The sequence below is a fragment of the Mercenaria mercenaria genome, unplaced genomic scaffold (assembly GCF_021730395.1).
Source record: "Mercenaria mercenaria strain notata unplaced genomic scaffold, MADL_Memer_1 contig_3900, whole genome shotgun sequence".
Lineage (NCBI taxonomy): Eukaryota > Metazoa > Mollusca > Bivalvia > Venerida > Veneridae > Mercenaria > Mercenaria mercenaria.
Window position 1 is genome coordinate 3,305 of NW_026462086.1, and position 66,587 is coordinate 69,891.

Below are 66,587 nucleotides of genomic sequence, written 5' to 3' on the forward strand. Positions count from 1 at the left end.
GTTTATGTCTAAATTAATATGTACCATTGAGTGATCCGAACGTATACCAGTTGTTATATTACAATTTGTTGTGTGTTTGATTAGATTGGAAGATATCAGGAAGTAGTCAAGACGACAAAATATTGTAGGTTTCGTGTTAGAATGCCACGTGAATTGTCTTTTATCAGGATGTTTTAATCGCCATATGTCTACAAGTTCGTAATTATTGATTATTGTATTTAATTTACCTCTACATTTTTTTGTGTGTTTCGACATAACTATTTTTCTTGTCGATTTTTACATCTAAGACAGTATTAAAGTCGTCTTCTATGACCATGGACTTATCATCATTATTTGCAATTAAAGATTCTATATTTTCAATGAAGATATTGTCGTCTAAGTTGGGACCATATATATTCAGTAAAAGTATCTCAAATTCACATACTGATAATGTCAGATATTGCAATCTGCCTTCAACAATTTCATTATAACTTTCTACTTTAATATCAATGTTGTTTTTCAGTAATTAAATACACCTTTACTATTAGAACTGTTTCCACTGAAGAACGCTTTAGCACCCAATTCTCGTAGCATAGTAATATTATATTCACTATCACGAAACCATTTGAAAATATGCGTTCGCTTTTTCATATCAGCAATACCTTTAACATTGAATGTTCGCTTTTTCATATCAGCAATACCTTTAACATTGAGAGCGGAGCGAGCGAGACTTAATAATCGGGCATGAATATAAAGTGCCGAGTGCAGCAGCATTTAGAGAATTCACATAAACGCCAAATATCGAAGAACGGAAATTAAAGATACATTTCATAATTCTTGTTCAGCAGACACACCTCTTTCAAATGATACCAAAAATATGGGGTTACCAGGCATCGAAATGTAATCTATATGTGGATCGGATACCTTAAAACCCTTTACATATTAAAATGCATTACAAACTTATGGTCTTCGCTATTTAAACTTACAGTATTTGAAGGAAATGACCTCTCCAAAAGCCATTGCGTATAAATTTGGTATTTTGGACAGTGTTTGTGTGCTTTATTTACTTTAATCAGTTATTTACTACCAAACAGTTTTCAAACTATGATCCCAAATTTCTGATTTTTCCCAACTAAAGCGTTTATTAGAAGGATGGCAAAGAGTTTTGAAATAATAACATATGAACAAAATTCTTGGAACTCATCTTTGTTTTATGATATAGGAACACATTACATTTTCTAACACTTTTGATATCACGTGTTTATTTATTTCGCTTTTCATTACATCGCTATCCTGAGTTTTTATAGATACATCATCAGTTTGTTTATTGTATATTGAAAACTTAGTGCGGTTGAAAATATACTACTACTTCCTGGATACATTATTAATCAAAGGACATCGGACATTATGATAGGGATTTTGCCCAAATTTGAATGCCATCTTATGACTTCAATAACAGATAATGTTGTGTATTGGCTTCAAATACCCGTAAATGGGTAATATGGCTACCAAACTGTCACAAAAAATAATTTCATTTTCTATTTGTTTTGTTGAAATTCTAGCATTAAGTGAGTAAGGGTCATATTTTCCGTAAAATGTGCAATGTCTATTTTCAGTGAAATAAGCATATGAATTTAAGGTATGCCTATTATAAAATGTTTTAAAACAATAATTACATTTTTACAATGCAGATTGTCAGTTTATTTAACATTTTTAAAAAATAACTAAAAAGCAAAAAACAAAAGTGGTACAAAACTTTTGATACAACAACTGTATTTAGTCCTTTCCACTCGAGTGGCCATGATAACTGATGCATTGAGTTTGTTTTCTGTACATCTACTGTTAAACTGTATCGGCACATGCAGTACACATGTACAATACTGACCGGGCATTATAGTAAGAGTTATATACTATATACATGCACTTTTATAATGGCCAGCAAAACAGATAAATGTGCTTTGTGTAACTCCAATACAAAAAAGAATAAAATAAGGTATAATGGTAGGAGAACACTGAGTGGCCCAGCATATCAATGGCACAGAACCTATTCAGTTAGTATCGACATTAATGTGGACGATACTTCCATATTATGTAACTCTTGCATTTGCAAGTTATACAGAAAAAGAAAAAGGCTAGATAGTTCTGCCAGTGGCATCGGGGTTGGGATTAATGTTGCGACATCGGCGTTAGTTGCGGTGATGTCGGGGTCACTTCTGTGGGTACCAGTGTTAGTACTAGTGGCGTCGGTATTAGTTCTGGAGGCGCTGGGGTTAGTTCAGAAGATGCCGGAATTGGTGGAGTTGAGGATGCTAGACCAAGTAGTTCTTTGGTTAGAATTAATGCACAAATTGCCCCTAAAACGCATTCCAGGTGCGTGATATGTCCTACAAAGGTTAAAAAAGACATTTGCACCATTATCCCCATAGCAGCTCGTCTAGATCTCTTGGTCAGGTTAAGGTTGTTGACACATACATCTAGTCGTATATGTCTAAGCCACTTGCTTGGTTCACGACTTGCGGCAGATGTAGTTGTCTCCAATCCTGATGAAACTGCATTGACAGACTTGGATTGTCAAGAGGCAGCAGACCTGATTGAAGATTTCATAAGATATACATCACAAGATCGGTCTGCTTTCAAGTTTGACTTTCTAAGTCCATCATTTACAGATGAGGACTGCGCTTCATGGACAGGGTGGACAAAGCAGCAGTTTAGTTCCATGATGGGATACCTGCCAAGCGTTAAGTCTAGCTGCAACCGGGACAGACACAATGCCATGCTCATTTTCTGGGTTAAGCTAAAAACCAACCTCAGTTTTCAAGAGAGAGGTAATCTGGTCGTAGGACACCTAAATGACCCAGAAAATGCACGACGAGTTGCAGCTAGATCATTCAGATCTGTAGCTGAAGACCTAGATAGGCATCTAGTGCCTTTGTATCTTGGTGCAAACCATATAACCAGAGACGATGCCTTGAGTAAGCACATGACAGCATATTCTTCTGTCATATACGAAGGCAAACTGTGTGTGATAAGGGACGGGACATACTATTATATCCAGAAAAGTAAAGACAATAAGTTTGCACGTCAAACTTATTCTGGTCATAAAGGTAGGCCCCTGTATAAGTTCATGTCTTTGGTCTTGCCCAGTGGATATGTTCTAGACTCTGTTGGACCAAAGAGCAATGATGCCGGCATAACCAAGCATTCTCTCTCTTCACAATGATCTTACTGACTGGTTCCAGGAGGGAGATGTATGCATTTTGGATCGGGGTTTCCGTGATGTTCTAGAAGTCTTTGAAGATCTCGGTCTAGAACCAAAGATGCCGGCATTTCTTAAAGCAGGTATTGCCCAGCACAGTTTGACAGACGCCAACCAGAGTCGGTTAGTGACCAAGATCAGATGGGCTGTTGAGGCATACCACGGTAGAATGAAAAAGTGGTTGTTTCTTGATCATGTGATTCACCACGATTTTCAGGATATCCTTGGTTGCCTTAACAGGGTCTTGTCAGCTGCCACAAATGCATACCGCCCGCCACTCCTACAGACAAATGAGGATGATGCTGAGCTTGCGAGAGAAATGCTCCGCAAAGCAGAAGCCTCTCAACATGAACTTTTTGAGAAGGTCGAGAGAGGTCATCTTTCAAGTCGTGGGCGATGGACATCTGTGGACGCTGAGGATGCTGTGCCAGACTTTCCCCAACTAACGCAACAGCAACTCCAAGCTTTGACATTTGGCTGCTACCAGTTGAAGCAAGCCAGGAGTTATACACGTGAGCATCTTTCAGATGATGGAGAGTACAATATAGATGTACACTTGTTAGCTCCTGGCATGCTTCGATCTCGTTTTCAGTCCAGACATTCCAACGCAAAAAATACTTCTGTTGGATTAAATACGAGATAGACAACGTCCAAGCTTGGTATTGCCAATGCAAGGCTGGAAAGAGGACAGATGGTTGCTGTGCTCACATAGCCAGTTTAATGTGGTACTTGGGATCAGTCAGACACACTGACAAAACGATAAACTTGGCCAAGAAAACGGACAGGAATGTATTGGATGCACAACAAATGTAGCATTCTGTTGAATAAACTTTGAACAAAAAAACTAGGAATAAAAAAATATAAAAAAAATTTAAAAATATAAAACACACACAATAAAATAAATAAATAACTTCCTCTGTTCTGGTGGCGTGCACGTCGCAAGGAAGGCATACAGTAAGTTAATATTTGTATTTTAAGGGTAAATATCTTAATGATATATCAGCTTACTGCAACTAACAACCAGAAGAATACTTATATCACGCACACACCATTTTTCAAATATTTTTCATTTCATAGAAACGCTGGTTTCTAAATATTTTGACATTTTGTTCATATATATATACAATAGTGTTTTCATGTTTGAACTATTTAAGAAAACGAATAAAATATCAATATTTAAGGTTTAAGAAATGCATGCAATAATTGTCTAAAATATTTAATGTAACAATATTGTACTCACACCCTGTAGGTAGTTTTTTTCAATTTTGAACACTTTCCCACCTGTGACCAAGCACCATTTTTGCAACACATGTATATAATTATTATTTACAAAGGCATGTAAAATATTTTATTGCGTCACTGGTGGGAAAGATGTTTAAAACGAAAAAAAAAGTTATTGTTAACATTTCAATAGAAATGAGAATGAGAAATGTCTACAAAGTCATCTTTTTTGTTCACAAACTTGTAAAATTTAGTCGAATGTATCAAGAAATGATCTTTAACTACCTTTATTATGCTATTTCAGAAGTCTAGCCCTTGGTCAGATTTTACTTAATTGGATAGGCAATCTGAATAGGAAAGTGTCCGAGGTCTTTTGAAACAACATAAAAATGAAGCCATTAAGTCACAGGCCAAATTTTTTTCAGAAATATTCAACGTTTTCTACCATGCAAAACAATCCAGTGTGTTCTCTGCATATTTCTTTTTATCATATACTTACCTATATAAACTGTGTCAAAATATAGCTTACAAGTTAATATAAACTGGAAGAAATACTGTTATGCAGTAATACTGTCATCTTGTACTTGCCTTAAAATAAAGACAGGAACAAATAAATTACAGTATTAATTCAGCATATCTAAGTCAGAGCTGTTTTATTGTAAGGACGTGCTATGATGAACTAGATCTAAATAAACATACCAGGCTCAGTACTAATCCACGATATATGTACCACAATATCTTTGAACGGATTAACCTTCGATAATAATAAATATAATAATAATGATAATAATAATATATTTATTTAAAGATGATAACATATTTGGCTACAGCCAGTCTAACATATGATCCTCTTACATAATTATATAACAAGAGGGTCATGGTGACCCTTTATTGCTCACCTGTTAAACTTGGCCTTGGAATCATCAAGATATACTATCTGACCAAGTTTCATGAAGATAGGGTCATAAATGTGGCCTCTACAGTGTGAACAAGCTTTTACTTTGAATTGAGTGGTGACCTAGATTTTGACCCCACAAGACCCAGTTTCGAACTTGTCCTAGGAATCATCAAGATAAACATTCTTACCAAATTTCACGAAGATAAGATCATAAATATGGCCTCTAGAGTGTTAACAAGCTTTTACTTTGATTTTAGTGAGTGACCTAGTTTTTGACCCCACATGACCCAATATCGAACTTAGCCTAGGAATCATCAAGATAAATATTCGGACCAAGTTTCATGAAGAGTCATAAATGTGGCATCAAGAGTGTTAGCAGGCTTTTCCTTTGATTTGACCGGGTGGCCTAGTTTTTACCACATATGACCTAGTTTTAAACTTGACTAGGACTCTTCAAGATAAACATTCTGAGCAAGTTTCATGAAGATAAGGTCATAAATGTGGCCTCTAGGTTGTTAACAAACTTTTCCTTTGATTTGTTCTGGTGACCTATTTTTTGACCCCACATGTCCCAGTTTCTAACTTGGCCTAGAGATCATCAACATAAACATTCCATACAAGTTTGTGTCATATCAAAGCATAAATGAAACCTCTATATGGCTGAAAGGGCCAATATAGAAACTTTGCCCCTTTTAGGGGCATTTACTCTTGAACCCATGACGGAATCTAGCCGATTATCAAAAAGAGCCGAGATCTTATTGTGACTTATGTTGTATGTAAGTGTGGTTAAAATCGAATGTCAAATATCACTTCTATCGTGTTTACAAGGTAAAAAATAACAAATTTTGGCTCTTTTAGGGGTCAATCAGGGGTAGTAACTCCGGAATCTATTACTGGATCTGACGGATTCATCATGGAATCCAAGATCTATTGTTGTTAAAGATATTTTGCAACTTTGTATCAAATCAAACCATAAATTAAGTCTCTATATGGCTGTAAAAGCCAAAATAGCAAAGTTTGGCCCTTTAAGGGGCCATAACTCTGGAACCCATGACGGAAGGTCATATACAAATAAAAAAAATGTTCTTTGTTCTATATAAAATTTACAATAAAAACAGTCTTTTTAAACACATTTATAAATTTTCACGCTATAGCAGCCATACCTCCTCTGAAACCTCTGTCTCTCTACAATAGAAAAATATAAAAAAGTTGGTGTCGAATAGTATGCAGTGAAATGCCGGCTGACTGAATCTACGCTGGTTGTGTTTACACAGTATTCCTCTGCAAAATTCCCAGATAACCTGCTTTCACTTTTGCACAAATTTTGGCTCTTTTAGGGGTCAATCAGGGGTAGTAACTCCGGAATCTATTATTGGATCTGACGGATTCATCGTGGAATCCAAGATCTATTGTTGTTAAAGATATTTTGCAACTTTGTATCAAATCAAACCATAAATTAAGTCTCTATATGGCTGTAAAAGCCAAAATAGCAAAGTTTGGCCCTTTAAGGGGCCATAACTCTGGAACCCATGACGGAAGGTCATATACAAATAAAAAAATTGTTCTTTGCTCTATATAAAATTTACAATAAAAACAGTATTTTTAAACACATTTATAAATTTTCACGCTAAAGCAGCCATACCTCCCCTGAAACCTCTGTCTCTCTACAATAGAAAAATATAAAAAAGTTGGTGTCGAATAGTATGCAGTGAAATGCCGGCTGACTGAATTTACGCTGGTTGTGTTTACACAGTATTCCTCTGCAAAATTCCCAGAAAACCTACTTTCACTTTTGCACTTCCTGTTTAAGTAAATACCCAAAACAACACTAAACAAAACATTTCTGTTAAAGGAAATATGTCCAAATCAACAATTAATTGACAAATTATATATATATTGCAATGAAATTTGCTTCTATGCCCCCAAAAAGATTTACTGTTTTTTATATTGGCACTTCTTTCGACTACACCACGGAAGCTTACAACCGAATTACTGCAATATAACCTATAAGACAATATCAATCCTTTTTTCTATATATCTAACTGCTTTTTCCTTTTAGTACTATTCAACCTTGAATCAAAAATGTCAGTTTGAAACGCGTAATTCAAGCGGTAAATTTTAAGAGGCGAAACTGTAAGGTCATGTAAAAGGCCGAGCTCTCGGAAAAAAATCTCATTTTTAAGTAAAATTTAGGACCTTTGTTTTTTTTAAATTTTTCATCATTTAAAAGTATTTTTTATGCAAATTACAGTTTCAGTGTGAATAGAAAATAAACTGTTTTGGTGAAAAAATGTCTTTAAAGAATGATAGTACGAAATTCAAATACTATTAAAATAAAAAAAAGGTCAGATTTTGTGAAAAAAGCAGCACTTTTTTTTCAAAATTTTTCTGTTTTTGATCATATTTTCTAGGATTTGAATGAAACAAAGGCTAATTAATAACTTTTGTTCTTTGAATTGGTGTCCCACAGGGGGATATACTTGATTAAGAAAATTGCTTAGCTTGCCCTTTGGGTATACCAATTAAATCTAATTGGCTTATCACAAGCAGAGAAAATGTGACAAATTCCAACCCATCTTTATTTAGCAGTTTGAACTTTTGCATGGCTTGACAGTTATTGCTCAAATGATTTGGCTTATAAAAAGTAGAGAAAAAACCTATCAGGCATTCTAGTTTTGGTGAAAGTCATAGTTCAAATCTAGTGTAAGATGCCAAATCTCACGGCTCGGCAGAGGGTCTCAAAGAAACACGGCTTTCAGAAAGGTTCAAGTCATGTAAGAGGTAAGAAGTTAAACTACACACCAAAAAATGTAAACAAAAAATATGTAAGGCTTAACAAGTCTGTTTTTGATGCTAGAATAAAGGAACAGAATAATGTACTTACTTTTCAAGATGTTGATGGGACAGATACTCCTGTTTCACCACTTAGGCCTATACTAAGGACCCGAACTTTGACACAGAGTTACGCCACTCCAGACTTTAGTACTGTACACCCTGATCTCTTGACTAACAGATTGTACAGGCCCTTTGAGGTCAATAAAATGTTAAACTCTGAAATAAAGAACACTGTGTGTTGGTGATTTAGAAATTGACCCTACGGCATCTCGTAAATGGAGCTTGTGCTGGTACGAGCGGCTCAAGTGCTCTGTCTGTAACTATACAAGTGCATTCTATAGATTATTTGAACAGGCTGAGTGTCACAAAAGAGGTAGAAAGGCAACTAAAGAAAATATAGGCTTGCAGTTAGGCGGCTTAATGACTAAGTCTATCAGCAATACCGGTGCTTCTAGAATATAAGTAAATACAAATATTACACCCCCTGCCATGACCGGTATGGTTCATCAAGCTAACAAAGTCAGTCAGGCCATGGTAGACTTAAATAAACAAGATATGACTGAAATTAGGCAAAACATTGAAACTGAAAACAAACTATGTGGGCATAAAAAAAAATAAAAAAAAAATATATGTGAATGTTGAAGGTGATTCGTGCTGCAACAACCTCCTGTTTAATTCTGATAACACATCATTTCAAGCCGGCACTATTGTCACCACCACTATGTGCGAAAACAATACCTGTGACAAAAAGGTCATAGGTGTTTCGGTTCAGAACAAATTATGCAAATTGCGTCCGAGCTAAGGAACAAGGGGAAAACAGTTGTATGTCCTAATCACAGTGGCCACTGTACGGTCACCATTTCTGAATCTCAGCCTATTGGCAATGAGTACAGATGGAACAGCTTGGTTACAGCTGAAATTGGTGCAAATCTAAGTATTCACTCTTCCACTGGTGATGGTGACTCTAAAGGACATAGTGGTGTTGACAATGGCCAAACTCTCAAAGCTGAACATCTTAAAGACATCAGACATTTAAACAATTCAATGAGGCGGCAAATAAACAAAGCACCTTTCAGTAAAAAATATGTTTCCCGGTACAAATAAGACTAATTTACGCAACAGGTTCTCACCTTCTGTAAAGGCCCGGTGTGTTTCAGAACTAAAGAAGGCACAAACTATTTATAACAGTAACATAGACACTATCACAACAAAAATGCAAAATGTTATGCTTGCCATTATCATGTGTTTTAAGGGTTACTGTGTGTTAAGCATAGTCTTGTCTGTCCTGGCAACTACAACAGAGCAAAAAATTATCTGCCATCAAATATCAAACTGAAAATGACAAAATCAGATGAATCTCTCCTGTATGCATGTATGCAAGTCTTGCTAGGCCCAGCAGCAATTACACTGACAAAAACACATGTCCTCAACTCAGAAATGCGAGGCAGTTAACAGATCATATGTTTCTTGCTTGCCGAAATCTGTAACTCAGTCGGAACTGTTTTGGCCGCATACACTCTCAGATTCACAAACTAAATCATGGCTATACTGGTTCTGCCTTAATGAAATCCCAGTATCTAGGTGCTGGCTTAACAAAAGGCACATCAATTATTAAGTATTTCATGAAGGCAGAACAAAACAGTCTGAAACTGAAGTCAGCACAAAGAAAACTGAAGGCAATCACTGCTCGTTACACCGGACGACTACGTCGGTATAAACTTCATGCCGAAGTTCACTATTCTAAAGGTCTCACCGACACTAAACCAGACTTCACGAATACACCACAGCTCTCTGATCACACGTATTCAAAGTAAAATGTGCTAAATATATTGTGCTCAACAGTACAATCCATAATAAAAGCTGTATGAAAATATTCATGTCCAGTTTGGCTGTAAAGTTCTATAAAAATCTGTACATATTGTAAATATTAGAATTTAGAATCATTGTGTTATTTTAAATAGTGCTTTTTTGCCTTTATTGTAAACTATATATGGAAATGTACCAAAATAAACAGTCCGGATACTCCCTGTTGTGCCAGCTGTGACGGAAGCAATGACTAACACAGGCCTGCCGCTGATTGTTTACAATTTGGGGTTCGAGGCTCAAGTGATCCGCATTACAACATAAGGAAAATTTACTCAAATGTGATACAAGTTTATCTTCTGGAAGCTGGTACATATTTTTTGACAACATATAGGCTATTCTGTGCACAAAATAATACCTTGCACTGTCATCAAAGGGAAATTTCGCTCTAATTTTACCGTATTTTGTCCATTTTTGACCACACGTAACACCGGTCCATTTCAAACACCCCATTTCCCCATATAATACAAGTTTTGATTCAAGCCTGGCTTTTGATGTGGTTAATTTATCATTTTCTGCCATACTTTTAAAAAATTCTCTTTGCAGACGAAAAAAAATGAAATCTTACCCCTGACCCGGAAATGCATTTAGGTCACATACCAATAAAAAATGTTCTTTGCTCTATATAAAGTTTACAACAAGAGGACCATGATGGTCCTGAATCGCTCACCTATCCCCACATGACCCAGTGTTGAACTGAGTATGACGTCGTTATTTCTATTATTTGACATAGTGACCTAGTTTTTGAACACAGGTGACCTAGATATCATCAAAATAAAAAATTCTGACCAATTTTCATGAAGATCCATTGAAAATATGACCTCTAGAGCGGTCACAAGGTTTTTCTATTATTTGACCTAATGACCTAGTTTTTGAAGGCATGTGACCCACTTTTTAACTTGATCTAGATATCATCAAGGTGAACATTCTCACCAATTGTCATGAAGATCTCATGAAAAATATGGCCTCTAGAGAGGTCACAAGGTTTTTCTATTTTTCGACCTACTGACCTAGTTTTTGACCGCACATAATCCAGTTTCGAACCTGACATAGATATCATCAAGCTGAACACTCTCACCAATTTTCATGAAGATCCATTGAGAAATATGGCCTCTAGAGAGGTCACAAGGTTTTTCTATTTTTAGACCAACTGACCTAGTTTATGAAGGCACGTGATCCACTTTTGAACTTCACCTAGATATCATCAAGGTGAACATTCTCACCAATTTTCATGAAGATCTCATGAAAAATATGGCCTCTGGAGAGGTCACAAAATTTTTCTATTTTTAGACCTACTGACCTAGTTTATGGCCGCAATTGACCCAGTTATAAAGTTGACCTAGATATCATCAAGCTGAACACTCTCACCAATTTTCATGAAGATCCATTGAGAAATATGGCCTCTAGAGACGTCACAATGTTTTTCTATTTTTAGACCTACTGACCTTTATCTAGATATCATCAAGATGAACATTCTGATCAATTTTCATGAAGATCTCTTGAAAAATATGGCCTCTAGAGAGGTCACAAGGTTTTTCTATTTTTAGATCAACTGACCTAGTTATTGACCGCACGTGATCCAGTTTCGAACTTGACCTAGATATCATCAAGCTGAACATTCTGACTAATTTTCATAAAGTTCCCATGAAAAATATGGCATCTAGAGAGGTCACAAAGTTTTTCTATTTTCAGACCTACTGACCTAGTTTTTGAAAGCACGTGACCCAGTTTCAAACTTGCTCTAGATATCATCAAGTTGAACATTCTGACCAATTTTCATGAAGATCCATTGAGAAATATGGCCTCTAGCGAGGTCACAAAGTTTTTCTTTTTTTAGACCTATTGACCTAGTTTTTAACCGCACGTGACCCAGTTTCAAACTTGACCTAGACATCATTAAGGTAAACATTCTGACCAATTTTCATGAAGATCCATTGAGAAATATGGCCTCTAGAGAGGTCACAAGGTTTTTCTATTTTTAGACCTACTGACCTAGTTTTTGATCCCACATGACCCAGTTTCAAACTTCACCTAGATATCATATAGGTGAATATTCTGACCAATTTTCATGAAGACCTCATGAAAAATATGGTCTCTAAAGAGGTCACAAGGTTTTTCTATTTTTAGACCTCCTGACCTAGTTTTTGACCGCATGTGACCCCGTTTCAAACTTGACCTAGATATTATCAAGATGAACATTCTGACCAACTTTCATAAAGATCCCATGAAAAATGTGACCTCTAGAGTGGTCACAAGCAAAAGTTTACGCACGGAGGCACGCACGGACGCACGCACGGACAACGGACGACGGACGCTGCGCGATCACAAAAGCTCACGTTGTCACAAAGTGACAGGTGAGCTAATAAAAACAGTCTTTTTAAGCACATTTATAAATTTTCACGCAATACCTCATCTGAAACCTCTGTCTATCTACAATAGAAAAATATACTCCGCGTCACTGAAAAGTTACCACCTAATATATACCTCTTTACTATTTTATAAAATATCGACGTCACTTTTTCATGGCCTGTGCGCGGTCTATTACTCATAGACCCTGTCTGATCATGTCTCCTAACCCATTTCATGACTGTCAGGTAAGAACAGCATATACGACGTGCAATTTCGCGACATGAAAGTTAGGCGTCAACCATGCCAATGGCCTGATGGCATTGATCGTGCCTTAAACGTGGCATTCTTAGCAAGGATATTCTGGGCTTTTTAACGTACTCCTTTTAGTCTGTCGACTAACTTTCAAGTGCGATGAATGATTTGCGATAGAAAATTCGTATATGTCGACATTGCTGGAAAAAGTCATTTTGCACGTGCAGCCCGTGCCTCAAATAGAGTTAATCGAATTGGACAAATCTTTACATCAGTGACGTCTCAGTTGCGTCAAAAATGTAGTCATGTTATGCTTTTAACACAGTCCAGTGCGATTTTTAAAATATAAGGGCCATTATGGTGGTAACTTTTCAGTGACGCTGAGTATATAAAAAAGTGGGTGTCGAATAGTATGCAGTGAAATGTCGGCTGACTGAATCTATGCTGGTTGTGTTTACACAGTATTTCTCCGCAAAATTCCCAGAAACCTACTTTCACTTTTGCACTTCATGTTTAAGTAAATACCCGAAACAACACTAAACTAAACATTTCTGTTAAAGGAAATATGTCCAAATCAACAATTAATTGACAAATTATGTACATATTGAAATGAAATTAGCTTCTATGCCCCCAAAAAGATTTACTATTTTTTATATTGGCACTTCTTTCGACTACACCACGGAAGCTTACAACCGAATTACTGCAATATAACTGGACGAACTGAGATATTATGCCAATACAAGTTGTCTGCAAGTTTGATTAAGTTCGATGGCAAAATGTGGTCTCTCGTGTTCACTAGAAGTTGTGGACGGACGACGGACGATCACAAAGGCTCACCTTGTCACTACGTGACAGGTGAGCTATATGTAACATAGACAATGAAGTGAAATACATGAATTGAAATAACATATTATGAACAACTTAATCCTTAGTTGCATTAACAGTATGTAGTACAATGAAAAGTGTTTAAAATCTAGGCAATATCAGAAGATAAAATGTTACTTGTAATCCGCGCACCAAAACCATAAAAACTCTAATGTGAGAAGTGTACGGGAAAACACTGGATAACATCAAAGATATATATTGTTTTTATGCCGGCAAGATATAGTTATAACCGAAATAGGCTAAAGAAAACATAAAAATACATCATATAAAATGTGACTTAATTTTGTCTTTTGACAGTTCCTGTGATACGCGAAACCGATAACCTCAGATTCCCTTCCTAAATTCCAGTTTGTTTAGTTCTGCCCATTGTTTTCTCGCTTGGGGCAAACCCTTTACTTTATCTGGGGACCAAACGCCGCTCTTTATGGAATTACACGCCTCAACCCGTGTATCATTGAAGGTTCCATGTTCGACGCCGTTCGAATACATCTGCGGATGTATTTAAATTGCTTTTTTTACTTTTAGCATGTGTAAATGTTGAATTCTGCTGAACCCGGGGCTAGAGGGCGTGGACGGTAGCATGCATTTCCACTACCGTCCGTGAACAGGCTCAATCAAACCGAGCCTGCTACATTTTCGTTTTTGTTGTGTTGAGCGACCTGTGAAGTTTCCACTTTTCTCTATTTTACACTTTGTAATAAGGCATAAGGAGAGAAAAAAATAAGAGAGAGAGAGAGAGAAAAAAGAAAAACAAAAAAGAAAGAAGGAAAAAATAATGTCAAAGAATTCTCATTTGAATTATACACAACTAAATACCAGCGGGAAGGTAGCAGTAGAACAGTAACAGCAGTAACAGCAGTATTACTGCTATTACTGCTATAACGTTCTAGCAGTAATAGCAGTAATACTGCTGTTACTGCCGGAACTTTATAGCAGTTACAGCAGTATTACTGCTACTACTGCTGGAAGTTATAGCAGTAGCAGCAGTATTACTGCTATTACTGTTGTAAAGTTATAGCAGTAACAACAGTATTATTGCTGTAACTGTTGGCAGTTTTAGCAACAACAACAATATTACTGATGCTACTATTGGAAGTTATAGCAGTAACAACAGTAGTTGGAAGTTGCGCAAAGTACAACATGAAATAAATTTTATCAATTTATGCATTATTGGCCATCGGAATTTTTTTAAAGCTGTTCTTTTTATAATGTTTTTGTCGTTTTATGTCTCAGGAAACGCGCTTCAAGCCCTCTTGCTGCTGTTATTCACAACTTTTATGCTAAAATAGAAAAAAGTGGAAACTTTACAGGTCGTTCAACACGACAAAAACGAAAATGTTGCAGGCTCGGTTTGATTGAGCCTGTTCATGGACGGTAGTGGAAATGCATGCTACCGTCCACGCCCTCTAGATAAGCCTAGTTAATTTATACTTATCATCATTCACGACGTTCCAGTCTATAACATACACATCAGGGTCCCATATAATCTGCTCCAATGTCTCTAATTCTTCGGTCCCTTTGTCCTTTATTTCATCAACTATGATCAATATCAAATCCTTCCAACAGCGTTTTGCTGATCTCATCAAGTAAAGAATGAACGTTTTAAATTGCAACTCGAAACTGTCAGGGTCGAGTATATAGCCATTTGATAAAAGAACTACAGTTTAGACACTGCTCCATAGCCGAACCATAACTATGGAAACTTTGGCCACCACCTTGGTGAGCTAGATCTCAACCGGGAAAGCACACTTTGAGTTCACACTTACTTTCTAAAAAAGACAATATAACATCTCTTGCGAACTCGTATTCGTCCTCGTAATATGAACGAAATATGTCGTACTTTATATCAGTATTTGCTTTGGTGTGGTGAAGGAAATAGGATTTGCCTGCTTACATATTTGGTATAAATATGGACGACATTTAACGAAGATGATAACAAATGGTGCTGCTATACTGGTTGGGACCCATTTTCCGGACAGGACCAGTTTCCGGACACATGTAATATCCTCTTTATTTCGTTGCAATTCATGTAATTGTTTCATCTAGATCGTTTAGAAGTTTGTTCTTCATGTTTACAACAAACAACCATATTATAAGGCTGTATAATATTTAGGGTTTTGATGATAACTCACTGTGTTTACAAAACATCTTTCGGTCTTAACGGGGCATGAAGATAACATTACGCATGCGTAGTAGTTCACACTTGCCGAGGTATCAAGTGGGGAAGAAATAATTAAACTACATAATGATTGTCTGCTGATAACATGTTCTACTTTTAATTTCACGGTAAAAATTACGTAAGATGCAGGGCTGTCAGTTTTTGCACTGATTTTATTCTATATCTATTAGAATTATCAAGAATTCGTGTTCGACGAAATTCGAGTTTTTTATAGTCAACCTCGGATTGCTCTTGTAGCTGCTATTGAACGTCGGGTTATGTTTCATATGCAATTTTGAAGAGATAAATGATAAAGAAATGTGTAGAAATAGGTTAGTTACTTATTTTGATATCCAATTAACAGCAAAACACCATCAAAATATTTGTCCGGCAACTGGTTTACCTGACGGGGAATAACTTCTTTTAGTGACCCCATTTGAGGCCCCATGGAACCCATATTTTACGTCACAACGCGATGCTGGTTACAACATCGGATGCAGAAGGTGCTTTAGTTTGTGCCGTGTGGTCTTCATTTATGTCAAATATTTTTTAGGGAATAATGGGGCCGAAATATGAAAATGTGTCCGGAAAATGGTTCCCAAACAAGTATAGTAGTAAAGACAAATATTTAGGATGTTACTCAGTGTTGCAAGATAGTTCATTAACAAAGACTGGACTTCAAGAAATATGTCTTTAGAAATAAAAAAAGGTAAATGCTTTTAATTGCCATACCGTATGTCCAGATTCCAGGATAAACCTTTGAATTGGAATCACGCCGACTTGTAGACATTTGATTCCGTGTCCATGTTAATAATGCAATATTATTTGGTATTCCTTTTTATAATATTCAAAGGTTAAACCGCCCCGTGTCATCCTCAAAAGTGTGCGTCGACTTATGATCTAGTACGAAATTTAATTTAACTTAAAAAATCGTATATACGGAACATTTGCAGACAACGCGCATAACATTTACGATTTGATATTGACCAGCGTAAACATATAGTAATCTCATAATTAATTAATATAATTAATCATTGATTACATCATGCTATTTTTATGAAATGCAATAATACTAACTATAACCAACTTGGTGCTTGCATTTTGTTTCAGTAGTTATATACTGTTGAAGAATTAAATTTTACTGACCGTGACTACACAACCTCAAAGAATTAATAGCGAGAATGGCATTGCAAAGAAAATAATACTACAACAGCAAAAAGCATCGTTTCCAAAATCTTTTTTTTTATCTTGAAAAAAGGAAGTACTGATAACACCTAGCCGAACCATAAAACACATGTGATGGTAATTAATATGCAAGATAAATATATCTCTGCCGGTCTACATGGCTGCCCACTGAGTATCCAATTTGCTGATGACTTTTAATTATTGACAGCTGGAGTGCTAATATGTTTCCCTGGGAAATGAACATCCCCCTTTAAGCGTGCAAAATAATATCTGTTTTTTTCAGTTCATCCGTTATCAAGTCAATACCTTCCGTTGTTAGAAGCGAAATATTCCTTCCACTTTTTCTACTATAATTAACTTTTTATTATTGATATTACCGCCATCTTCATTAAAAACTATTTCTAGTTTATTGCGAACAAGTTTCCTTACACATCGAGGACTGGTATATAGTTTAATATGCCGCAGTGCCATGTCCAAACTATCCATGACATGCATTTTATCGATTTCAAAAATAAATTCACCTCCCCAATCTTGTCCTGCAATCACTCAACATATCACGTAGAAGTAAACAAGAACATAATCGAAACTCATAATCATCGTATTTAAAGTAACAATATACTGAAGTACAGCGGGGAGTTATTAAGTTCAAATTGTAAGGTCCTGATAAAAATATCAGTTTCAAGTTCACGATTATTACTTGTTGAGAGAAGTAAATAAAATCTGAAAAGTATATCCCTCGGAAGCACCGAGAACAAGGCAAATTGCAGACTCGGTTTGATTGAGTCTGTTCATGAGCAGTAATTGAAAGTGCAACACTGCCCACGCCTCCTAGCACTGGCTTAAGCAGTAAATATCCTCATTGTTCATGTATAACAGTTTATTTCTTAAATTTGAAATAGCCTACGATTAAAAGTAGAATTTTCTAACACTCGTCAATGTTTTATTTTTCTTTATGCTGAAACATATGTTAAACACTATAAATATCTACATATAATTCACACAGAAAGTCACTATGCTAAATAGTATATGCTGTGTTGCCGTAGATACCGGTGCTCATATTGATTTAAAGGTAGCTTTTACTGCAGATCGGTCATTATTCTATAGCATATTTACCACAGTTACAATCATTAATAGCAAACATTCTTGGGTAAGATGTGTCTATAGACTGATATATATGCCTGTTTTGGGTGGTTATCTTTCCAGTACGCTGCTATGACATTTGGCGCTACGAAAGGAATTAATAATTGTGAATATTATAATAACACATGATATTGATCAACCTTCTTTGTTTGTGGAGCAACAAATCTTTTCTTGTTCGAATTAGATATTTCATTTAACCGAAGAAGTATTGAATAAATTATTCTCATATCCACTGAATACACGGATACAGCATTAGTATACGATTGACGTATTTCAGCAATCTGTATAGTGCTATACATAAATTTGACCACTGTTATTCATATTAATAAATCATTAAATGCAATAATATTTCGCAAAATATAGGAAACTTAATCAATATTTGTAGAATTGTAAAGGTGTCTACCTTTCAATTCCAATGATATGGGTTCTATCCCAATTGTTAAAACTGCGGGAGTGGTTTTGTTCGAAAAAAAAAAAGCAGGAAAGGTTATATCCTTGTCGGGTTTTGTCCGGCTCCCCTCTGACTCTAAGAGTCTTGTGTTTTGGTAAATCATTGCAGAATCAAAAACATTATTTTAGAATTGGCCCAGCAGTTTTTGACTAGAATAGTTTTACAAATCCACTATATCCTTAGGGCACCTGGCACTTTTCATGCAATCTCGCCAGGTATAAGTATGTTTTTGACAACACAGAAAATGATGTCACTCGACCTTCAGCTATTCCCTTTTAAAGCTAAACTTGAAAACGAAAGTCGCATTTGCATTAGTCGATAGTCAGGGGTCACGCTCAGGGGTCATCTCGTCTAAATGTATGCTCGTGGACTTATTTTTACTAATGGGGAGTCAATTTTCAGCACTTTCTAACGATTTGAAAATACCCGGGCTTTAGCACGACATGTCAGCTTTTCATCTACGAACACATTTTTGAACTCGGGTTAAACACAAATCACACAGGGGTTCGTAATGGAGCAAGGGTACATAGAAATTTTTTGAACTTCGTCAAAAGGCCCTTTTAGTTATCTGAAAGGGTCAGTATAAGCCTCGGATGTAAGATATTTTCATATTTTATGCAGACCTAGACATTTCAGAAATGATTTCAAAATAAAGTTCGTATAATAAATGTTGGTACTACGGAAGCGTGAAAAGGCCATCAGACGCTTATACGTTTTATTACGTTACAGGTGCGGGAAAGATATACATATTTCCTAAAATGCATTTTTATAGCTATTTTTGTCACAAACGTCTGTTTTCGTTCAAACGTGTTACAAAATGTTTAAAAAACACTCATTTTTTAAAAAAAAAAAAGAATTGATTTTCCTAATGTCCTTAAGACACCGGGCACACTTCATGCAATCTCGCCGGGCAAAGGTATGTTTTTGACAACACAGAAAATGACATCACTCGACCTTCAGCTATCTCCGGAAGAAAAAAATGAAAGTAGACAGGCTAAACTTGAAAACAAAAGTCGCATTTGCATTGATCGATAGTCAGAGGTCAGGCGCAGGGGTCGCCCCGCCCCGCCCAGCAAACACACCACGTTGTTATGACGTCTTTTCCTGACGTTGTTTTTTGGTTGATAATGAAAGGTGCGTTGACGTCTTTCTCACAACGTTGGAAAGACGTTGTTTTTTGGTTGATAATGAAAGGTGTGTTGACGTCTTTTTTGCAACATTGGAAAGACGTCTTTTTCACAACGTTGGACAAACGTTGTTTTTTGGTTGATAATGAAAGGTATGTTGACGTCTTTTTTGCCACCTTGGAAAAACGTCTTTTTCACAACGTTGGAAAGACGTAGTTTTTTCTTTGATTGTGAAAGGTGTTTGACGTCTTTTGCAGTGTTGGAAAGACATATTTTTCACAACTTTGGAAAGATGTCCTTTTTACATTTGAAAGATATCTTTTCTCAATGTTGTTTCGTCGTCTAAATGTACAAAAAAAACCCCAACAGTCTATGGTTTCAAACAAAAGTGTACTGAATAATAGAATAGTCACAAGTCGCATCTTAACAAACTGAGTCTAGTAAAAAAACATACTAAATATGATTCAACTGAAATGTTTTTATTAGACCTTTCTAACGTAAACGTAATTACGAAACGGAATACTGAATCCGTAAAATTTTAGGCTAATTTGTGGTCTATGGGAGACAATTTCATCCAATAGTAATTCAATAGTATCTCCCTTAGACCATTATTTGCAAATAACATTTACGGATTCAGTAATCCGTTTCCGATTTACGTTTACGTTAGAAATGTCTATTACAAAGTACATACACCATTCAATCAAAAATAAATTTTGTTGATGCATGCAATCTGTAACAAGAGCTGTTCAGGGACAGCAACAGTCGGTCGACTATTCAATAGCTTTGACACAAAATATTTCATCAATGAATACTACACCAAACACTAGTGTAAACGGGCAACCATTCTGCTTGAATGTAATAAAGTGTCATAGTATATAAAAACAAGAGCTGTCATAGAAGCAGCATGTTTAACTATTTCAAAGCTTGATAGTGAAGAAACATTATCTTGAATTCTAGAAATAAACTGCCGTTATTGCCATTTTTCGGGGGTGTTTTAGCAGGAGAGAAAACGTGTGTTAACAGAGAGATTATTGCGCTCACATACTGGTATAACATCTTTTTATTTATGTGTGTTCCGTGGCAAAGCGTAAACGTATCACGGCTCCAAAACTGATAATTTTAGATGCTGACAGAAAACAAGTAGGATAGCTCTGCATATAGTTTGTACAGTCTAGCTAAAAACTTAAAGCTACTCACCCACAGTTTGGGTGAAATTTTTCAACATCTTCATTTCAAAAGTTTAGCAGAGAATGTGCATTTGACACAGAAATGTGATTTAAAACGGTTGAGAATAAAATTTAGATACTGGTCATTCTGCACAAGATTTATCGTTATTTAATGGAATATCTTGCTGAATCATTACAATAAGTTTGACTGAACCAATTTCCAACTCCTAAAAAGACCATAATTTATCCAAACCCGTTGACAAGAGTAATCTACTCTTGCCTAAAGATGGAAATCATGATAGTAAGTAAGTGTTCAAAGTTTCAAAGCCATATGTCAAATAGTTTTGACAAACACATACTTGTATGCAAACTGAACCAATTTCTAAACATACTTGTACGCAAACTGAATCAATTTCTAAGTACAAAAAGGCCATAATTCAGCCAAAATAGTTGATAGAATTATGAACTCTTGCTTACAGATGGCAATCATATAATAAAACAAGAGTTCAAACAAGTTTCAAAGCCACACATCAGTTTTTACAAAACATGGACTGGTATGAAACTGTACCAATTTCCAAGTCCCAAAAGAGTCATAATTCAGCCAAAATACATGTACTTGTCAGAGTTAAGTACTCTTACCTACAGATACAGACTATTATATAATAATAATCGAGTGATAAAAGTTTCAAAGCCATATGTCAAGCAGTTTACACAAAATATGAACTAGTAGGAAAAACTTAATCAAGATCTGTAAGTTAAAAAGTTCCCTAATTCAGCCAAAATCCTTAATGGAGTTATACGTCCTTGCCTAAAATTGGATATTGTGATGATATACAAGTGTTGAAAGTTTCAAACTTTTATCACCTAAGGTTTTGCCAAAATGTGAACTGGTACCAAGAACGTAACCAAGGTGTGACGCAAAGCTGATGCCGTATCGAGTAGGATAGCTATTCTTATTGTTCAAATAGTCAAGCTAAAAAGGTTCAATTGCGGCATCTTTTATGCAGTATCCGAAACTGATTTTAATAAAAAATCTTGCAAAAAAGTTCTATGTAGAACAATCTAAACAAAATGCATTTTTTTTTTCATATATAACCTTCAGCCAGGACATTTAATATTGATTTATGTGACAAATTATTTTAATTGGTTTCAAAATCACTAAAATAGTCTGTCCATCACTTAGCTCGAGACAACATTAACCTTAACAGACAAATTCTTGATTTTGCCTTGTGAATAAGTAAACTAATCCATTCACAAAAATATTTAGAATTAATAAAGTAATGTTTAAGTGCAATGGACTTGCAAAACAATGAACAAACGACTGCAAATTTTTGAAAAACAATTCATTACGCATAAAACTTTTTTTCTAGAAATACTATTTGAAATTTCTTCACCTTGTAGAATTTCAAATTATCTGAAAATAATTCCAATAACACTGCGCATCCCGAAAATGAATTGGATACAAGTTCTTCAGTTTTGTCTACAACAAAAAATCAAACTTAACTTGCACTGTTTTGACACATTTCATGTATATCACCTTTCACCTACATTTAGAATTTACTGAAAGATTCTATTTGTAAGTAAAACTGTTTTGCATTTAACACATTTTAAATTCAAATATTTGTGTTTTAGAGCAGATTATACAGTATGTAATTCATGATTTCTGCTATTTCACTATTTCAGATTCCCATCTGAACTGGATTTCTATCTGACAGTGCATATCAGTCACGGGCACTTCTCCCACTCCTAGGTTCCCCTTCCTGGTCCTTTGAATATTTGAAGAGACTGGCAAGAACTTTCAAACTTGTTGTTCCCTTAGCAATTCTCTACGCAGGCTGAAAATATACATTTGAACACACAGGTAAACTTAAACGTTTTGTTAAAAAACTAGAAGATGATCACACAAATTAGAATTATGTATAAAGTTAAATGTATGGTTAGGAAATATTAGTGAGTAGTATTATCAAAACAATATTCACTCCTCTGCTGTATCTAGACTATTGCTATTTCTATTTTATGAAAATAACAAGTTTCACAATAGACATACATGTGTAAAGATGTTCAACTACAATACTGACTAAAGACACTGAATATCAAAACAAATAGTTGCAGTTTTCACTTCTTTTATCCTGCAGTTATACAAGTACTAGGCTAGAGTTTGCATTTCTCCTCACATCAAAAGAATAAATTTATTAAGCAACAGTGAGTCATAAAAATCACATAAATTGGAGATAGGCAACCTAAAACTTCAAAACAATCCGTCTAATAATGAGAAAACATTACAAAGCACCTGCCGCGTATATGGTACTGAAGTTACACGCGTTGGCTTTTCGACTAGTTAGGTACATAGTACCAAGAAAAAAATGCATAGACAGTTTTATCCTTGCAAGTATTTTCTCAGAAAAAAAAGTAAAGTAACGATCACATATAACATTGACTGACTGTTTTTGTTGGATGGCAACTTAAGGTGACGGTATATCATTTTTAATGCATGACATACTAATTTCTTTACTTTATCACAAAGTTTATACGGTAATACGGTGGGTGGGGTAGCGCCGATGTCGTAAATTCATTTCGGACCTATCAAGTTTTCAAAATTTCTGGAGCCCTGAATACATTGGACGGGTTCATTCAAACGCTAGAATTACTATTCTTACTAACACCTTTCTCATATTATCAAATATCATTTCTTAAATATTTACCCTTCAAGATGGAAAATGATGTTGTCGTTTCCTCTCCCGGTTTGCTTTTCCATTGATGTTAACATGATCATTAGTTTCATTGTCATCAACCTGTGAAACAGAATGAATTTGGTGATAAAAAGTTTTAAAAAAGGTACAATTTGAATCTATATCACTAAAAATTAAATCAATAAGACAAATATGCCAAGGAGCAGAATGTTGAGCCCGTCAGCTGTCAAGTGTGACATTGACCTTGGACTTAGGGAGTTGGTTCTTGCGCACGACACTCCGTCTCGTAATGGTGAACATTCATGCCAAGTTACATCAAAATCCCACCATGCATGAAGAAGTATTCCGGACAAACTTCAATATGACCTTTGACACTCAACTGTGACCTTGATCTTTGAGATAGGGAAATGGGGTTTGCACTTGACACACCTTCTCACTGAGGTAAACGTTCATGCCAGATATAAACAAGATTGGTTCATGCATGTATAAGTTATGGTCCGGACAATATCAGACGGACACACACACATACACCGAAAGTGGCGACTATATCGAGCTCACCGCAAGTGGGCTCAACAAAAACTTGACACAAGACAAATACAACTCTTGTATAATCAATAATTAATAATTATTTTTCATTCTCTTATAGCATTCTTCTAAATTAAAAACATGCACAAAAATGCTTGTGAAACGCGATTCAGACGAGTTTAAATGAAGACAAGTTCACGCATATTTTATTCAAGATGAAGTAAAAAGAAGGTAATTTCTGTATGGAAACTTTATTCCAATATTACTTACATATCAAACACCATGATATCCTTGTACAGCTAGAAATTGTGCCACAGGCCCATGAGCAAACGTTGTATATAAGCAGAAGATAAAGATTCTATTCACAGTCCCTTAGAGATGTTCTTCCAACAGCAGACAACATGGTAACCTGTCAACAGGAAAAAATTTCAAATAAGAGCTACTTTGTAATAATCTACATTTTAAGCCCACACAATAATAGTACACCCATGCATAAAATAAATTTTGAGTACTGTAAAACACTTTAAATTCGCGAGATCTTTATTTCGCGAATTTGTCCCGATTTTTGGCATTTTATTATTTCGCGAAATCTTAAATTCGCGATGTTAAAATTTTAATTTTGAATTCGCGAATGTGAATCCGGAAGAAAACCGGAAGTACGACATTCGGTTACTTTCTGCAATTATGGTACCTGTATGACGTCACTGTTAAAAGTTTATTCTCCGGTCCGCTAGTGCGTATTACGCTCTTTATTGATAGCAGATTAATGCCTTTAATATCTGATATGTGCTCACTGTTGTATAGTCGTCAATAAATTGTTCCTTTCTTTTGTTATTACGTAGCTTTAATATCCGTAACATTTACAAGTGTTAGAAGTATCAGATTGGGTTTGAAACCGGCTATAATCGCAATGTAATTACGTGCCGGTGAGCTCATGGACGGTGGAAGAAAAAGGTTCAAAACTGGTAAAATAAATAAGTTTAAACTAAAAAATATCATGGCTCGACTGGGACTCCATATTTACAATGAACGCTTGATCTTTGAACATTTATTATGCACCCAATCATTGCAAACTTTTCACAGTTTCTTTCAGTTTTGAAAAAAGTGTAAGCCATTGTAAAATTGGTAAACAATGGTACAGTTTGTATAATAATTATCTTCGTCTTTTGAAAAGGGAAACTGTTTCGTTAGGCGTGAAAAATAATTGCGTGTATGTATGCCAATTTCAAGTTGTACATGAAAGCGTGTTTTGAGGAGTTTTATCCTAACGAAATCGCCGTCCAATTAAAGGATAGTAACATTGACACTGTAAATGTTGATTTGCGCTTGTCCACTGTGAAACCACTGCACGCTTAATGGCTTGTTAAAACCATGCAGAAAATTGAGAATGACACTGATATGGTACAGCGTGGCTGGATTCAGGCTGGAATTCACGTCGCAGCTTAATTTAGAATTACTAGTACTTAGTACATGTACTATAGTATTGTAATGGAAGATAACTTTATTTGAGCGGTCATGTACAGTAACACCGTCAGTTTCTTCCCTTGTGGTGATCAATACGTCATGAATTGGATAAATGTTTACTATTAAATAATAAAGATTATACTTTGCTGTATACATGTATATTTTGTATATAATATAGTCATTTAACCGTACATGTTGAACCATGGTGGAATCACGCAAAATCACAATAACTGAATTTCGTAAGTGCGAACATTTATTGTTCAGACACTATTTCGGACATCAGCGAATTTCGGATAAACACGAACAGGTAAAGCTATTTTTCGCGGTCACTTTGAATTCGCGAGTACTTAACCTCGCGAATATTAGCGAAAATTAAATTCTCGCGAAAAAAGGTGTTTTACAGTATTTACTGTCTTGCATTTTAGATGTAAACAACTTTGAATCAGTTTCACACCTAGTTTACTGTTAACCTTTAGCCTGCTAGCGAAAAGTGATTCTGCCTTTGCGTCCAGTGCAGACCAAGATCAGACTGCACATCCGTGCAGGCAGATCATGGTCTGCACTGTTCGGTATTCAGTCAGTAAATTTTCAGTGAAAACCCCTTTGTAAATTAGATGGTACTGTCCAAACTGAAATTTAGCAGGGTAAAGGTTAATGAAAACTTATGCCCGACTGAATTCAGACATATCAAAGTTTTTGTAAAACAGATCCTAGGTTTTCTGCACAAGGCATATATGTTATCAGTCAAAATAATTCACCGTTCAGATTGCTTTATATTTGTGACAGGCAATCTAAACGTCAAAACTTTGAAGGACCAAAATAATGGAAGACAAATCACAGTACAGTCATGTAAAGTTATTGGTTTTATCGTTTTCGCATATTTGCATGTAGAGACACGGTAAACGTTAATCGTGTACAGTACATACAGTACATACATACGTTTAAATCGCCAGAAAATAAGTAATTTTGGATATTATTTGATAATTTTCCCATAAATCATTGAGGAATTGAATCCACTTTCAATACAGGTAAGTTTATTTGAATTTATGACTAATTTGTGAAAATAATCAGCATTTAAACCTATAGCATACATGTAAAGCGTTGGCAGCGATGAAAATTTCATAGGAAATTGCCTCAACTATTTTGGTCTAACTCTTTCCAGTGTCTGACTGAAGTGGGGATAATGCTCATATGAAAAAATATCCCAACAATTCCTAGGACCGCGTGAAATTAGTTGGACTATTATGTTATTTGTGAAGAAAATCATCAGGCGTCAAACGAATGTGAAGTTGTAAAATATATTATATTATACGGAGATGTCCAAAAACATCATATTAACAGGATGTTTCGGGACAGTGTGATAACTTGACTGTCGCTGTCTCAGGCTCTCAACATGTCTAAACTTATTTGGCACAATTTCCTTCAAGAAATCTCTAAAACATGTGACGTCACGCAATGGCTTTGACTAGTAACAAAACGTTAAAACTGTTGATTTTATGTTGGTCAATACGGTGGCAGTGACAAGTAAGCATAGTTCCAAGTAAATTTTTGTTGCCTTAATTTTAATGGAATCACCTATTCACACTGGCACTTCTGTATTTTGAAATTTTCTTGTTGTAACATGGTAGATGGGGTGTGAATGCATTGCGTATTATTATATAGAAGTGGTGTGTGGGGGGGGGGGGGGGGGGGGGGGTTTATTATTAGACTTTTGGTGGCTTGATAGCATTTTGATCAGCATTAATAAAAAATATTGATATATAATCTGTGTTTTAAGAACATTTATGACGTAAGAAAAACATCACTGTTACAAAAAAACTTAGACGTCTAGCCGATCACTCATTCACTGTTTATCAGTTCTAAAAATAGAAACAACAACTGATTTGTATACAAACACGATCTCTCCTATGGAAGTGTCTATCGGCACGACCGTCGTGCCGATTATTTTTCTTATCCGCACGACGGTCGTGCCGATTAGTATTCTTATCCGCACGACGGGTGTTTCGGTGGCATTTCTATTTTTGGCGTAATATATCTTAGTTAAAAATACTAGCTGTAACAGCATCGTATTCATTGTTTGAGCTATCAAATAAATAGACTTTGATTGGATATTAAAACAACCATTATTAATAAGTCTATTTATATAATAATATTAGTAAAATTAATTGAATAATTCATCCATTGCAAATAAATCAAAAGAATGCAAAGAACATATATTCTTGCATAATTAATAATAGTTAGTTAGCATAACTTCATGCCGTTATTTTATTTTTCATATTATGTTTTTAATTCAATAAATCGTGTGTAAGGGAAAGGTAAAGGTAAATTCTTAAAGTCTCCTATATAAAGACCCGCATAAAACTAGTTTGACTACCAGACCCCTAGCTGCTTCCAACAAATAATGCTGTTTGGTGACAGATATCAACATATAAGTGGCATGTAACAGTTAGACACTAAGCATGTGAATTTATAGACTAAAAAACCCTTTGTCAAAACCTTTAATTTATGGAAAGTTCGAACAATTTTAGCACTGTAAACAGTAAAAGACTGCAAAATGTTGACAGTCTGATCTTCATCTTAAAGCAAGATATTTTAAGTAAGTCCATTTCTAGCCTAAAATGCAGAATTATTAATTTGTCGTCATGCAGCTCGCGTTGAAATTAACAACATAAATTACCGCGAAAATATATGACAATATAACTTAAAGCTGTAATTTCAATAGTTTTAAAAACGTCATGACAAAAAATAGTTGCTGTAAAAACTAACAACATACCTGCATGTGGAGAAGCCATGACTTGTCACATAATCTGCACAGGGCGCTTTTTAAATACTTCCACAATTTTTCAAAACTCCGATCAACAACATGAACGAGTGCAAAAAGGCACGTGAGCTAGACCTGTTTTGATTGGTCAATTCGAACACATGTCGGAAATCATGGGACAGAACTCTTTCGAGTTAATTTTACTAACCCCACGAATGACGCTAAACAACAAAAATGCAATAAAGTATTCACGCAATGAAATTTTTTTTGCAACTTGAAATATTTTTAAGTTACAGTAGATCTAATGACGTTGTTCCAACGTTTTTACAACGTCGGAATAGCGACGTCGGCTTTTGGTCGCTGTAAAGCCGTTGGAACAACGTCGGGATAGCGATGTCGGACTTTGGTCGTTGTAAAGTCGTTGGAACAACGTCGGATTCTGGTTACCGACGTCGCGACCCCAAAACAACTATAAAAAGACGTCTTTGCGACGTCGTGTGTTTGCTGGGCGGGGACTTTAAATTTTTGTTGCTAATGGGGAGTCAAATTTCAGCACTTTCTAACGATTTGAAAATACCTGGGCTTAGCGCGACATGCCAGCTTTTCATGTTCATGTTCAGTATTTATATTTTGTTTCTTCCGCTGCCATCTCGTGTATGGTTATTTTCAGTATTTATATTTTGACTCATCCGTTGTCATCTCTAGTACAGTTATGTTCCATATTTACATTGTGACGCCTCTGTTGCCAGCTCATGTATGGTCATGTTCAGTGTGCACAATGTCACTCCTCCATTGCCATCTCATGTATGGTGATGTTCAGTATTTACATTTTGACTCGTCTAATTCTATGAAGTACATGTATTTTCTCACAGATTAAGTGCTGGCTTCTCTGTTGCCATCCTGATTTTTCACAACTTTTAAGCACTTGTTTTTCATATGCGTATCTGTAATTTGCGATTGTACGCTTAAATCAGGTTGAAAGTAAATCTGTCATTTTCGACTACTTTCTTTAAACTTTCAACGACAGTTAACGTTTGTGGTTTAAGAAGTAATCTGAATAATTGGAGTGTTCAAAGTGAAGGAGAAAAATGTTTATTTCACAGCTAAAATTATTCTACTGAATATTAAATTCATGTATTTGTACATGTTTGTAGAAAATCATACTTATTTAATTCATATGTCTTAAGGAGAAGTGTTCATATTACAGAATGTTAACACGAGGAAAATTTTTAAATGTAGTGATTATATAAAGACATTGATAAAGACATTTATTAAACAACTCGACAATGGATCGGAACTTTTAAAAGCATAGTCAATGGGAATAGAAAAACATAACTTAGGTAACATTCATTTTACTTATATCAATCTGTATTCAGAAAGTGTTTCTTGGCGAGGGTATACATTAATTGCCTCCGTTAAATAAGTTTCAAGTTTGATAAAAACTCGAAACACTGTGTAACGTTCTTACTATCTGCTTTTATTATTATAAGATATTCTTTGGTCACGAAATCAGATTTCATTAAGCACATCGTAATCCATTGATTTATTGATAATTTGATGAACTGGTCAATTGATGTTATTGCAAATATTCTATCTGTATCTCCGCAAACAAGAAAATCAACTTAATTTATGGCATTGTATCTAAAATCATTTGTCCTCCACCTCTAATTCATGTGAGGAGAAGTTGGCAGTTACTTGCGAATCCAAAAACACTGGTTAGGTTAGGTGCCCGTCGTTATATTACTACAATACTGTTGAAAAACGACGTTAAACCCAAAACAAATAATACATATTTTTCTTTTAAACAGAAATATAGTAAAATATACAACAGTAATATTGCATGTCAGTTTCATGCTTGAACATGATTTTACTCTTTTCCAACATATCTAAGCATTTAGTCGAGAAATATCACCGAAGAGAAACTCTGCTCATTTGCTTTCTTGATGAAAACACTTGTTAAAATTACAAACTTAACATGTACACAAGGACAAATTTAATTATGATCTTAAAGATATGCTCTTACATCCACCAAGGAAAGATGAGCACTTTTGTAAACAATTACTTGCGGAAGTCAAGCCACTTTCAGTTTAAAGTGTTTTAAATATACACCGAAACTGCTTGTTATTAAGCCTGTCCGCTTAGCTGAAGAGGGAGAACGTAGATCTATGAATCGCTGAGTCTAGAGTTCAAGCCCTGGGCGAGGTTCATATTTATCGAAACGACTTGAATCATGCGTCATCCTTTAAATCGACAAAAAGTTGTTGGGTTTCCCTAGAAGATTGAAGAATTATGCAAAAATTGATACTAATAAAAATGGTCAATTGCCCCAGTATTTGAATGAAGTATTTCCATTAACAGTCTTGGAGTTGAACCTATGTTTATTAAGAGTAACAACACTTGAAACTGTACTTACTAGACTAGAAATATATTTCATATCAGCGCAACCGTCAGCATTAAAACCATGGGATGATAGCAAGGTCTGACTTCACGCGATATAACTATTACTTTCAAATATAAGATCTAAATTGAAACAGACAAACCACCATCAGTGATATTAGCTTATAAAAATCAAATCCAAACTGAACAAGTTCATCGCGCACGCATGACTTACATGCTGACTTATGCAAAACATTTACGAGATAATTCATCCAGCGATTTTGGATATTTTAACGAAAATGCCGAAAATTACTTTTTGGAGTCGCCTCTTTGCATATAAACGGCAAGCATTCTTTAGAAATACTAGACAATTTCTTCCGCTAAACACTTATAAATTATTAGTTAAAATTAAACCTGTAACGATGCAGATAATACTCGGCCATTTAACGAAGTTCAAACTTATATAAAAATTATAAAACATATTTAAGGTTTGACGCACCTAATGGTGAATATTTCAAAACAAAGTTACAGCAATATACTTTATTCAGTGAGAGACTTGTATGCAAAATTTAAACAACTTTTACCGTGCCGTTCTTTTTTTTTAATATTTCTTTTTTATATAATTCATGATATTTCCTCAAGCTCAAGAAGAGACAAATTTCAAAGTTATGGCCACTATCTTAAACATTTGTAGAGAATTCATTATGCCATTATTTTTGATAAAAGAAACGTCAAACAACTACATACTTCACTAAATGTATAATAATAGTAAACAATTTAAAAAATCAAAATAAAATTGTGAATATCTTTTTTCTTCTAGGGTGCCTCAAGTAAAAGGATTTAATGAGACAGAGTTCTAACTCCAACATTGAAAAATAAAGGTCGGGTCCTGTGGGATCGTTTTAAACTTTGCTCACTTCGTTCTAAAATAACCTTGGGGCAGAAGTAAAACCAACCTACATTTCTTCCACAATATGTTATATAAATAGTAAAGGCAAAATAGAGAACTTTTACTGCATGTAACTCAGTATTTTTAAAGATGTCTAACTCTGCCCCTTTCTGTTTCAGAGGTAAATTCACCTTGAAAAGCAAGAAAACACTTATTAAAATGTCTAACTCTGCCCCTTTCTGTTTCAGAGGTAAATTCACCTTGAAAAGCAAGAAAACACTTATTAAAGATGTCTAACTCTGCCCCTTTCTGTTTCAGAGGTAAATTCACCTTGAAAAGCAAGAAAACACTTATTAAATGATTTTTTTTCACTTTTGTACAAGAGATCAATAATAAGTCTTAAAAAGGAAAAACTAACTAGAAAAAAGGAATATAAGGAAAAGCATTGGTCTCAGTGGGGCTTGAACCTATGCCCCCTGAAAAATTTAAGACAGTAGGAATTGAATACTCTTCAAAAGGATGTACACTGTTATATTGGTCATACCTTAACATTTAGTCGGTGGGCACTTAATCGCGGAAAAGGTGTTGCTTGTGTGGACATAAAGAAATCGCACCATCAGTATTGAGTATTCAGTTTTCATTCCTTTTCGGTAATGGTTTCATTTTAACGTCTATTTAACGTAATGATAATGCTCTATTTTGATTAACTTGAAGTAGGGTTCATCTCAGTGTTGTTATATTTTCTGGTCCTTCGGGATCATTGATTTCAACTCAGTTTAGATTTGAAGATTGAATACTGCTTAAGCCGGTGCTAGGGGGCGTGGGCAGTGTTGCATTTACCATTGCTGCCCATGAACAGACTCAATCAAACCGAGTCTGCAATTTTCACTGTTTGCCTTGTTTTCGGTGCTTCCGAGGGATCTACTTTTCAGATTTTATTAGCTTTTTTACATATAATTAAAACTCGATGATATCTCGTCCACGCTTAACTCAAAATTCCGGTTATCTCGAAGACATTTTCAAGTTTCGTTCCCAAAACATTGGCACAAAATATCACTTCAAGCCCAATTTCAGTTATCTTGAAGTAAAACGCTCGATCACTTGGAATTTGAGATACCGAGTTTCAATTTGCATTCATAAATAAAGCTCACTGTAGAATGTTTCTGTATGTATTTTTGATATTAATACTGAAACATCAAATTTATCTCTATAAAAAGCCTATGTTCTTAAGCATAATATTTTGTGTCTGTTTTACATGTCAGTATAGAATGTTTTCAAATGAATATTTCATCCAAAGACCCATGAAATAATAGTAAATGAGATTTTTACCCTTTCAACAGTGAACTGAAAACTGTTACAAGTGTTTCAGTATTTTACTCTCGAACAGAGAGACCTTCACAAAGACATAGCTGTATACATAGTATCAATGTTGACATATTTATATTCCCTTTACATGTCCGTGTCGTTGCAGTGGCATTCAATGGGTACCAATTGAACCCAAGTACCATTACTCTTGGTGCATTCCCTGTCAAGAAGATTAAGAAACTCAAAATCAGATGTAATGCCTGTCCCCAAACATGGCCACGTTAATACATCGTTCATGTGCAAACTAGAAAGTCGAACATAAGGTAGTTGGGATGATTAATTTCTTGAGGAATCATTTTTTCTTGCTGCATTTACTAACATACATTTTGATGGCTCCGAGTGTATGTGACAACACCTTGTGCCCAACTGCTATCAGATAAATCAGAGCCAAAATAATGAAAGGCTATCTTCATGGTAATGCCTTCAAACGCCAAGACTGTGACGCACTCAGAAAATGCATTGACGATATCACGATGCCCATTAATATATAACATCTAGCACTTTATATGTACCCACGACGAAGCTGATCATCGTGATCATGGTCTTACGTTCTTTCATGCATTATCTGGCAGTGATCATTTCTCTACGTTTGCAGACATAGGGCATCTTCTACATATGGCTATACATCATTTATTAGTTTGTCAAGTTTACCATTAAAACGATAGATTTCAAATGGAATAGGAAAATAAGTGTACACTATAGTTGTCCGCACAATCGCTTATATTTTCTACCTAAAGTGTATGAAATATATAATATAAACAATTTAAGATTCTTACATATATAACATTGACTTTTCTACTGTGAATAAATGAAAAATAACTACCTGTTGTTCTTACTATCTTTTTGGGACAATTACCCGATCAAATACTTAATATAGGTCTTATAAGTGTGCTGCTGAGTGGCATTCCTAATTCTGCATTCGAAAAACAACACACAGCAATTAATATTTTAACCAGGACGTCCGGCCCTGTATAGCAATTTTTATCCCTATGTTGAATGAGCTCCATATATAGAAGTACAGACTTCTGACCCACACATACAATGCTCTATCATTAGTTTTTAGTTTTTATAGCTCAGCTCTTTTAAGAAGATTGTGTTTGTAAACTGACCTATCAATCTTGAATTTCTTTGTTTTACATCTACATTTTATATTTGTATTATTCATCTACATTTTACGTTTTATTATACATCGGTAGCCTAGTGTTTAAACCCGAACACACATACATTTATGCATTGTACAAAAGTGAACCGGAAATAAAACTTCGAGTAGTTTTGAACCCCTAACCATGTATTTGAATTATCCTGAGGATGGTGTTAGAGATGGTGTACTGACAAAATTTGCATACGTATTGTTGTTAAAATACATACTTCACTAAATGTATAATAAGTGCTGAATTATTTTAAAATTGCACGCATCACAATTGAAGTAACGGTAGTTAGTTCAGATTGCAAGGAAGAAAATATCTTTTGAAAATGTCATTTTCGCTGAAAATGTATGTTGTTCTTGAGTCGTCTATACACTACATAACACTTAATGTTGTTGAATAAAATGGGAGGAGAACTTCCGTAAGGAATTGTTTCAATAAGTGTTGCCAATTGTTTTGACATATTTAAGTGTCGATATTTAGGATCGAAATCGAGATTAAAACGTTTAAATAAAAACCTTTCGACATCGGTTGCTTACATAGCTGGAAATCTAGTTGATATCATATTAAGAAATACTTTTCTGACGTAGTTTATAAAAGAGACCTTCAAATGTCGCAGAATATTATCTCATCGAATAATTTTTACATACTTGATTATAAATACTGATTAATTGGTATGTCGAAGAATGTCATTATTTTAAGAAATACTTTTCTGACGTAGTTTATAAAAGAGACCTTCAAATGTCGCAGAATATTATCTCATCGAATAATTTTTACATACTTGATTATAAATACTGATTAATTGGTATGTCGAAGAATGTCATTATAAGAAACAACTGGCTTTAAGTATAAAATGATTTCACAATTCATGTAGTTTTAAAGATATTTAAAAAACGATCCGTTTCATAACTTTTCCCACACAATTTATTAGTGTTGATTTAGGTCTGTAATTAGACGCTAAATCTCTACCACTTTTTTTGAAAAGTGACATAACGCGCTTTCTTCCAAGAAGACGGGTAAATACTTTCCGGATCTGATCTATTTAAAAGAATACTAAGCGACGTACAAATATTTATATACCTTCCTTTAAACACGCGATGGCTTATTGTTTCGTCTGGATCAGATGCCTAGTTTACATTTTAATTTAGAAATACGTCCTGTATAACCTGTTTTGATATCGTAATATTAGTTAGTTTTCTGGCTAAGAAGTAAAATAGAATTGCATTAAGTGTCGCCGACGTTCGAAACAGAGACTTGTCATTATTGGTAGTTGTGGTTAAGGTCACATTTTAGCCGATTCTTTCTTTATAAGTGTCTTATGGTTTTGGAGTATGTAATTTATCAAAACACAGAAATATTTGATGGACGAACAACATCTTTACCAACAGTCTACTAGACCATTACTTGTTCTGCCATACGGTCCCGTACGATGGATATTTTTGTTATTTTATTACAAATGCATCAAAACGAATATATGTGACAGTTCTTTTGAAATGGTGAGTTATTCAAGGCGCAGAACTCTTTGAAGGTGTGGCACATTTATGCAGCGTTTCCGCGAATTTCAATGTTTATATCAGTTAACTGATAATTGTTGTGTAGAGTAATTCACATGTTTTATATGCTGTCCTATTTTCATGTGAAAAAAAACTTTTTTTCTATGATTTGGTATTGTTTGAATTTTTTTCTCAAAATGGAAGGCTAAGTCTTAACAAGATTCCAGTACTGTGGAGGGTTTGCAGAACTTATTCAAAGAAAACTCATGTCTGTTAAAAAGTTTTATTTTACATACTTTTTCATATACTACTCAAAATTTGATAAGGGTCACTATTGTAAGCTGTAACTAGTATTGTTTGGATTAACACACTGAACAATTTATGACATATTAAGTTTTGTTAGTATTGTTTATTTGATAAAATCGATTGATTAGTCATCTGAGTTGAATTATTGAACTAGAACATGAGTGTAAAGTTATCTAAGCGGGAAAACTGGAAAACTCGTAAGTAGGCGGAAATTTGTAAAAGTGTGTTCTTTTTCCAAATGCTACATGGAATAAGTTTCAATATCTTGTATGGTGTCCACGAGCATTGATTACAGCCTGACAGCGCCTGGGCATACTGTTAATTGGCCGGTTGATCTTTAATTGTGGAATTCTGTTCCACTCCTCTTGTAAGGCAGCAAGATGTTCTACGAGGGTGACCAGCTGCACAGGGCGACAAGATATGGCCCTCTGAATCATATCCCAGACATGTTTAATTGGATTGAGGTCCGGGGATCTGGCAGGCCAAGGCAAGAGCTCGATTGTTTCACGTGCAATGTATTGGTTAGTAAGGCGGGCAGTGTGTGGACGAGCATTATCCTGCATTAGAATAAAATCTGGACCCACTGCACCTGCATATGGGCGTACATGTACGTCAAGAACCTCGCGACAATACCTTTCTGCTGTTAAGGTACCGTTATCAACAATATGGAGGTAAGTTTTGCCATTGACACTTATTCCTCCCCATACCATGACAGACCCTTCACCATATCGGTCGTGTTCAGAAATGCAAACAGGTGCAAAACGTTCATTTTGTCTTCTCCACACTCTGGCATGTCAGTCTGTGAAGTCTAGACAATATCTAGACTCATCAGTAAAAATAACTGGGATCCAGTTGCAGGGTCGCCATTGCATATGGTCACGGGCCCAACGTAGGCGTTCTCTGACGTGCTTATTCGTCAAAGGAACACGAATTGCAGGACGTCTGGTATTCATAGCAGCATCATGCAATCTATTCCTTATTGTTTGGGTAGATACCCGTACCATCTGCTGCATTCTGCAAGCTGTTTTGTAAGGAAATGGCGTTCTGAAAACGATTGTGCCGGGCCTGAACAACAATAAATCGGTCTTGTACATGTGTTGTTCACCCAGAGCAGCCACCACCATGTAAATGTGCTACACTTCCTTCGATTTGGAAACGATTACACATGCGTTGAACCACGCTGTTGGACACATTCAATGTGCGGGCAACCAGGGCCCAGTTTAATTAACCGCGGGTTAAATTATGATTCAAAACACTGGTCTTGATGGGATAATCTAGTATGATGTTTTGACTTTATTGTAAAGGTTTTTCAAAGTTCATATTTCTTATCTCATACATTTGCTTTTCTAAGTCTTATAAAATGTAGAAAGGTAACCCTAAAAGTTAATCTACCGTTAGCTTAAGCGCCTGTTAAAGTTTCGAACAACTGGGCCCTGCACGGACTTCCATATTCATCTCGTCAGACGTATTCATTATATTGAATGCTCACACAAACACTGAATTGCAAAGTTTTAACAAGAACACAGAAATTCAGACATGTACACTCAGTATACATGCCGTCAAAATCTTGATTTTCGAGGTTTACGAAGTCCCCGTGCTTCATATGTCGCCATACGTGTACAAACCAATAATTCCCTTATATGGCAATAAGGCCAACACTATAAACTTTATTTTGGCTTAAATTTATGTCTAGGACATCTTATTGATGATGCTATGATGCTATCATCGGAGAAAACAGTGGCCCTTATCAAGTTTGGAGTAGTATATTATAAACGTTGTTTCTCAAGGTTTTTATACCCAGGTGCCCGCCCGTGTTAAAATAATGTACGGAGGGGCCACTGGGGTCTTCCCCCACAATCATAGCTGGAAAGTCGCCATATGACCTATATTTCTGTCGGTGCGACGTTAAACCCAGTTAAACAAACAAAAACAAATTTTTATATATTTTCCGGTCTTATGTTTTTTTTCTAAATTTATTGATATCGTGAATTTGATCCCCGAGAGGACCGTATGTTTTTCGCGACGATTTGATGAAAGACATTATGTCTGAAATCATTCGTCCTCCACCTCAGTTTCATATGGGGAAGTTGGCAGTTTCAGAGCAGGTTTGTACTGGTACAGAATTCAGAAACACTTGCCGCCGTTATATAACTGAAATACTGTTGAAAACAAACGACGTTAAACCCAAAACAAACACACAAATGCATTGGTCTGTCATTAGGACGAATTGTAACATGACCGGATGGAATACATTGTTTTACAAGATTTAACTACACAGTCCAAACAACCCTGGCTTTTTATTTTTATACGTGTATTAAGTAGTTAAAATTTAGACCTCTAATAGTTCAATATCTGTCGCTTATAGGGTGGATTTGAATGTAGATCAACTCTAAAGTGAACGTATGTTCTCTGTGTCCAATACCCCAGGGTGAAAGTAATCTATACTATCTGTTAGGACAACTTGATCGATTAATATGCTATAATTATTTGTTACTTTTGTTGGTTCCTTTAAATGATTTTTTAACATTATTTAAAGTACGCACATGTAGATCAAGGACGTTGCGATTTGATGCATTCAGTTGATCTTCATTTATATCCCCTATCGTTATTATTGTTCATTCTCTTGAGTCATTACAAGCTGGACAATCAAATTCCGTGACCTTAGAAGTAACCTCTGACGTTAAAATTGTTTTCTCACTGTGCGTAACAAATTCACGCATCGAATGCCCGGATATAACACTTATGAGATTAAGGACATATATTACTAAATTACAGCCATCAATGATCGTTAAGTTTGTTGTGTGCGAGGACGTAGCCTGTTAGCTCATTAAATCACTACAGTAGTATTTGTGACATCTGGAGACAGAGTCTTAGTGCGCAATGTGGGCCTTAAAGGAAAACGCAAATTGGCTGATGTCTGGGAAGAAAACGTTTACGTCGTTGAATGGCAACCCAGTGATCTACCTGTTTTTGTCGTCAGACGAGAAGACGGTGAATGCAGGACCAAAACCCACCACAGAAATCTTTTGTTGCCGTTTGTTTCCTTACCGGTACCGAACAGAACTACTGTTTTCCACTCCGCATCTGCCAAAGATCCACATGAATGTTCGTCAAGTACACTAACAGATGTGTCATTTTCTTCTAGGAGTTCGTCAGGCACTTCGGACACTTCTGAAACAGATCGCTCCATGACCTATCGTCCTCCTCATCGCCTCCGCGCTGGGGAACCAGGATTTCTACTTCGGAGGCAACGTAAGCCGGCATCTTGGATGAAAGCCGGAGAGTTAATAGTTGGTCAACACACGTTCACTGTACCAAGAGAATCTGTTGTGTTCTTGTAGATTGTGTTACACTGTCCAATTGATTATGCCATAGCACTTACTGTATACTTTATGTGAGTGATACCAATGCGTATGTTACATTTGATTGATATAATGTGTTGCGTAATCCTTCTATTATATATTGTTCACATGCATGCTTCCAGACGATTTGTTTTACCTTATTATACTTACCGTATGAGTGCAGCTCATTTTTACCGTTGGATTCCGAAGTGAAAGAGTCAAAGTGAAACTCATGATTTCGTTTGTATGCACTAATTTAAGAATCTTCATTTCAGATTGTTTGTCTGTTTGTCTATATGCCTGTTTGTTTTTGTCCGCCCGTCTATACATCCGTCTATCTGTCTGTTTGTTTGTTTGTCAGTCTGTTTGTTTGTCCAGCCGTTTGTTTGTTTGTCCGCCCGTGTGCACGTATGTCTATTCAACTGTTTGTCTATATTTTACGTAACCTTTTGTTTGTGATTTTTAATGTTATACTTCTATTTTACACACTTATTTGATATTATATTTTAACAGGTGTTATTTTGGCTTTGGATTAATCTTTAATTTTGTTTTCTGATTATTTATTTTTTTCAGATTAAACGCACTTGTGCTGATCAGGTATTACCATAGTATATCATGTTCGTTTCTCCGCGAGTATTCTTCGTTTGTTAAATATAGCAATGTCGGGGACGACATTTCTCGGAGGGAGGAAATGTATCACAGTTCGATTCATTAGACTGTACTAATGAATAACTAAACGCTATTAATCTGGTCCATTCGTGGTGTTTTTATATCATCCGACCATATTGACCCTTATATTGTCCGTAGTATGTAGTGTAGATAGTTGTAGTACGATAAGGAACGTTACTTCGTGGTTCGTTGTATACCTACCGTATCGCGTATTAATTCCTTCTTGTAACCTTTGCACTCCTATCACTCTCTTATTGTTATTCTAATTATTTTACTGCACTGACCAATCGATGCATCAAATTCAATCATGACTATGTTTATGATTGATGTTTGTACATCTATCGTTCAGCGAAGCTGTTATTCATCTAATAAAATATATTATTGACATATATTTAACAGCTAATATTTATGTCATGTTATTTCTTATCCTTTGCTCTAGATGTTCATAAACTTTTGATGTAACTTAGTTTTAATCATACCATGTTTCTAAGATGTTTTATAAGGTCGTCCGTCGGTTCAGTCATTGTCATGGTCGCCATTATTATACATGTATGTTTACATTTATTTGATGAATATATTTGATGAATATGTTCTAGATGAACCGCCTCGTTAGCCTCCCCGACCGCGTCATACCAAAGACGTAAAAAAATAGTACTAGCAGCTTCCTCGCTTGGCGCTCAGCATAAAGGGGATAGTGCTAGGACTGGTCAGCCCGGTGTCAGTATAACGTGACTGGGTGGGGTATCATGCCCCGTGTCTACGGCGTGATATTCCAGTGAGGCAGCACTATAAAGTTGGGCATTGTGCCCACTGCTACATGTAGCCATCGTCGTTTATATGACTGAAAAATTGTTGAGAATGACGTTAAACCCGAACACACACACATGTTCTAGATGACTATGTTTATGATTGATGTCTGTACATCTATCGTTCAGCACAGCTGTTATTTATCTAATAAAATATATCATTGACATATATTTTACAGATCCTGTTGTTTCTTTACCTTGCGGTGAGAACCTACGACCCACCTATGATAATAGCCATCGTATAAATGTAGATCTCACTGCCACGATATGTACTAATGCATAGGCCGATACACTAAAAGCCATATCGGTGACACATGCTTGGCATCATCGGCGCATACTGCGAATCAGACGTTGTATACGATATGTGGGATGGCATTCCATTTATTTACAAGCACTTGAATCAGCTGTTGGACGTTTTGAATAGGTTTACTGCTATTGTAGACCCTGCGACTAAGTTGGTCCCACAAGTGTTCAATTGGACTGAGGTCCAGTGAAAACGCAGGCAATTGTAACACGTTAACGTTGTAAGCTGTCAGGAGTTCTAAGGTTAGTCCGGCAGAGTGTGGTCTTGCGTTAGATTGCTGGAACAAACTGACGTCGGGTCGATTAGCAAAAAATGGTAGCACTGGCGGATGCAGCACATAATCGACGTTATGCCGTGCAGTAAGACTTCCGTCGGCGACAATGAGGCGTATCCTATAGTTCCATGAGATCCCGTTCCATACCATAACACTCTCTCCTCCCCCCACCGTGGTGCCTGGCAAACACAACAGTCGCCGCGTCGACGCCATACTTTTCGACGTCTATTCGGCATATCCAAGCAGAAACGTGACTCATCCGTGAACAAGGCATATTGCCATTGACGCTGCGTCCATCACAGATAATGACGACACCAAATTACGCGATTTCTCCGACGTTCTGGTGTTAACATATTGCCTCAATATGCGTCAAAGCCATGTAACCCAGTTTCACGAACACTTAGAGTCTCTCGAGCAACCTGTACTGTAGTGCAATACGTGTTACGCAATTGCGAATGCATAATATGCCGGTCCTGTTGACCTGGCGTGATTATCGTCCAGAACGTCCACTGTCACTCACAGACCCGGTTGCACTGTGCCCTTCAACAGGTTTTCTTATTGTACAATGTGTGCAATTCATTTGACGTGCCAATGCCGATATGACATTACACCTCGATCATGCCAACGGCTTGGTTACGTTGAACAGAAATTCAAACGTACCATTTCAGTGCAGTAATAAACAAAATCTATGACACTTATCTGTAATATCCTTACACTAAATGATTTTTTTTTTCACTTTTGTACAAGAGATCAATAATAAGTCTAAAAAAGGAAAAACTAACTAGAAAAAAGGAATATAAGGAAAAACATTGGTCTCAGTGGGGCTTGAACCTATGCCCCCTGAAAAATTTAAGACAGTAGGAATTGAATACTCTTCAAAAGGATGTACACTGTTATATTGGTCATACCTTAACATTTAGTCGGTGGGCACTTAGTCGCGGAAAGGGTGTTGCTTGTGTGGACATAAAGAAATCGCCCCACCAGTATTGAGTATTCAGTTTTCATTCCTTTTCGGTAATGGTTTCATTTTAACGTCTATTTAACGTAATGATAATGCTCTATTTTGATTAACTTGAAGTAGGGGTTAGCTTTTTTGCATATAATTAAAACTCGATGATATCTCGTCCACGCTTAACTCAAAATTCCGATTATCTCGAAGACATTTTCAAGTTTCGTTCCCAAAACATTGGCACAAAATATCACTTCAAGCCCAATTTCAGTTATCTTAAAGTAAAACGCTCGATCACTTGGAATTCAAGATACCGAGTTTCAATTTGCATTCATAAATAAAGCTCACTGTAGAATGTTTTTGTATGTATTTTTGATATTACCAACTTCCCCACATGAATCAGAGGTGGAGGACTAATGATTTCAGACACAATGTCGTTTATCAAATTGTCACGGAGAACATACGACCCGCCCGAGGATCGAACTCACGACCCCGCGATCCGTAGACCGGCGCTCTACCTACTGAGCTAAGCGGGCGGGCTAGTTTCCTTTTCTAGTTTGCTTCGTTCTCTATACAAAAAAGCAATGATCATGTTACTGCAAAAAGTCAGTTGATGATTTCATCTTTGCTTTGGTATATTCAGAAGGCGCCTCTTGTTACCTGTACCCTTGTCAGACAAAATAGTACTTACACGTCCTAAGACTATTTCGCTTGTCCAGTTAGCACATCATACTTACTGTAATTGTAATCTTTTCAGTAGTACTTGCATTGATGTCTAAGCAGTGTAGAATTACTCACGTACCTGCATCTTTCTGCTTGGGTAAAGTTGTTCATTACGAATTTTGACTATATATCCACAAGTGAGGAAATTACACAACAAATATGGAGTCTACAGTTTTCAAACATCTTCTAGAGTTAGATTTATAGATATTGATATTGTGCCTGCTATTTAACATTTTTTGGCCGTTCCTGTGATATGCAGGCTCCATAACCTCATATCCCCTTTCTAAATTCCAATTTGGTTAGTTCTGCCCAATGTTTTGTCATTTAGGGCAAACCCATTATTTTAACCTGGAACCATAAGTTGCTTTTCATGGAATTACAGGCTAGTGTCTCATTGAAGGTTTCATATACATCGCCGTATGAACACATCTGCAGATGTCTCTTAATTTTTTTTTTGTACTTGTAACATGTGAAAATGTTGAGTTCTGATCATCCTGCGGCTAGAGGGCTTGAACAGTAGCAGTCAAACCAAGCCTGCGACATTTTCGGTTTTGTCGTGTTGAACGACGTGGAGTTTTCGTTTTCTTCTATTTTAGAGAACATTCCTTTTCCCATGAACATTCATTGAATTCCAAGGACGTATTTCTAATTGAAATTTAAACTTGACTTTCGACAATTTTCTTGAAAATCTAGCGGACATTTTCATAGGACTTTCATTTACTATAATTTTAGCAGTTGTCCAGGAAGTTTTGTTTACATTTTTACACAAAAAGCAATAAATAAGATTGGTGGGACACTTTTCAGTATTTATATGAGTAATCTACTTTTACAAATAATATAGAATTAGCTATCAAGGGAACATTTTGCAGTTTCAATAAAAGAGACGCATTCTATGTGTGACTCAGAAACAAATATTTGCGAGTAAAATGTGGGTAATTAGATTTTTATATGCCCTACTGAAAGGCGGGAAGTATTATGGGAACGCCACTGGCAAGCGGACGGGCGTAGTCCATAAACTTATTCCAGAGCATTTCTTTGTCATGCACGGAGGGATTTTGATGTAACTTGGCACAAATGTACACCATCATGAAACGGAATGCCGCGCGCAAGAACCAGGTCCCTTTGTCTAAGGTCAAGTTCACACATAGAGGTGAAAGATTAAATTCAAGAATGACGTTATCTAGAGCATTTCTTCTTCATGCATGGAGGATTTTTTATATAGCTTGGCACAAATCTTCACCATCATGAGACGGAGAACAATGTCTAAGGTCTAGGTCATACTTAGAGGTCAAAGGTCTAATTCAAGAATGACCTTTTTTCGGAGCATTTTTTTCTTCATGTATGGAGGGATTTTGATGTAACTTGGCACAAATGTTCACCACCATGAGGCACCCTTGTTTTTAGAAATACTACCTTTGATATTACTATAAATATGTTATATTGTAACTTTTTCATTACTAGCCGTAGGGAAAAATCGAGACCACTTTTCTGTGGTACAACATGCATGTTACATCCAGGTTTTTGTTTTATTTTTGACCAATCTCTTCCTGGATAAGATTTTTGTGTGGACTTATATTATACAGATTTTTTGATTAACTTCCCTTTGTCTTGTTGTTACTATAAATAACTAACATTATAACTTTTGCATAATTGGCAAAAAAATCCATATGTAAATACAAGTGCTAGTGCAAAGAAATTTGCCATGACGTGCGAATATTGTGAAATTCTGGCACTCTTGTTTAATGTTAGGCTGATTAAATCATCAGAATAAAATACCTTGACTCGTTTATTTGATGAGTACATAACGTTAATTACATCTGATCCAGTCTGTCACCAGCTATTTTCAGATATATTTTAAAAAGAGAAAGACTTTTTTTTCTGTTTCTGTACTTACTAAAGTTGAACAAAAAGAAATTTTTTAAATGCGATTTTCTGGTTCTTGAACATTCTAGGAATATTAAAGATGTGTACAAATATATTCGACATTTTCTATAATATGTAGCTTTCAATAAATGCCTACTCTATTGAAGTTTTGCATTGTCAAATAGTGTTCAGCCAGTATCTTCCGTAAACATATTAATGGAATCATGTAACGGGACTGTAACATATTATATTAATTGGTACAATTTCTTAAATTTGTGCTTCAGTACAGGTAATAACACATACAGGATACAATCAATTGTCAAACTGATATTTCTTTTCTGTAAGAGTACCAACATGTTAGCCAGTCATACAATTCTTTCTATTCTAAGTTGCCATTTTATGGAAATCTATTATCCGACCGCAGCGTCGTCTGTATTTACCCTTAATATATTGGTTTGTGATAAAAAACGATAATTTCTAGAAACAATAATTCATCGCTATATAGCAAAATAAAATTATTTCGAGGAAAGATCGATCGTGATCGTGAACATTCAAATACATAGTAGATTGATGCTTTCTCTGTACACCCTTTAAGATATCTAAACATTGATTTTAGGGAGGTTTTTACTTCCGATTTGATGTCGATATTAATGTCAAAATGTTTTCGCTTTCATCTTACTACTTCCAATCTTACGCTTAGCTATCAGGTACTGTATGACTTAACATACTAAACAAATAGGCTCTGTCTGTTCATTGAAATAAATGAGAAATAATTAATGAATGTATTAGCTTGCAATTATCTTTTAACTTTACCATGTTTTTATTTTTTTTTTGTATATTAACAGATCTGAACCAACAGTCGAATTACGAGATAAAAAAGATAAGGATTGTGAACATGGCTACAGCTGCACCAACCGACAACCGAGTTTATCTTTATCGCTTACTAACACTTAACATAGATTACGGCACTGCAATCGTTAGGAACTTAATTGACAATAAATGCTCAAATACTCCACTAACAGCCATTCTTGCTCAAGAGAGAAGAGCTATAACCAACTTAAGAGCAAATAGAATTGTAACGAAGGTCCAGTTTGATTTGTTGTATCCACAAAGTGGCATCCCTCCTACAACGTTGGACTTCGATCTTACTCTTGCTATATGCCTGCTTCGGAGCCTGAAATATTTTGGTTTAAACCCTAAGTTTACCTGGAATGTTACCCCTCAACCAGGAGATACTTCACTTGAAGCAGATTTATGTCGCTTGCGAATGTACCGCAATGAAGTAAGTAGCGTTTTTATTTCATCAAGAACTAATCAAAAGGCCCTACTATGCACACGAAAAATGCTGCTTTAATCTAAATTGTGACAAGAATCTGACAACTGTGCTACATACTGGGCAATATAGCACTAAAAGAGTTGTTTTGTTTTATTCTAAAATGAAGTTTCTGATTAAATGGATATTGCACAGTAAATAGGCCATTTTTTTTCCTAGAAAAATGTTTCTAGAACCATTGGTTTAGTTTGTTTGTTTGATCTTATCACTAAGTAAATGTTTCTGAGGCTTTATTCAGTTGGATCATCAGAAAAAAATATAGCCAAATTAATACCTGAAAAACAACCAGTTTTATTTGTGTTGCGTTAGCATCTGATTTTGACTCCTTTTTCAAATTAAAAGTTCAATTTTACATGTGACCAAATCATTTGATCTTTTTACTGTTAAAATGAAAATTTTATTACCTTTAGATGGATATATAACTGAAAACATAAAGTACAGTATTTTTTATCACTGTAACTTTTTAAATATGAAAGGCTGCACGTAATGCCGGCAAGTTATAAAAAACATTAAGTACTAGATTTATCACACCAAAGAACACTAAACATGTACTGAAAAATTTTCTTTCTCAATTAATCATACTATATCGAGGGTTGAACGCAATACTGTAAGAACTCCTATTAAATAAAGAAGAACTTACGACAGTATTGCATTCAACCTTCGATATGTAAACACCAAATAATAACTGTTTTATAAACTTTTGAAATCAAATTTGGCGAAAAACTCTATTTTCCCTTAATTTTTTATTTTTTTTTTTGGTTGGGTTTAACGTCGCACCGACACAATTATAGGTCATATGGCGACTTTCCAGCTTTGATGGTGGAGGAAGACCCCAGGTGCCCCTCCGTGCATTATTTCATCACGAGCTGGCACCTATCTGTGATAAAAAAGTGTAATATCCGTCCCCCAATATTATTCATTTGAATAGAAGAAGCAAAAATAAACACTGTCACTGATTCAGTTCTACATATTGATTTAAAGAAAGGTGAAAAATAAAAAAAATCTGCTGTGTTTTAAAGAAAATTATTACTAACATGTAAATGTTGTCTTTAACATCCGTCCCCGTAACATCCGTCCCTCTAAGCATAGCTGCTAATAAATTGTATATGTATTTTATTTTAAAGGCTTAATGAACATTGTTTAGCTTATAACTACAAAGCCAGTAGAAAATACATCAAAATGATATTATATTTTGGTCATTTAAAAAAAATTGTGGCAATTTAAAAGCAAAATTTAAAAAAAAAATGCATTTTTATTGGGGAAAATGATGTTTTTACTTCATTTTACTTTCGTGATGAGGAAAGTTTAAAAACATAGTATGATTCTGAACAGTATGTTCATACAAATAATCAATACAAAAAAAAAAGAAATATAAAATGCAATAAAATGTCTTTATTATATGCCTATAAAATATGGGGACGGTTGCTAAAAAAAGAAAGGATGTTACATTAATTTATGCTGAAAAAGGTTTAATTTCATTTTTTTTATAATTGAACAGATTGCAAATCTTTTCTATGAAGTTGAACATTTTAGTCAACAAAAATGCGAAATAAATCCATTTTTTATTTGGCGGGGTGGGGGGGGGGGCGGGGAGGGGGAGAATAAGTAGCAGAGTATTTTGTGAACACCTGATCAGTTAGTTAAAAAAACAACAACACTGGACTTCAGTTTTTAGACAAATAGTTGGTATTCCCATGGGAACAAATTGTGCCTCCCCCCCTTGTCGCAGATTTGTTTTTATATTGTTATGAAAGAGATTTTATGTTGAGCCTTTCTTCAGATACGCAGGCAGATTTTATAACTGCATTTAATAATACACCACGCTATCTGGATTATATTCTTAATATGGATAATCCGTTTTTTGGTCAATTGGCGGGTACTGTTTATGCTTCAGTTAATTAAAACTAACAATTCGGATACTGATGCTTCATTTTTAGATTTACATCTCTCTATTTATGACAATATTATACATACCAAATTTATGACAAGGCGGATGATTTTAATTTTAGTATTGTAAATTTTTCCCTTTTGGATGGGGATGTACCTTAGGCTACATCTTATGGGGTATATATTTCTCAATTAATTCGGTTTGCCAGAGCGTGTAGTCATGTCAAGGATCTCAATGAACGTAATCAATATATTACAAGTAAACTTCTTCAGCAAGGCTACCGTTATTACAAATTGCGTAAATATTTTGCTAAATTTTACTATCGTAATTCTGATTTGATTTTAAAACTCAATAGTAATTTAAAGAGCCTATAAAATGATATGGGTTACCAGTGGCGACTGTAAATAAACTTGATATATACAAATAACCTATAAAATCATCTGTTTTGAGCAGTTACATTAAAGTCAAACATGGACCAACAAGCTAAAAGAGAAAAAAGAGACGCCAGAGAGAAAAACTGAAACTAAATTTTAATTTTATTGAAAGTTGAAAATTCATTTAGTTTAGTAATATTTGTAATTGAATTCTATATAAATCCATGCATTTCTGAACATTAATTTTACTCTACATTAAAAGTTCAGTGGTGTTATTTAAATAAAATGATTTTTAAAATATCAAATATTTTGGCTAGGAATTGGCTATTTCAGTTCAAAGGTAAAATATTCTAATGTACAAATATATGAGTTACTTGTGAAATATATATGACACTTACGGCGAGTATTTATTTTTTTGCGATTACAGACAGAAAATGTAGAGAAATAAATCCCTCACAAACATTTCGGAGTTTACACTATGTAATGCAATCAGGAACTTCATAGAATCTTAAAGAAATATGATGAATTTCTTTTTTGTCAATGACAATGTGATTAATGTCACTGACAATGTGAATGTATATTATGTAGATCAAAGCTTTATAATAGCTAAAGTTAACTTTGTATAAATTGCCTATGAAAAACACGGTTCTATACCGTGAGAATGCTGATTCCAATGCATTAACGTCTTGGAAACGAAATATTTTTAACATTGTTGATTCTCGGATAAAATTTTATCAAACAAATGAACACCTACTTCCACCAAAACCCAAGTTTACTTTAAGACATTTGAAAAGGGAAACCCAAGAATTTCATTCAAGTATGTCTTAGTTCCAGCAGACAAAGCGGCCAGCAATATTGTCATCATTTGACGCCTTCGTTATGTTAATGTTTTACAAAACGAACTAAATAGCACTATAGCTTATACATTGAGTCCTTCTGTAGAAAATAATTTGGTCACTGATCACATCATTGAAGTTTCTAATTCAAAAGTTCGTATAGACGATCAACAAATTAAACTTCCAACCTTGTACTGGATTCCTAAATTGCATAAACAAGCATATGAAGCTCGCTTCATCGCTTATTCAAGCTTTTGTACCACTACAAATATTTCAAAACTATTAACATTATGTCTAACTGCTGTGAAAGCCCACGTAAAAAGATACTGCGATAAAGTATACGAAAAACTCCGATTTCCTACTGTGTATACCGCTTTACCACATAATCTAATAGATGACAAACTAATTGCCCTAATTCAAAAGACTTTTGCCAGAAAGAATGCTATATTTCTTGCTCTATTTTGATAAAGCGTTTTTTACTAGCAATATTATTAAACTTGATACAATGTGGACCTGTGACAAAGTTTGTAAAGCCGTTTCCGTTTTATTGAACAACATTTACATCAGGTTAGGGAATGCAGTTTTAAGACAAGTAATTGGTATTCCCATGGGAACAAATTGTGCACCCCCTGTCGCAGATTTGTTTTATATTGTTATTAAAGAGGCTTTATGTTGAGCATTTTTTCCAGATACGCAAGCAGATATTATAACTGCATTCATTAATACATCACGCTATCTGGATGATATTCTTAATATGGTTAATCCGTTTTTTCTTTCTTTTTGTCAGTTGGAGTGTACTGTCTATCCTAGGGAGCTTCGGTTAATTAAAACTAACAATTTGGATACTGGTGCTTCGGTTTTAGAGTTACATCTCTCTATTTATGACAATATTATACATACCGAAATTTATGACTAGAGGGATGATTTTAATTTTAGAATTGTAATTTTTCCCCAGTTGGATGGGGATGTACCTCGGGCTTCATCTTATTGGGTATATATATCTCAATTAATTCGGTTTGCCAGAGAGTGTAGTCATGTCAAGGATTTCAATGAACGTAATCAATATATTACAAGTAAACTTCTTCAGCAAGGATACCGTTATTACAAATTGCGTAAATGTTTTGATAAATTTTACTATTGTAATTCTGATTTGGTTTTAAAATTCAATAGTAATTTAAAGACACTTCTGCGAAAAGGTATTTCTAAACCCTTTTTATGAGGATGTGGTTTACAAACTTCGTAAGATCTTGGGTCATGGTGATTTTCCAACTGTATTTGGTAAAATTATAAAACGTTTTATTAAAAGAGCTTACGACCCAACTGTTTTGAGACATACCGCATGTTTAGTGTTCAACCCGTTTACAGTTTGACACTACGCTTCCCTCTTTGATTGTGTCTGACGGAAGTGGGGGAAGACTATATGATAAGCAGTTTTTAAATCCTACCAGGACTGAACTGATGTCTGTTTTCTGGCCTGTTTCGTCGGGCTCTTTAGGTGTTTCTCTTGTTGCTCTGTCTTCTGAAAAGGCTTTGAGTACATAGTTTTTGCTTCTTAAGGTTTGCATTTTTATACATTTATACACGAGCATTTTTGTGTTTTATATGCCATGCCTTTTTGTTTCCATTACGTGTGCTAGAGATTCACCCGGAGGGGATTAATTTTATTTACACTGTCCCGTGTCTTTGAAACATGGTGGGGGGTAAGAGTGTGGTTTGGTGCGCACCATAAACCGGTTTATGCTCACCAGTGGTGTTTTTGCAACTGACCGTTCCAAGGCGGTGCCCCACTGTGTTCCTTTGTTTGATCATTTTGTCCTCGTTTGTTGGCTTTGTGTGCGTGTGTAAATATTTCACACCGGGCGACAGTACTATGAAGCGAAAATTATAAAAAGCAAAATGTATTCTTTAATAATTGTGGAACTACTATATTTGTTTAGAATATTTCAGTATTCAAAATGGCGATATGCAAACCTGTTTCTTAGTGTGGTCAAACTCAGCAGTGCCATGACTATGAGACTTTGTGTTAATATCAACCGATATAGGTTTTTCGTTGTTGTCTTGAGACAAGCCCCACTTTAGTCAGAAGTACATAATACATGTACGTAGTCGTACACATGTACATTTACGCCGAAAAGGCCTATTACTATCTATACTTACACATTTTTAATTCTTTCAGTTGGCGCATATATCCTCCACAGCAGGAATTCAAGAGACTGACTTTATAGCTAAATGGGCTGATATCGAAGGGGTATGTTCTTATGAATGTAAACAGATAATAAAACTTTCCATTATATAACTATCTGGCGGCTTGCCAACCGACACGCATCAGAAGGGATCACTATGGGGCTCGTATATTCAGTAATCATATATTGTGTTAAAACCTTATCAAGAAAAGTTACCTTAATTTTCGTACGCTACTAGGAAGTGAAACAAATTTTAAAACATGTCTGTTAGTATTTTGAAAGATTTAAGTCAATTAATGTTAAGAAATAAATTAGTAATATTACCCACTACAGCCACCATTTATGACATGATCTTAAAATCCCAGAAACAGAATGTTACGATAATAAAAGCTAGTAACTTTACCGAATGGTTGCCGTACAATTACACATATCAGCAAATTATCTTTTATCTTCTCACAAAACTGGAGCTTTATCATAATGCTTTTCATTAACATTAAATATTGAGCTTTTAAATAGAGATAATGAAAATGAACGGAAAAATTCTGACTCCTGATTCGTGATAACCAGATATTTTAAAAAGTATATTGTGTTTTGTGAATGCATATTTAATGAAATTAATATAAGATATTCATTGAAGAGATTAAATAATTCTTTTATAGACTAGGAGTGTAGACAAAACTACATTTTATGCTTTTACATGTAACTTTGAATCTGTTTAAACAGAATAACAACTACCGAGTTTATAGCCATTTTATAATTTAAATCATACATTACGCCAACAAACAAAAATAAGTTACTAATCACAATTTTCTGTTTCTTATCAGCTACCAAGTACATCATTTAAACTTATTTGATGTTGCAACAAACACAAAATCTACGTTGAATAAAAGAATTTTTCGTGTAATTATTTAAATATTGCAGTGAAACACATCTGATGTTTTCACAGTGAAAAATATTCACTGGTAAGAAACTTTAAAATAGGTAAATTTAGTCAACATGAAATGATTAGAACCTTTTTTGTTCTACATAATGTAAGGTCAAAATATGTTTCACTAATGAGCACCATGTCTAACATTTTCACTCATAGCTATTCTACTCATGACAATATTGCATATGTTGTTCACTCCTAAAAGATGTTTCAATCTTACACTGAAACAAACAAATATCTTCTCTGTAAATTCAACTTCTAATGAATGAAATTTAACAATCGTAACACTACAAGTATAGCTTTTTGCAACCAGTTATTGGTGGTTGTCAGCATACATGATTTGAATTATTAACATTTCAATGCAATATGTAAAGCTGTTTTAAATCGTGTCAGATACGTTACTAAATACCTGATGCTGTAATGAGTGCACTATAGTGCATGAATTTATATAACTGAATATTGACTGTGATAGCAATACTACTATATATGATGGTCAAGTTGCTACCAGTGTTGACATTCTTGTAGAATGACAGACATATCAGACTATTTTTTGCAGTACGCTTCGATATTTTTATTTCCTACTTCAATCAGAAAGCCTAATTAACCATGAGTTTATTTAAAAATATTTAAGATATGCTTACACAGCCAAACATATTAGTAATACGATAAGTAAAATATTTTATTTTAATTGAATATGACATTCAAGATAAATGTCCATCATTACTATTATCTTGACAGTAACGTATCTTGTTTTGAAGTTTTCAGTAAAACTAAATATATCCAATGTATTTTCAACTAGCGTAAAGTTTTATCAAACTGTTAAAAGCTGACTTTTCCCAAATGCAATTTGAAATTAGTCTAACGTGGATTAAATGCTGATGTATATAAGATATATGTTAGCGCAATGATAAAAAACAGCATATAAGATATATTTTAACGCAACAACAACAAAAAAAAATAATAATAAAAAACAGCAAAAAATAGTATACACATGTAATTCATTAATATTACTCTGTATTCTATCTAATGAACTATGATAATATTAAAAAAAGCTTAGCCTGGTAAATATTTTATTCTGCAGGTTCTGCACAGACTGAACAGCTCAGTACAAAGTCCTGTTCAGAATTTACAACAAATTATTGATGATTGCAAAACCGGTCCTCTTGATCCAGAAGCAGAAAAAGAAATCGAAAACCAAATAGAGAAGATGCAAAAAATGGAGGAAAAATTAGAAGCTGAAGTGCAAAATATAAAGAAAGGTGTTGTTGACGTAACGAAAGATGTCCACATTGTATCGAAAGATGTTCACAAACTGAATGAAGATGTTAAATCAACTAACAAAAGAATGGATGAGCTGGAAAAACAAAAGGAATCAGAAGGTAAAATGTTTCTTCCATTCTTTATAACTTTAAGGGACTAAGAGTTAACATAATAATTACTTTAGCAAACTGCAAAAGTAGTGCAATACGTTTTGCTTAAAGTCGTTTCAAGGGGTGGGACGATGGGGTGCGAGAGAAGAATAAAACGCCTATAACAATCAATACAACATACGCAGCAAAAACTACGAGACCAACAGAAAGCAAGTTGAAAATAGGGGTACCACCTTTGAACGGTCAGTAACCTATATATATATAGGCAACTGGGGGCTTCAATGCGTTTGGTTTAAACATATTTTATTCGTCGTTATCGTATGGTCAGTGGCCCAAGGCCAAAAAAATTGAAAGTCGTAACCCAGAAATTAGGCAAAGGTTGAGCTATACCATGATGTTATACTGTCAATCAGGAAATGTTTAAGGGTGGATGTCGGTCTGAGCAACATGTCAGTAAATTTTAATGACAATTTTAAAAACGTTGTTGTCTAATGAATATAATTTAGCATTACATAGGGATAACGCTGACTTTGGATGGTGAAAAAGCAATTTATGTGACATTTCTTATAATAAATCTGATCTTTTAATACCTGAAATAATCAATAATTTACTTTGGTTGTCAAATTATGCTACGTTATATATTATATACCGAATAAATTGGAAAAAAGTAGGGGTTGATGTACCCACCCACCACATTAGTACATATACTTACGTGGGAAATCTTAAGAACTTCTAATCCTTTAAAAAGGAACAGCACCCTCATGTTTACAATAAAGAAAACTAAATGGATGAATATTTAACTAAAAAAACAGATACCTTTACACTGTAATGTCAGTTGGCCAAACCTATTGTTCCTGTTTCATTTCTGCGCGATTTGCCTATCGACAGACCTATTCTTTGCTAGTGGAGTAGAAAGGATGAAAGTATTGCAAAAGCTGATACGACAGGAAAATTTTCAAGGAAGTTCCCTATATGGGGGATATCAAAAGGGAAGCAGATCCAGCAATATAAGTCTTTATTCAAGATGACAGCTATTTCAAATTAATCCGAAATTATTATACAAATGAGCTAATACATCCAAAGTTCTCATAATTTGATGACTTTAATTCTCTTCTATGCTAGCTTGGATCTTATTAGTAGTCAATATGTACGTAGTAATTAAATCACCCAAAATTTAAGTTTGTTAAACTACCAGCAAAATAGGTTATTTAGTTACAAAGACTATCCAAATTAAAATGGCCAACATTTTCCAAATTTCCAAATAACTACCTTAAATTTGATCAAACATGTGCATACTAAAGAGGTAAAGCTCTTCAAATGTCAAAGCTATAACAGAAATCACCTTATATTGTTTTAAACATGTTACAAAGCAATTTGCCGCTCACAAAATGACCACCTGAAATCGGTTACATGTTACTGCACGTACTAATACGAGTATTTGATGAGCTACTGCTGTCCAAATATTCAATATTATAAAACAAATCAAATAAGTTTTCAAGGGATTGAAGTTTGGTTATTCAAATAAATCTAATAAAAATACCGTACTGTCATTTTCACACTGGCCACCAGAAATAAGTTTGCAAACATACATATGGATAAGATCTAAATAATCTGATTTTGTTAAAATAATTTCAACTGAAAACTACGTTACCAATATGAGCTATTTCTCTTGTTTTAATCACGACGGCGCCATTTTCAAAATGCATACCGTAGAAGACGTTACAATAATATAATTTAAATGCTGCATTTATTTCTTTTAAAACTAAACATGTTACTCTCAATTTTCATTCTAAGGATTTGAATTAACACAATTTTTTGATGATGTCTTATTTAAAAATATAGTAATTTTGATAATTGTACGAGTTATTAAAAATGGCGAGAATGTAGCTCGGGTGGGTGGGGTATTTTAACCCCTAAATCTTGGTAGAAATCGTCAAAATTTGGAATAGATTGTTACAGTGAGCCTTTAATTGATTTAGAACAGTCACATAAGCAAAACACTAATATCTGAAAGTCAGTATTGAAACAGTCTACGAAAAATTCGAGTGTAGCCAATAATACTTTCAAAGAGGGAGAATTCCGCATTTTTCATTCACAAGGTTTACTCAAGTGAGTATATTTTTCGTTTGACATACGATAGAAAGCGACATCCGGTCTTAAACAATACCGAAATGAGTGTATTAATGGCTGAAGTGGATGAACCTTTGCCTAATTTCTGGGTTACGTAATCGAAAAACTAGAGGACTTACAGAAACTGGCCCACAGACTAATATGCATATTATACAATACAAAATAATTGTACATGTATCAAACGAAATGGATCAAACTGAAAGCAAGATGCTTATATAAGTTCTATCCTAATGTATGCTAAATATCGGTACATGGTATATGACGACGTTCAGTTAATAAAATATTTCTGACGAATATAAATATTTGAAATATATAAAAAAAAAAGAACAAATAACAAAAACTAGTAAGGGAAGGTGAAAGATATAAGGAAATGTTGGTTAGACTGGTAAAATGTGGGGGCCGACCGAGTGTTTGGTACCGAGATGGTAGTCTTTACATACTTGTATTTACAGGATCAGTCGAAGCGATTTGATTTTTCAATATATCTGTGAACACTGAGAAAGATCTGTTCGTTTGCAGTGTCAGAGAGTTCTGTGTTACCAAAGAGGATCGTTTTCAAAGAGATTTGACAGTGAATACTTATGCCATTTACCAAATCTGGACGCAAGTTCTGATATAGCGGACACTCGAGAAAAAAGTGACGAGCCGTCTCCCTCTGACCACATTCGCAAAGAGGCGAATAAATGATGTTTTTCTGTATAAAGATCGTCTGATAGTGAACTGCAGTTAGTTCTATGGCGAGTGTGTATTATCCGACTCTTACGTTTAGATAGTTAATAAATCAGAGTTTAGAGTACGTGCAGCAGAGAGAGGATCCTCGACTACCAGAAAGAGACTCGTATCATCGGCGAAGAGATTGATACTGGCCTGTATATCGATGACAATGTCATTTATATACGTCAAGAACAGAAGGGGACCCTAGATTGATCCCTGTAGTACCCCGGCATCAATGGACATTCCATTTGGATTAAGCACCTGGTATGACAACAGATTGACTTCGACCATAGAGATAAGAGGAAAAGCAGGAGAGAACCGAACCATTTATGCCTAATCGTTTAAGTTTAATCAGCAGACCCTTGTGTCACACTCGGTCAAATGCTTTACTGATGTCGCAAATGTCTGCCCTCACTTCCTTGCCAGCCTCTGAGAATTAGTTACATATAAATAAGTAAGTTGATTTGTGGTTGAGTCACCTGGGATGAATCCTGACTGATGAGGAGTTAAAAAAATTTGAGATGTAAGATAATTGAAGGTGTGTCTGAAAACAATTCTTTCAAATACCTTTCCAAGCGTAGAGAGAAGAGATATAGGGCGATAGTTTCCTGGAATAGATCGATCTTCAGCCTTAAAAATTGGTGTGACAAAAGCTTCCTTCCAAGAGTCGGGAAATTCAGATGACTTTAGCGATTGGTTAAACAGATCTGCAAGAGGTGAAGATAATTCAATACAGAGCTCTTTAAGGATTCTGTTGTTGATACAATCAGGACTAGCGGCTTTGCCAAGAAGTATGATTTCAAGACGAGCATGACTTCGTCAGAAGATATTTGAAAAATGTGGAAGGAGGGTGCGATTAAGCATATAGAGCAGGTGCCAAGCTCTCCGGCTCACTAAGAAGGGTTTGGTCTCTAAATTAGTCATTGAGTATGTCTGCTTTCGAGTTTCCATCCTCAGCAAAGGCATCGTCGTCTTGAAGGGGAGGAATAGAAGAAGAAGTTGACATTTTGATGAACGATTTAAGAAAGGTCCACCAGGATTTTGAACTGTGTTGTGTTGTTTTAAGATTAGTTGCAAGTTTGTGCATGTGTTGTTCTTTAGATTGTCTGATAATGTTTGTTATTTTATTGCGAAGTGAATTTCAACCAGTCATTTTCTGTGTCTGTGCGTTGTGCTGTTCTGTAATATCTACGCCTTTTTTTTGATGTGTTTTCTCAAGGGTTAGGGTAAAAGCAGGGTGGGTATTGGGTCTGATGACATCTTTGTTTGGAATGCATGTTTTGGAGATGCTAGTTATGGTGTCTGTGACGTTTTTATATATATATTTATGTGTGTTTGTCAACGTTCTTGCCAATTTGTGTTTGCTGCTTGTTCTCGCAAGAGTGAAGAGGAATTTTCAGTATTATGTGTTGGACCTGATATACATTGTGTGATAGAAAGACGCTGACACAAACTGCTAATCTTCCTAGATGCATCTGGGTTCAGATGTTGATTTTGAAATCACCAGTAACGATAATATCTGGTATACCTGTATCTTCAGCAAGATGAATAAAGTCTTCGACGAGAGTATGTTCAGCAGCTGTGGTGTTTGGTTGACGATAGAATGTGCCGAACAGAAAACGCTTAATATTAGTGATAATTTCAACCCAAATACATTACACGCCTAGAATTTCAAGGTCAGATCGTCGCCTGTATCGAAAGATATTTTTCACATATAGGAGCACTGTGGCTATCCCAAGTACGTTTCTTCCTTTCTGGGTCGTGGAAGCCATCAAATAGAAGTTCATTGGTAGGAGTTGATGTATTGAGCCATGTTTCAGAGAATGATAGAATGTCAAAATCCTTGAATTCAGTATAGAGAATGTCGATTTGTGTTTAATGCTCTGAACATTATAATGCATAAAAGAAAACTGAGAAAATATGTCTACTATATCGGCGTTGGAACACGATGAGTTTGAGCTAGTAGATATTGATCTGCAGCTGGATTGGCCAGGATTCGGATGAACATGCCGACAGGCACAGTAAATAAATAAGAAAAGATATTTTGGAACTGATGATGAACAGCGATACGTACATTGTAGCATACGTAAAAAGAATGTTTATTCGATATATTTTTGATATTGGGTGAGTGCGCTGAAGTTTATGACACACATAGTTCTTCAAATCAAAGTGGGAAGTTGATGTCAAATGAAGGATCTAGAAAGCTTATATCACTGACATATGTAAATGAATAATAAGTATAAAAAGTATAGAAAAACGACATCGAAGCTGAATCCCAAATCTCTCGATAATGACTGGGCTGTCCAATTACTTTTTTCCCAAGTTATACCCTGTTCGTAATGCATGTAGTTCAAATCAGTCACTATAGGATATCCATATGGATTTCCAGTATCATACAAGACTACCACAAGTAAAGCACAAATCATCTCGGTCGGTCTTAGAAGAGAAAGGGGGAAAATAGTGAGAAGATGGTTTGCTGCCAGGATGAGGTTCAGCATGATAGGACAAGGGTAATGATTGGAGTGAGGAGGTAATTGTGCAAGAATTTGTACACAGAAGTGGTGTTATTGACATTTCTAAGCTTACAAACAAAACATGGTAATCTAGGTGAATAGTAATGATAAACTAGGTTCATAGAGTTTTAAGGTTTGGTTAAACCATTGATGTTGATCAAGAAACTTAACTATGTGTTTATAGCTGCTTTATGTTACAACTGAAAGACTATAGTTGTTACTGTCACGTGTAAAACAAATTAAAACTCGGAACTTCAGTTCATAGCACATTTTGTATATTATTATGTCAAGAACCGTTTTATACTGTTACTGTTGTATATGAACACACATATACGCATAGATAATACATATATATACATGCATACATACATACATACATATATATATATATATATATATATATAAACACACACACACACACACACACACACACATGCAAACACGCACGCATACACATAAATACAAACATACACGCACAGATACACATACACATATACATACATATATACATATACACACATACACACATGCACCCATGTATATATATTTTTCCCCTGTGTATATATTATCATAGATACACACATAAAATTGCATACATATACACACACAAACACATATACATACACACATACATAGATATACACTCATACATATGAACGTGTGTGGGTTGGCATCAGTATGTATGTTATTGTATACACACACATACACATATACATACACACAAACATACATATACATACACATGCACGTGTGTGGGTTGGCATCAGAATGTATATTATTGTATACATACGTTCACATACCTACTCACACACACATATATATATATGTGTATATATATATACATACATACATGCCTACATATATATATATTTTATATACATATACACACATACATACATATATAACATGCATACATATATAAATATACATGCATATATATATATATATATACATACATACACACATACACATAACCGATATCGAGGTAACGATATTCAACTGTATATATATATAGTAGAGAGAATTTATACGAACTAAATCACCACCACAATATACCAGACCAATTACGGCAAAGCGCCTAGCAGTACAAACGAACACGCATATGCCACAGCAAGTCCACTAACCCAATAAGATTAGTTTCGATGCTGCTTTATATACGAGCCCGAATTGTACTACACATCCGTACTGGTTCAACATTTGCATATATATACTCAAATCTCTGTTTTCATGCCTCACAAATCAGTAGTGACATTTTAGTCTTTTAACTGATTGGGACCAGAGAAGCTATATTTTCTCTCTCTGAAAGTAAACTGGATCTCGAGGATACGTTGGATATATATATAGATAATTCGCATTAAGGGATATAACTATATTCAGAACAGTTGACTTTCCCATACGTGAGATCCGCCAGGATACAAGTTCGCATTATAAATTATTATATAGTAGAGAGAATTTATACGAACTAAATCATATATATATATCCGAATTGACGCGGGATCTTCAGATAAATGACGTTGTCTCTGGGCGTCGACGTCATGACGTCATTAATGTCACTGGCGTCTTAGAAATGACGCCGCGTCGAACGGGTGAAACCGGTTATTATTTTCTTTATTTTTTTAAAATGTTTATAGAAAATATTAGAATGTAAAGACTTGAGCATCTTTCTCCACATCATTTTTCCCCTGTATATATATATAATCATAGATACACACATACACATGCACACATATACACACACATACACATATACATACATATACATACATACACATGCACGTGTGTGGGTTGACATCAGTATGTATATTATTGTATTCTTGAGTACAGTGGTGCAAAAAATTTCAATTTGTGATTTGGTATCTGTGTGGACATAGGATATTTTTGATGAAATTTACAAGTTTTAGTAGCTAAATACGCTATACAAAAATTTGCAAGTAGGCAATTATTTAAAGATTTGGATAATTTATACAGTACTGAGATGGGTTTTAAAGATTGGTTTTGGAAACTGGTGGAAGGGTATACCCTGTATCAAGATTTAGCATACATATTTAAAGCATCGATTACTCAATTAGTGTTATTATATACCAGTATAACATAAAGTACTGTTATAAGAATTGTCATACATTTTAACTAAAGAATATAAAATGCAAAACGACAAATGCAACAATCATCATCGTATGACAAGTAAATAGTTTGACCCCACAGTTAATATAAAAATAGCATTTAAGTGGTTCGCTGATAGATGAATATGTTTCTAGAATGCAAACAAAATAAATATTTACATTTAAGAGCATTTCTTCCAAGAAATGACCCGATAGTATTGAAACGTTCCAGCAAATGTTGAACAATAGCATTAGACTTGTTCTATCTATTTACATACAAGTATAGCTTATACTCAAATCTGACATAAACAATTTTACTGTCCGTTTTAAAGTGCAATTTATCAATGATCATTTATGCAACAGAATTATTCACAAATAGTACAATGAACGATCTACTCAGTACGAAGAGAGATAAACAACAGATGTATAAGCCTCAATTTTGTCACGATAATTTCCCGTTGACTTTTCGTATTATCTACTAAAAACGCCAAAAGTCTTTTTTTTAAGTTTCAGACTGCAATAAACTTTTATTTTATACAATTTATAGAACAATATCAATAATCAGACAGTTTCTCAATGAAGTGGTTACTATACATTTATTACTATTTAAATGTCATATTTTGTGATATGGGAAATATAAGTTAATAAACCTAAAATCTAAATATACAAAAGTTTAAAATGTACTCGCAAATACATTTATAATCTAATAATAGATACTATTCATTCAAACATCTGTCCGCTAAATGCTTGAGAAAGTTTGTATCAAGATCGTATTACACTTGTTAACAAAAGGTTGTCACCATTACTATATTCAGGTATTGTAAGGCACTAGATCTGCTTCAGAGTTAATCCGGATCAGTTCCGTTGGTGCGTTTTTGTCGTTGGGGTTTGCGCTTTCTGCAAGCTTCTTGGCGAGTACTTGGCCATCAGTTGACCAAGCACTCATGCATTTACCCTGCTGAGATAGTTTACGAGCAACATACAACAACATAGCACGTTTTCGTGTAAGATGCTCATTCACAAAGTTACCGCGGTGACCGAGCCTTTCTTCCTTTAACTCATTCTGCCCTAAAGCGCTATCTCCACTTCTACTCTGCTGATATTTATCTTTCAGCCACTTAGGAGGCTGATAAGCCAATCTACCCTTGAATACCTAGAGATTTTTTGAGAGATAACATTGATTTTGTAGTTTTTTGCTTAGGATATTGTTGTTAATTAGTGACATATGACATGAAATATGTGCTAACAGGTATGGAATTTGCACTCTTTGTAAGTAAATTGAGTAGCTACGCAACAAAGTTTATTTCATGCAGCTGTCTAGTACAGTCATTTCAAAAGACTGTTGAATTAACGACACAAAACAAATGACCATATTCTCTTATTAGATTTTGTTTTGGCTAAACAACGTTTATAAAATGCACAGATTTAAACAACAAATAAGAACAATTTTTAAAACAATTTTAAATAAATATTATTGTCATTTTCTAACACTGATTGTACTCAGTTATACACATCCAGGCAATCAAAACGCAACAAAATAAAGTTATTTCTCATACAAAATAGTGTATGTATTTAGTATGAAGATGTAATAAAATGAAAATAAGTGAATATTTAAACTATTTTAGACAGAATCTATTGTGCTGAAAAACTAGATTATTTTGGACTAATTTTCAGAAAACGTGTACTTTATGAAAATTTGAATTTTGAAATAATTTTGTAGCGTTTCTAAAGTATCACACATAAGCTGTCGAAATAGTTATTATAAACACTTTATTCTATATATCGAGACAGCTTCAAAGTTTTACAACAAAGTAAATAGATGAATGAATAAGAAGCGTACTTATAAAGAATATACTCAACTCCTTTTCTAGCTCCGTAGCTGGGTTTTTATTTTTATCTCTGCTAAATTCTGACAGATTTAAATGAAATTCTGGCACAATGTTTAATGGTGATTTTATTGTAATAAAACGTAAAAACGATAATAATCAGAAGTAAACTCATTTAGCCGTAAAATGATTTGATCCCGCAGATGTCATTTTTTGCCTCAGAGCGGCAAGCGAAAAGGTATATATTTTTGGGTTGCATTATTTCAACTGTCAATTCTCAATGAATCTTCGTTGGTATTTATTTATTTATTTATTCTTTTATTAACTTATCTTTTTATGTTTCGATCATATAAAGAATCATCCGTAATTTTCAGGCTTCGAGAAATCACAAATTATTACTTGAACGACGCTCGCTTTTACAGCTTTCTTCAACGAAAGCATTTATTTTTTTCACAACACCCTGTTTTATTTATGTTTTAAAAATGTTACGCAACAAAAAATTTCATTGGTCCAGTTTATTAGAAAGAATTTAACGATTGTATTTAAGACCAATTAAATGTGACGACTGAAAGCCTCACGCGGAATTTAGAGCTATTACTGTAAAGACGCATGTACGCGGCGTGCGGTTTCCAGATGTAGATAACAACACCGCCTAGAAGAGCGGCACGCGGTATACAGATAACAATCAACCGACACATTAATGCGTTGCGCGTGCAGAATGAGTTAAACCTGTGCGTTTCTTAAAGAGTTTTTGCCGATTTCTGTGCGGAGTGAATTTCACAAAAATGTCCCGGGGTCCATGAACCTGTGGCTTCCCAACTCTATGACACCTGTCTTCAAGTGTAAGTCCAGTTTTAAAAGCGTCACAGATTTCATGACTAGGTCATCGGGGACTTCTTTGTCTTTTCTCGGTGACACCAGAAATTCTTACAAAAAATGTACTGTTGATCAGCTTCGCGCTGATTTTCCAACGTAGAGACACATTCCTTCAACTCAATATTTTCTTTTCTAATTTGAAGATTCTCAGTTTCAAGTTCATGAGTCGTGTATGAATCCCGTCGACGACACCGTCAACTATGGTTTTCACAATGGGTTTCAATGTAGCACCCAAAGCGCTCAACATTTTGCTTTCGAACCTTAAAGCCAAAGGCTTAAAGCTTAAAGCGTCAAGCAATTCTTCATCCAATGAGACTTTACTAGACGACATTATTTTCTCTGGATCTGTAGAAAGCTCTTTATCTAATGGTTTGACTAATGAATTATAAAACGATGCACCCAATTTTTGTGATTTAACATCAGATTCAAAGTTTATATCGGGTGATTTTAAGTCCCTTTTACGATTACGATTTATCTGCGTAGGTGTATTAAACATGTGTGCGTTATTAATGTAACGAAGTGTAGTTGTAAAATATTTTGGCGTGGGTGGTGCGAACTATGTTCAAATTTCCACGTGCAAAACTTCAAAGCATCGAAAAATTTATCTACATTTCTCTAAAAAGATAACGTAATGACACAAAGTCAATCCACATATTTCAACACATATTTGTTTTGTACCTCCTGCACATAGTCCTTCAACACACCAATCACAAATATAGAGTCTAATTCCTTTTTTATCGTCAGCACGTAAACATCGACTGACCACCATTACTGACCGGAAGACGATCTAACGCATTTAGGACATGCCAACCTCGTAATTGCCCTGTTTGGGACAAGTGACATAAGACAGTGTAAATGAAATAAATCGCCACCAAGAATGACTCTAACAGTAATAAAAATACCAGTTCAAGTAAAGTGAAACATACAATCTAAGGTATAACAACAACTTGTCTGAAGACATACCACCAAGAGCCTAACAATTTAGAGCACGACTAAGCAAGCTGCAAGACGAAATTTTACTTCCGTTTTCGTAGGATTTAAAAAAAAATCTGTCAACAGGATTTTAACGAGGCAATTAAAGGCATTTTTACTCATTCAAGGCCATAAATTCAGTGAAACTAATAAAGTGCTGACCATTTTCGAAGCTTTTCAAGAATATGACTTTGATTATAATACAATCTGAAAATGTTTAATAAAGAATGCTATTAGGTTGATGTAGAATAAATAATGCAAATTATTATACACACTCTCAAGAATGCATACAAAGTGAAAAAAGAAATGATATCTCCCCTATCTGAACAAAGGACACGTATGTGAGATAAAATATCCTCTGTCATGTTTCACGTACATTTTCTTCGAGCTTCAAGACATTTGAATTGGTCTCGTTTCCCATCAAGCCAACCACTCAGAGACTCCTCTAATTTATATCTGCTACCATCAACATCAAATGGATATTATTAACATTTCAGAGCATGAGTATGTATTTGAAGTCAAATAATTTATTCTAAATAAAGATACATACGATTATAAATGTAAAATTAGTGACACACACATACATATTTTAAATTGCAGATAGATTTTTCAATTGTTGAAGGTACATTCCCAATTAAAAAACACGCTTCCAAAATTATAACTATATTTTATGTATATGAATTCGGTGATAGGTTTGGTAATTTTTCCATTTAAAATTGAAAAGACTTTGTAACGGATTACTGAAGGTATACTGGTTTAATTTTAATTCCGCAATGGTGTACTGGTTAGGTTAAGAAGGTAGGAAAGAATTTATTGCCGGCTTCTTTTTTTTGGATAGTTTAGAAACAAAAAGTCATTTTCATAAACAGTGACGTTAATATTGATGTGGAAGTATCAGTAACGGCTGAATTGATGAAAGTGTCGAGCTAACTAAATAGAAAAAGTGGAAACTCCACAGGTCACTCTATACGACAAAAACAAAAATATTGCAGGCTCGGTTTAATTGAGCCTGTGCATGGACGGTAGTAGAAATGCATGCTACCCGTCCACACTCTCTAGCCCCGGTTGAGCAGAACTCAACATTATACATGCTACGGCGGTGTACATTAAACCTTCAATGATACACTAGCTTGTAATTCCATAAAAAGCGGAATATTGTCCCCAGTTAAAAAATGAGTTTGCCCTAAACAACAAAACAATGGGCAGAACTAAACAAACCGGAATTTAGAAAGGGGATCTGAGGTTATGGAGCCTGCATATCACAGGAAATGCCAAAAGACAAAATTAAAAAGCAGGTACTATATCCAAGGGGTGATTATACAATACCTAAAGCTACGGAAGCGGGAGCATTGGGACTTACCAGGCCAAAATGCTCAAGGTAAACAGTAGCTATAACACGTCAAAAAAGTCGTGCTGAATGATCTGAGAAGATCGAAATATAACTATTGAAGCGAGCACGACAAAGTGTAGAAACAGTTTGCTCATTTTTCTATTTTTGCATCCACAAAGGGGATGAAGTAATAAAATAAAAGAATCCAAACAATATTTGCTACATGAATGAATATTTACAATGAAGAGAAAATAAATAATTAATAAAAAGAAAGGAAAAAAATGTTGAGCTCATTGTCTATAAGAGTTTGCAGTTACAGATGTTTGAGACCAAGATCTCTGATAAAGTTTCACAGTGACGTTTCACAGATGTTTCCAAATACTAGTACGTAAAAGAATAACACAACGTAAAATAATGTCTTATCAAATCGCGAAGACGTTGACCCCATTCTGGCTCCCCATATCTGTTGTTTGTATCGTTTAGCTATCTCTGTTGGGTACAAAGATC

The 66,587-nt window shown here is 34.9% G+C and overlaps 1 protein-coding gene across 1 annotated transcript; it reads left to right on the top strand.

The window, feature by feature from the left end:
* Window positions 1-29,252: 29,252 nt before the first annotated feature.
* LOC123550776 (uncharacterized) lies at window positions 29,253-53,629 on the top strand (the record flags this gene model as incomplete). The annotated part of the gene is made up of 4 exons (XM_053534682.1): window positions 29,253-29,545; window positions 45,554-45,990; window positions 51,316-51,387; window positions 53,332-53,629. Coding segments are annotated over exons 1-4 (832 nt in total), but the record flags the coding sequence as incomplete, so codon positions are not given.
* Between the last annotated feature and the right edge of the window lie 12,958 nt (window positions 53,630-66,587).